This window comes from Cnephaeus nilssonii, assembly GCF_951640355.1.
Source record: "Cnephaeus nilssonii genome assembly, chromosome: 13".
NCBI lineage: Eukaryota > Metazoa > Chordata > Mammalia > Chiroptera > Vespertilionidae > Cnephaeus > Cnephaeus nilssonii.
In genome coordinates, this window is record NC_137084.1 from 45,886,268 (window position 1) to 45,956,930 (window position 70,663).

A 70,663-nucleotide genomic window follows, 5' to 3' on the forward strand; every position below is an offset into this window, starting at 1 on the left:
ATCCTTCAGTGCCCCAGACGGACCCACAGGCAGCACATGGGGACCAGATGGCGACAGATTCCTCAAAAAACTAACCACTTTGGGCAAGGGAGCAGGCCCAGGGGAGGCCACGCCAGCCAAAAAAACAAAGGCCCACAGTCCTGCCAAACCCCACCCAGGAGCCTCTTGGGCTGCGCTGGCCACTGGATCAGGAGGCACAGGGTGGTGGTGGTGCCCAGGGCAGGACACCAGGAGCAGCCAAAGGCAGAGGAGCAGAGCCACCAGAATCAAGCGGTCCTGCTGCCAACTTCACAGGCCACAGACAACATGCCCCTAGGCCCAGCTCCACCTCTTCCTGGCTGTGTGACCTTAGGCAAGTCATTGAACCTCTCAGTGTCTTCACCGGTAAATCAGAAATAATAGTAGTACCTGTCACAAAGGGTTGATGGGAAAATTAATGAGTTAATACATATAATGTACTAGCACAGGGCCTGTACTAGCAAAGGTTCAATCAATGGTAAATAATAAATAACCTACAATAATAAAAGTGTAATATGCTAATTAGACCAGATGACCTTCCAGACAAAGCCAGGGCTGCCAGGGAAGCCCAGGTCCCAGGTGCCAGAGGGAAGCCGGTGCCGGCAGCCAGGGGAAGGAAGGCCTACACTTGCACGAATTTCCTGCATTGGGCCTCTAGTCCTATCTAAGAAAAGAGTAATATGCAAATTGACCATCACTCCAACACACAAGATGGCCACCCCCATGTAGTCAAAGATGGCTGTCCCCATGTGGACACAAGATGGCTGCCACAAGATGGCCGGCAGGGGAGGGCAGTTGGGGGCGACCAGGCCTGCAGGGGAGGGCAGTTGGGGGGACCAGGCTTGTAGGGGAGGGCAGTTGGGGGCGATCAGGCCTGCAAGGGAGGGCAGTTGGGGACAACCAGGCCTGCAGGGGAGGGCAGTTGGGGGGAACCAGGCCAGCAGGGGAGGGCAGTTAGGGGTGACCAGGCCTGCAGGGGAGGGCAGTTAGGGGCAATCAGGCCAGCAGGGGAGGGCAGTTAGGGGCGACCAGGCTGGCAATGGAGTGGTTAGGGGGTGATCAGGCTGGCAGGCAGAAGCTGTTAGGGGCAATCAGGCAGGCAGACAGGTGAGCAGTTGGGAACCAGCAGTCCTGGATTATGAGAGGGATGTCCAACTGCCCGTTTAGGCCTGATTCCACCAGGATCGGGCCTAAACGGGCAGTCGGACATCCCTGAAGGGGTCCCAGATTAGAGAGGGTGCAGACTGGGCTGAGGGACCCCCCCCCCCATGCACGAATTTCATGCACCAGGCCTCTAATATAATATAATAAATAGTAATTATTATTAATCTTTCTAAAGCATAGCTCAACTCAAACCACTTGCTGTTCAGAAACCCACTAGGCCCCCAGTGTCTCCTGTATAAGTCTAAGCCCACTACAAAGATCCATTTTCTTCCCTCATCTTGTTCAGCTGAGCACAGCTGGTCTCACCCTCTTAGATCTAGAGGCATTTTGTTCACTGGCCCCTGTGTCTCTGCCCACCCTGGAGCAGCTAATTTTCCCTCTCCTGCTGAGAACTCCTGACCATTACCATCCACCCCCTCAATGTGGCCTTGCTGCAGGCTCTTTCCATCCAACTCGCTTGGCCATCTCAGGCGGCCATGGCTCTCAGTGTCGCCAGATCCCACGGACGCCCACGCGCAAATCTCCAGGCTGGACCTCTCTCTTGGACTCCTCACCATCCCCAACTAGTTAGTTAACCCCTTGACTTTCACAATTAGCTTGTCTGAACCAACACTCGTGTTCTCTCCAAACTTTATTCTCTTCTGCCTCCCACGGCTCATTGCCCAGACCAGGAACCTTGCGGTCATTCTTTAGCCCTCACTGTTTCTCACACCCCACATGCAAATGTCAGCAAGTCCAATCAGCTCAGCCTTCAGAAACACACTCTGATCTGAGCCACAACCCTGCTCTGGGCCACCACCATCTCTCACCGGGGCTATTTCAACAGCCTCTCGCTGATCCCCACTGAGGCCGCCTCTGCCTCCTCCAGGCTCGTCTCAACTCAGCGGCCTGTATGACCCCTTTCAGAACTGTACTCTACAAAGGGTGTCTTTCACTGGGTGTAAATAAGGTATTAATGCTAAAAGAAATGGTACACAAAAGCAAATGGACCACATCACTCCTCTGCACAAACTTTCCCAATGACTCCCAGCTCACTCTTTACCATGGTCTATAGGGACCATGTCCGTGTTCTGCAAACTGTGGGCCATGACCCTTTCCTAGGTCAGGAAATCAATTTAAGGATCATGACCAGCATTACTTTATTTACATAAAATAGAGTGTATACCCATAGTAACTAGGTATGTTTCATGAAATGATTACTTTGGTGTGTTGTGTTTTTTTTTCTTTTTTCTTTTTTGTATATGTATGGTTGTACTGAATTGCAATATCAAATTTATTTCTTACTGTGGATTATAATCAACAAAATTAAGACACTCCTCAGCCCTGGCACCCTCTTGTTGTACCTCTTTCTTCCCCGCCTCGCTCACGCTGCTGCAGCCTCACTGACATTTTTGGCTGTTCCCGTGTCGCTCCTGGCGCCATCCTGCCCCAGGGCCTTTGCTGCAGCTGTTTTCTCTCTCTGGCCTATTCCTCCTCCAGATATTCCCATGGATCTCTCCCACGTCCTCCTGGTCTTGACTCCAATGTCAACCTCCAGAGACAGGCCTTTCAGACTGGCTTTTTAAAAATAGACTCGATTCCAGTGTCCCCGTCTTTCCCTCGTCTCACTCTTTTCCTTCACAGCACTTACGACTACCTGGAGTATTTTATTGATTTCTCGACTTCTTTCTGCTGGAAGGCCAGTTCCATGGGGGCAGGGACTGTGTCAGTTTTACCCCGGTGCCTAGAACAGTGCTTGGCACACAGAGGGCACTGATTGGCTAAGTTACCACTGAATGAATAATTGCCATCCTTGCCCTGAGGAGTACAGTGTGGTTTAGTCGGCCTCTCCCAGTTCTGTTTAAATGGTAAAGTTCCTGGAAGTCGCCTCCAATCCCTACTGAAAGGAGAGAGGGCGCACCGGAGGATTCACTGGGGTTCAAGGCCGGGGGACACTGCACAGCCTCTGGCCTCCCCGGAGCCTCAGTGAGAAGTGGCACCCTCTCCAAGCTCCAGAGCCCCTCTGCCAGGATTCCCTCCCGTCCTGCCGAGATCCCGGTGGCCTGTGCAGAGCCCTTGGGCCTGGGCCCTGCTGAAGTCAACAACATGGAAATGCTGTGGTTGGGATGTTTCCTTCCAGTTGGCAAGCCTGTGGGCTGAGTGCTCCAGCCGAGACAAAACAGAGAAACCTGAACCAGATGGATGGTGAGAGAGCGGCCTCCTCGCATGGGAGGCTGCCTCGCTGGGTTGGAAGCCAGCCTCACCATAGCGCCTGTCCCCCAGCCAGCAGCCAGAGAACCCCCCTGGGGAGTCCATACCTGCCCCCGGGAGTCCGGCTTTGTGGAGAGGAAGGGGGAAGAGGAGAGGACCAAACCTCCAATAACTGAGGGATAGAGCCAGTTCTCTCTACCAAAATGAGGGCGAATCACAGGCTCAGAATGCCAGGAGGGTGCATAATACACTTCTCCATTTCACAGGCAGGGAAACTGAGGGCGGACAGGGCGAGAATCTGCACCCTGCCACCTTCAGCCTGGAGGTTTTAAACCGAGCAGTTATAGGGTGGGCAGGCTGGCGGCGGGGGGGTCGGGGGTGGTGGTGGTGGGGGAGAATGGGGGGAGAGCACTCCCCTGAGCCCATGGCATCGGAAGGCCTCAGGGCCCACGTGGCATTTGAACTAACTCTCTCTAGATTTACCGGATTTCAGCATATAACGCAGGCATTCCTTGGGAGCGGGGGCCAGAGGGGAGGCCGGGTTAAGCCCAGTTTCAGAGGCTCAGAGGTGGGAAGCTCATCGGGGGCCCATGTGGAATAGTGTGGCTCCTGTCCAGATTGCGTAAGGGTGGGGAGTGGTTGGAGCGGAGGCTCCAGGCCTTGTTTGGCAATCCGTTAGCCTACGTGCGCTGGAAGAATTAGGGGCCAAGGGCTTCAAGCTTGGAAGGGATCAGGGAACACAGGGTGTACTACCTGGGAGTTTTCTGTCCGGGCAACCTTTCCTCTACCCGCCTCCCCGCCACTCCCAGCACTGTCCCTACAGGTGGCTGTCTCTCCCTGCCAAGTGCTGGCGCTATTTTAAGATTCGGAACCTGCCAGCTGAGAGGGGCCTGGGCTTGGGGCCCCACCTCCTGCAGAGAGGCCAAGGGTCTGGGAAGCAGGCGCAGGGCCTGGGAAAACAGGCCATCAAAGCAGCCTGGGCAATTCCCTCCGGCCACGGAGGAGAGAGGGCTGCAGGGTCACAGCGGACGGCTAAATATAGGGACACTGGGAGGTGGAAGTGGTTCCTGCCGGCCGCAGGGGGCCCTGCAGTTCCTTCTCACAGGAGCAGGGATGAGGCTGGCAGGAATGGGGTTTGTGAGAACGAGCTCAGAGTGACAGGCCAGCCTGTGGCAAACTCAGGCGCTTGTAGGACCTCAGTCTGGATTTGGTGTCAAATCTTCGCCCGCGGCTGGAGTAGTGACAAGGGTTACCCGCCTGCAATAATTACCCTTTCATTCCAACCATTATCCATTGGGCCCCTATTCTGGGCTAGGACTTGTGCTTGGAGCTCAGGCTCAGAAACCCTGCTCTTAGGAGCAAATGCTTTTGTGGGCAGACAAACTTGTAAATGGCCAACCGCCTTGTGGGTAAATGAGATAAGGACTGACCTAGAACACCAAACTCTTTCCCACTAGAATGTGAGTGTCCGGAAGGAGGGATTCTTATCTGTTTGGCTCACTGCTGTATTCCCAGCAACCCCTAGGTCAGTGCCCGGCATATAGTCCATGTTCACTAAATAGGTGATGAGTAGCTGAATGAATGACTCTGCCCAGACAATAAGAACAGGAGGGGTGGCCTGGGGGTTGGCTCTTGAAGAAATAATAGGTTTTTAAGCCAGTCCACTAGAGATGGGCATATCAGGCAAAAAGACTTGCATTAGAAAGACACAAAAATGTGTGATGTACTCAGGAACATTGGATCTAGTTTTATGTGGGAGCCAGGCAGTTGGGAGGAACAGAACCTGAGGGGCTGTGAGCATGGCCAACGACCCTGTTTAACAGTCCAGAAGTGTCCAAAATGGGATGCACAAGGGATCCGTTCATGTAGAAAAAACATTCTAGAACTTTTATTTAGATTTATTTTATTTATTTTTTAAATATATTTTATTGATTTTTTACAGAGAGGAAGGGAGAGGGATAGAGAGCTAGAAACATCGATGAGAGAGAAACATAGACTAGCTGCCTCCTGCACACCCCCTACCGGGGATGTGCCCGCAACCACTGTGCATGCCCTTGACCGGAACCGAACCTGGGACCTTTCAGTCCGCAGGCCGACGCTCTATCCACTGAGCAAACCGGTTTCGGCTAGATTTATTTTTTAAAATTTAGATTTATTTTTATCTTTTTTAAGGAAGGAAGAAAAATTTAAGCTCTACTAATCTACACTAATAAAAGAGAAAGATGCAAATTGACCATACCTTTGCAATGCCCACCAGCCAATCAGGAGTGAGTATGCAAATTAACCCAACAAATCTGGCAGGTTAATTTGCATACACAGGTGGGCAGGTCGCCCGCGTTTCACACCACCCCAGCCGCTCTGGGCCTCTGGGAAGTGTGGGAAGGCAGAAAGGAGGCTCTGGGCGGAGCAAAGGCAGAAAGGCTGCTCTGGGTTGGAGCAAAAGTTGTGCTGGCAGCTAGAGGAAGGAAGGCCCATGCTGCATGAATCTTCGTGCATCGGGCGTCTAGTCTATATATATAAAAAAGCCCAGCGACCGAAACAGCGGAATGACCGGAACAACCAGTGGTTATGACGTGCACTGTGGCAGCCAACCAGCCTGATCTGGGCCCTGATTGCCTCCCCCCCCTCCCCCCGCACCCCTAGGCCAACCCAGCCCCTGATCAGCCCCCAACATCCTGATCGGGGGCGGGGCTGGCCAGCCAACCACCCACGGCCCCTCCACCTGGCCGGCCTGGCCAGCCCCTACCTGTGCACAAATTCATGCCCTGTGCCTCTAGTATTTAATAAATAGACTGACGTCAGTGCTTCTTCTAACGCCACTTCTTCAAAATAGACTCGCCCAGGCCGTGATATTTTGTGGAAGAGCCACACTCAAGGGGCCAAAGAGCCGCATGTGGCTCGTGAGCCGCAGTTTGCCGACCATGGGGCTAGGGCAAGGGAATATTGTTTTATAGCAAACTTTTTTTTTATAAGTAGAAAGAGTAGACTCTAAAAGGATAAAAGTATAGTAAATACATAAACATTGTCCACACCATGGTAGGTCCTGTGTCCCACATCCCAGGTCTCCTGAGGAAAGCAGCGTGGGTTCCTCCCTTTGGGCTTGGTTGACAACAGTTCCCCCCGACTGCCACTTGCCTCCCCTCCCGCCGTGAGGCCTTCAGTTAGCCTGCCACAGGGTTCATCCAGGCACTTTCATTCTACAAAAACAAAGTCTTCAAATGGAGCATCTTTACAAAACTTACTATTGATAGAGGTAGGGGCACATAAATCTTTTTTTTTTTTGGTACCATGTAGAAATTTGCTGGTTATAGCTAAATACTTAAAAGAGTTACCATCTTAAACATGAATTTTACCTTTTTCTTTTATGAAAAAACAAATGACCCAAACATGCTGACTCTTTCTGTGACAAGGATAACTCTCTAGCAGATGCTAAAAAAGGTCGTATAGGTAAAGGTGTTGTTTTAAGCTTGAGTAAGAAAGTACTGTTGTGGTTCAGTGGTTGAGCATTGACCAGGAGGTCACAGTTCAATTCCCAGTCAGGGCACATGCCTGGGTTTTGGGCTCAATCCCCAGTGCGGGGGCATGCAGGAGGCAGCCAATTGATGATTCTTCTCATCATTGATGTTTTTATCTCTCCCTCTCCCTTCTTCTTGGAAATCAATTAAAATGTGTATATATATATAAAGTAACCACCTTGGAAAGGAACTCATGTGATAGAGACAGTACTTTGCAGATGGATGTTTTGGAATTATTTTATCACTGAAGTGATTGTTAGGACAACCTGTTACATCTACACATTTAATAAAATTTTATAACCTTTTAAAAATCTATGTACAGACATGCTCTACTTAACGTCAAGGCTAAGTTCTGAAAAATGCGTCATTAGGTGATTTCATCATTGAGTGAACATCATAGAGTGCACAGACACAAACCTAGATGGTATAGACTGCCTCACACCTAAGCCAGATGGTATAGCCCATTGCTCCTAGGCTACAGGTCTGTACAGCATGTTACTATGCCAAACAACATGAGGTTAAATCAAGTACAAGAGAAAATGGTGCAATCAAGAAAAGTGGCAAACACGAGATGTGTGAGACTGCTGCTGGTATAACAGGGCACACTGTTTTTTTCTTTGTTTGTTGTTTTTTTTAATCCTCACCTGAGGATATTTTCCCATTGATTTTTAGAGAGAGTGGAAGAGACAGGGAAAGATAGGGAGAAATATTGATGTGAGAGAAACACATTGATTGGTTGCCTCCTGCACGCGCCCTGACCAGGGCCCGGGCTGGGGAGGAGCCTGCAACCAAAGTACATGCCCTTGACTGGAATTGAACCCAGGACCCTTCAGTCTGCAGGCCAACGCTCTATCCACTGAGCAACACTGGCTAGGGCAGTGGTCGGCAAACTCATTAGTCAACAGAGCCAAATATCAACAGTACAACGATTGAAATTTCTTTTGAGAGCCAAATTTTTTAAACTTAAATTTCTTCTAACGCCACTTCTTCAAAATAGACTCGCCCAGGCCGTGGTATTTTGTGGAAGAGCCACACTCAAGGGGCCAAAGAGCCGCATGTGGCTCCCGAGCCGCAGTTTGTTGACCAAGGGGCTAGGGCAAGGGAATATTGTTTTATAGCAAACTTTTTTTTATATAAGTAGAAAGAGTAGACTCTAAAAGGATAAAGTATAGTAAATACATAAACCAGTGACATAGTTGTTTATCATCATCATCAAGTCTTATATACAGTACAGAATTGCATGTGCTGTACTTTCATACAACTGCAGCTCAGTAAGTTTGTTCACACCAGCTCCCCCCCAAACATGTGAGTAATATGTGCGCTATGACATGATGACTCTGATATCACTGGGCAATAGGGATTTTTCAGCTCCATTATGATGTATGGGACCACCTTCATACAGGTGGTCTGTTGTTAACTGGAAAATCGTTATGAGGCACATGCCTCTAAAGAGTTTAAGTGGGTTTCGAACTCATTTGTCAAAATAACACTTTCTGATTAGCTTCCAATAACAACTGATTGACATCAATTAAACCAAATTTCAACAAAAACCTCTGCACAGGATTGGAAATCACCCGTAAGCACAGCCAGGAACACACTTCTTCCATGTGGTGCTTTGGCTCTTTGTGAAATTTATTGTTCTTTTTAAAAAAAAATCTGATTGATTTGAGGGAGGGAGGAAAGGTGAGAGAAAGAGAGAGAGAGAGAGAGAGAGAGAGAGAGAGAGAGAGAGAGAGAGAGAGAGAGAGAGAGATTTGTTTATTTATGCGTTCATTGGTTGCTTTCTTGTATGTGCCCTGACTGGGGATTGAACCCTCAACCTTGATATATCGGGACGATGCTCTAACCAAATGAGCTACCTGGCCAGGGTTTGTGAGGTATATTTTCCAACTACAACAGACATTAAATCAGGTGAAAAGGTAAATGGAATTTAGTACCAGATTCTCAGATAAGTGTACCGCATCACTAAAACAAAATTTTATTTAAAAATAAAACATATTTAATCACAATTTTTAGTAATAATGTATTTAGTTAGAGAAACAAACTTTTTTTTAGAACATTTAATAAAAAGAAAACAAATCTTTAAATATAATATTATTTACTCTTTCATTCTTTCTTCAGGTTCTATTTTTGGTATATATTTTATAATTTATCCAAAATACTTGATGATGGCATATGTATATAATTTATAAATAAATTCATATATTGGTTGGATTGCATGAACTTTGCTTTTACTGGAGGGAAGGCGAGATTCATTCGTGACTGACGGTGGTGAGGAAGCTAGGGAGGGATTTCCGAGGGAGGGGCTGGATCCAGGTGAGGCCACTTTGGAAACTGGAGATCTGAGGTGTCTAGAGGGGAGCCTGGGCTGTGATCCAGGCTGGGCTCAGGAGGGAGCCCAAGCTGGACCTGGGGCTGAGGACAGGGAGGACTGGGGAGGGGAGAAAGCCAGAGGTTTGGGAGAGGGCAGAGGCTCAGGCTGTGGTGATGGATGGGATGAGGGGGTGAGAAAAGCTTGGGAGGTACCCATGCTGCTACCTGGGACCCTGGTCCATGTGATGAGGTGGCCATGTAGGGTCCCTGCTGGAGAAATCAGGAGACCAGGGCCCAGGGAGAGAGAGCCAAGCCAAGGAATCTACTTCTTCTGCTCTCCCCCGGGCTGAGCAGCTCAAAGGCCCAGACGGCCTCCGCCTGCCTTATTCTCCCTCATAGCCTCCCTGAGCCAGGGAGGGCTGCTCCCTAAGTGTCTGTGCCGCAGCCCGTGGGGAGAGGCCCAAGCACTAGGTCCCAGACCACCAGGTCTGGAGGTTGCCCTGGCAACAAGCTCTGTTGTGATGCTACACAGAGCCAGTGGCCTGTTGGTCAGAGCCATGCAGGAAGGTCCCCTCTAGCCCTGGCAGGTCTGGCAGGTCGAATCTGGACACGCCTAGATGTGGTCCCAGGACTGACCATTGTCTGGTTTGGCCCCGGCTGCCAGGCCAGGGTAAGAGTAGCTGGTCCAGCAGGGATCAGGGCTCCAAAATCAATCTACTGTCCATGAACAAACTGTACTCAGCTAGCAGGCACATCAGGCCCTACCTTGATGGGGGTGGAGGGTCCCTGTATATCATCTGAGATGGGGTATCAGAGGTGCCCCCAGCACAGCTAGGACACTGTCTATCGAAGAGACCTCACTCCTTGAAGCAGCCCCCTTGGGAGGTTACTGCGCTTATGCCAATGGTGTGCCTGGGGTGCCCGCATTGCCGAATTCCCCGTGGGGACCACTTCAGAGCCGCAGGGAAAAGGCAACCCACTTCAGACTGGGGTGCAATATCAATGTTCTAGTATAGTGGTCGGCAAACTCATTAGCCAACAGAGCCAAAGATCAACAGTACAACCATTGAAATTTCTTTTGAGAGCCAAATTTTTTAAACTTAAACTTCTTCTAACGCCACTTCTTCAAAATAGACTCGCCCAGGCCGTGGTATTTTGTGGAAGAGCCACACTCAAGGGGCCAAAGAGCCGCATGTGGCTCGCGAGCTACGGTTTGCCTACCACTGTTCTAGTATAGCCTTCCTCTAGGCCTCAGTCTCCCCACGGTACGTCAGCAGGTTGCCCAGGAGACCGGTCCCCCCTCCCTCCTCAGAGCCCAGCTCCCTCCCCTGGCCCCTGCCAGCCCCCACTTCATCCCCACTGAGCTTTGCCCGTGTCACCCAGGTCTCCCTGCCACATCACTGTGCACCCTGTTCCAGTTTGCCGCTCTGGCTGTGGGGTCTGTGTTGAAGGCACAGAGAGGCCCTGGCCCAGCCACCTCCCACCCTTTCTTCCCTCCCAAGAACTAGGTTCAAGTGCCCAGGCTTTAGGTTAAAGTTGCTTTCCTGCTGTGCTCACGCCCCACCCCTCACAACACACTCACAAATGCCCCCACCTCCACGTCGGAGCAGAGGATCCTAATGACTGGCCTCAGCGGAGCCACTTCCCTCCTGAGTCTCAGTTTCCTCATCGGTGGCAGGAGGGTGGTGAGCGTGACCTCACAGGGAGGCGTGCCTCGGCCGTCAGCGCCCATGCTTCTGATCACATTTAAGGAATTGTTATTTTTATTACTGACGTGGGTGTCTCCTGTTGGCTTTTTTTGGGCCGTCGGATGAATAATTCAGGCGTGGGCCAGACCCACTTCCCTTGACCCTCCTGTGGGTCGCTCGGGACTGCGAGGGTGGTGTGTGGGAGGCCACGTGCTCTGGGAACCTGCCCCTCAACGTGCGGGTCAGGAAGCTGTGTCCGCAACAGAGCAGACCTGAATCACTCGGCCCTCCCCGTCCCTCGGGAGCTCTGAGAATAGACCCAGAGCTCTTCCCAGAAGCAGCTAGGACACCAGAAGGGCTGGCCGGCCCCAGCTGGAATCCTGCCTCTGCAGGTGTCTCCCAGCAGGTCACCTGAGCTCCCTGCCACGCCCTCACCCCCATCCTCACCTCCCTGGTCTTCCCGCCGTGAATCTCCCCCTCCTATGGCAGCTATCTTCGTGGGCCTGATGGTTTCCCACTGCCATATTCTTGCTCAAGATGTTCTCTCTACCTGGACTGTCTTCATTCTTCTGGGCCCAGCCACTGCCTCCAGGAAGTGCTCCCAGGTTCCTCCGCCTGGAAGGGGTCTTTTGTCAGCACCTGGTAGGCATCACCTGAAAGGCCCCAAACAGGAGCTCCACCTCAGCAGCTGGAGCAGTGGCTGGGCCTTCACACCCAGCTGCTCCCCTTCCTCTATGTTTACAGATGAGGGAACTGAGGCTCGGAAAGGTTGAGTGACTTGCCCTGGATAATTTGCATTTAGGATTCAAAGCAAGGTGACAGGGCAGCCCCTGGCCTCCCCTCACCTCCCCACGTCTACTCTCTTGGTCTTTACTAGACAAAGGAAATCTGAATTAACCCAAAGCGACTCTCCGGTTAACCAGTGACTCCCCCCAGTTCTTTTTCCTCCAGTATAGTTCCTAGAACAAAACACTCCCAGCGAACTCAAAGACGGGGTGGGATGTGAAGTCAGTGTCTTAATTCAGCCCAAACGCTGGAGGTCTGGGTCTTTATGAGCCTGAATCTGTCTAATCACGGAGACGCTCAGCAACGCCTGTGGGGCCCAGCTGACAGCTTCCCCAGCACTGAGGACAGTAATACTCACCGCGTTCGCACCAGACTGAGAGGGCCAAGTCTTTGCCTCATTTCACTCGCACAGCAACCCAGCTATGTGGGTGTTACTGTCTTGTGTCACGAGGTGGGGGGACACTGAGACACAGAGAGGTTCATGGTAACTCTGACAGAGTTGTCTGGCCCAGAGTTCATGTTCCTCACCGGCCAACTGGGGACGCCTCTCCCCTCTTTTCCCAGGGTAGCCCTTTCACTGTGGCCAGGGACCTCTGCCTGGGGGACGAATTAGGTCTCTTGCCAGGGGGCCTGCCCTGGAGGGCCTCTCTGGGGCTTTCCCTCCTCCCAAAGGCCACAGAGGTGGGTGACCCCCAGCACCTGCTGCGCAGGGCCTGCCCCATCACAGTGTCTTGGAAGCAGCTATTGAAGAGAGAGTCCCGACTCAAGTCAGGAGCCTGGGGTTTGAACTTTTGCTCTGCCGCTTATTTGCTTGGGCAACTTCGGGGTTCATCTTGTCCCTCCCAGAGGCAGAAGGAAGAAAGAGCTTTCCCCTTTGGAATGTGCCCTCCCCCTCTCCCAGGCCGCAAGACCCAGACCTCCAGCATTTGGGCTGAATTAAGCGCCTCAGACGTCAGCTGCCTCTGAATCACAGGCTCCTCAGAGCCCAGCTGGGGGGGAGCACGTAGGATCCCATCCCAGATGGTGATTTTCACATTGTGTTCAGCAGGCTCTGGAGGACCTTCGGGGCGCGCTCAGGAGAGGGGGGCTCTTGGCCCTGCCCTGGCCTCTCTCACAGCAGCTCCCTTTATCTGCCTTATCTATTGGGTTCCTCTCATTTCAAGTGAAGAGTGAGTTCTGCATCCAAAGAGAGAAAGGAAGTAAAGCACTCACACTAATCTATCCGATGGTCTGGCTTTAGAGTCTGGAAAAGTCCCACAGCCAGACAGTGTGAGGGTGGGACCTGCACCCTATTTGCCAGGCTCACTCATTCATGCACGTGCGCCTTCATCACGAATTATTTCAACAAGCAGGTATCGAATGCCCTCCCTGTGCCAGGCCTGAGGATTCCGTGGAAAACAAAATAGGCAGGCTTCCTGTCTTCATGGAGCTTAAAGTATAAGGAGATGACACTGATTTATAAGATCTCATACATTTATCACCTGCCATGTACTTTACACATTACCAACTCTGGTGACAAGCCTGTGAGGTAAGTAAATCCCCCATGTGTGGATGAGGAAATGGAGGTACAGAGAAGTGAAACAATACACCAGGCAGCTAGGATGGAGATTTGCACCTCAGCTGTCTGGCTTCAGAGTGTGAGCTCATGACTACTATATCATCAGATAAACACAGTTGTTTCACAGATACGGTAAGGAGGGGGTCTGCAAAGACTTCCTCGAGGAAGTGATGTGTGAGCTGAGATGGACGAATGGCATTTACAGGCGATCAGTTTTGACAATGGTGCCACGGACACTCCATGGGAGAGAGGATAGTCTTCTCAACCAATGGTGCTGGGACAAGTGGATATCCACATGCAGAAGAGTGAAGTTGACCGCTTACCTCACACCATAAACAAAAATTAACTCAAAATTGATCAAAGACCTCAATATAAAAAATAAAGCTATAAAACTCTTAGAGGAAAACATAGCTGTATATGTTTTTGACCTTGGATTAAGCAATGATGTCTTGGAAAAGACACCAAAAGCATTAGCAACAAAAAGAAAATTAGAAATACCGGATATCATCAAAATTAAACACTTTTATGCTTCAAATAACACGATGAAGAATGGGAAAAAATTTCAAATCATATATCCAATGAGGGATTTGTATCTAGGATATAAAAATAATTCTTATAAATCAATACTATAAAGATAAATAACCCAATTTTAAAATGGGCATGGCTTCAAAAAAAGGTCTACAAATAGCCCATAAGTCCCCAAAAAGATATTCTGACATTTTAACCATCAGAGAAATGCAACTCAAAGCTACAGTGAGATACCACTCTGTACTCACTACAGTGGCTATTAAGAAAAAAAGTTAGCAAAAAGCATTGATGAGGATGTGGAGAGATTAGAACCCTAAAACACTGCCAGTTGCTATGAAAAAGAGGCAGCCTCTGTGGAAAACAGTCTGGCAGTCCCTGGAAAGGTTAAACATAGAGAAACTATGTCACCCAGCAATTTCACTCCTAGAAATAAATATATTCAAGAGAAATGAAAGCATATGTGCCCACAAAAATTTGTACACGAATGTTCACAGGAGCATTATTCATACTAGCTAAAAAGTGAACACAATCCAAATGTCCATCAACTGATAGATGGATAAATAAAATGTGGTATTGTCCATGCGATGAAATATTGCTCAGCATTGAAAAGGAATGAAGTACATATTACAGGCTACAACACGGATGAACTTTGAAAACAGCATGCTAAGGGAAAGAAGCCAGTCACAGAAGACCACATATTGTATGATTCTATTTACATGAAATGTCCAGAGTAGGCCAATCCATAGAAACAGAAATTAGGTTAGTGATTGCCAAATTGGGGGCGGGCAGTACTCTGATGAGTACAGGTTTTGGGGGCAGGTGATGCAAATGTTCTAAAATGATTGTGTGATAGTTACCCCTGTGGAGAGTGGCTACAGTGTTTGGACAGGTTCAAGCCTCGGACTAATGAGAAGGCACAGTCCTCTCATGGCAAAGCCACGTGCAAGTCCCAGCTTGGAGAGCAAAGCCCTCCAAGAACAATTATTGCCAAAGGCTATGGTTGTAAGCTTGACCTTATGGTCGGAACCTGTGGTCCCAGTGGCTAAGTGATATGGGCTGTGGGAGGTGCAGCAAGTGCTGCCAAAACAAAGCTTGATAGAGTTCAGGTGCATGTAATTGAGTAGATTTGAAACCCACAAGAACATTGTAAACATCTTGACCACGTCCTTACTTTGCCTCGTGGAATCTGGCTATAAAATAAAGATTTGGGTTGAAGGTTGTGGCACTGTCTCGCCATCTGAGAGCTCCAGCTTTATTCTCTTGTCTGTCTTCTTTAATCCTTCACCGCCCCTCCCACCCCCGTCAGGTTCACCCCTGGCCGTGCTGAGCGGGGCACAACCTCAATATGTAGATGCACCGAAACCATTGAATTATATACTTTAAACAAGTGTACTGTATGATATATGAATTGTATCTTAATAAGTCTGTTATATTTAAAAGATGGAAGGATGAAGAGGCATTACCCATGGACGTGGAAGGGGCTGGGGATTGGAGCATGCCTCCTAAGCTAAGGGAACTGCCATGCAAAGGCCCTGTGGCTGGGACTCGGGTATGTTTAAGGAAGTAAAGAAGACCTTGTAGCAGGATCCTATAGAACAAAAAGGGAAGAGGGCAGAGAAGCGGCTGGAGGGCCAGTGAGGCCAGGCCACCCAGGGACTTAAGGGCCATAGCAGGGCCTCCAATCCATGTGGCGGCAGAGCAGGGTGAAGCTCTCACCTGGTGCAGGTGATGGCATGAGGTTCACCAAGCTCACGCTGTCCTGTCCTGCCCCTCTTCTTGGTCTCTCTCATCTGCCTGGGGGAACCCTTGGACAGCATGTGACTTCTGGAGAAACTGGGCGAATCATCAAGAGTCAGAAGTCTCTGTGGAGGACAGGCTCTGTGGAGGACAGGCTCTGTGGCAGAGTCAAGATGAAAGTCCCAGCTTTGTCCCTCGCTGTGTGACTCTGGGCCAGTTATTTCCTCCCTCTCAGAGCCTGGATTTCTGTGTCTGTACAGCAATGGCTCTCCCTGTTCTCCCGTCCTCACAGGGCCATGGTGTGTGTGTGGGGGGGTGGGGGGTGGGGGGGTAGGGGGTGGGGTGGTGGTCCATGTGATGGCATCCAGCGATTTGTAAAGAAAACTAAAAAACCCAGACGAAGGTCATTATCTCTCTGCCACCAGCTGCCTTCTTTCTGAATTCCAGGGTCTGTTGAGAGCCGCCACACCCCCGCTCTGGGGATGAGGAGGTTTTACTGAGGAGCTGACTCTAATCCTGAGATTGGAAGGAAACCCTTGGGCCTGCAGGCGGCTCCTCCCGGCTCCAGGGTACTCAGGGGGTCAGGGAGTGGGAGAGCTGGGGCCACACGGCTGGGTCCTTAGCTTTGGAGCTGACTAATTGAGGGCAGAGGGGCCAGGGAGGCAGGGCTGAGATTAGATTCCTTAGAGAGGAGCAAAGTCTGGGGCCTTGGTAGCTGGATCTGTTTGCTTCTCTTTGGACAAACACTGAGGCCTTCTGTGCAACCTTAGAGATCATTCTGGTCGAATACAGGCTCCGGATCTGTGGGGGTGGCTAAGGCCAAGAGTGGAGGAGGTCTTACATAAGGCCATGTGGGCAATAAGGGGAAGAGGAAAATGAAAAATCCAGGAAAAGTCAGAAAGAGGAGGAAGAGGCTTGGAGGTCTTCTGGTCCAACCCCTGACACTGCATACACGGAACAGAAGCCCATTGAGCTCAAGTTGGTAGGCAGTTAGACGGACATGAGCAGAGTAGGGACAACGGGCCAGGTACAGAAGGTCACCCTCGTGTGCTAGCAAAGGACAATTGTAGGGTGGGACCTCATCCTCAGAGAGGAGCAAAGGATCATCTTGCCTCCCCTAGCATATCACTGGTCTTGCAGTTTGGACCCCCTAACCCAGGCGTCCTCAAACTACGGCCCGTGGGCCACATGCGGGTGTTTTTGCCGTTTTGTTTTTTTACTTCAAAATAAGATTATGTGCAGTGTGCATAGGAATTTGTTCATAGTTTTTTTTCAAACTATAGTCCGGCCCTCCAACGGTCTGAGGGACAGTGAACTGGCCCCCTGTTTAAAAAGTTTGAGGACCCCTGCTAACCTTTCCTCTCTAAAGGCCTCAGCTTCAGGCCCAGAAAAGCAGCAAAACCAGACAAGCAAGGCCACGGCTGACCTCAGGACCAGCTGCACTGGATAATGACCCCCTGCCTTGGTGCTGACCAATTGACCAGTGGAGACCTGACCCTGAAAGGACACACCTGGAAAGCTGCCGAATGTCCTGTTGCAGCGGTCGGCAAACTCATTAGTCAACAGAGCCAAATATCAACAGTACAACGATTGAAATTTCTTCTGAGAGCCAAATTTTTTAAACTTAAACTTCTTCTAACGCCACTTCTTCAAAATAGACTCGCCCAGGCCGTGGTATTTTGTGGAAGAGCCACACTCAAGGGGCCAAAGAGCCGCATATGGCTCGTGAGCCGCAGTTTGCCGACCACGGTTCTATTGAGCTCTTCCCCTGGGACCTCCCCTAAAATCTTAAACCCTTAGGAGGGAGGACCCAGGGCGCTGTCCCTCCCAGGAGCACACCTGTGCCTTCCTCTTCTGCCGCCCCTCCCCCCAGGTGCATTACCATCACCTTCCTCACTGAGGGCCCTTCCTTTATGTCTATCACTTGTTTCTTAAGCCCATTTCTTCTACAAATTACTTCTACCTCTATGATTTCCCAAACAAATGTTCTCTTATAGTTTGGGTCTTGGCTCTGAATTCTTCCCTTCCCAGGACTCAAATATTGAGGTGGCTGAACCCAGATTCAGTCTGGCCCCTCTGGTCTAGCCTCTGGTGCGGTTCCTGCCGCTCTCAACCACATCATCCACAGATGTAGGGACAGGCCAGCCTACAGACAGGGATGGGCGCAGGGACCCATCCTGCTCACGAGGCGTCTGTTGCCCACACCTCTGTGGCCTCTTCTCCTGACACCTTCGAGGAGGACTCCTTGGTATCTTCATGAGGCCTTTCCTACCCTCTCCCCACCCCTGCCTCCCACTTGGATGCCCGGAGGCTGTGTTCCCGTGGTCAGAGCTGAGCCCAGGATGTGGCACCACAGAACCTCGCTTTGTGTCCCAAACAGAACCTGTCATTGGGCCTGAGGACTACTCCTCACCTGTGCCGCGCCGGCACGGCCAAGGGTGACCCTGAGTGGGGGCGGCTAAAAGGCTTAGAAAAGACAGACAAGAGAATGAAAGCTGCGTCTCGGTAGGACGCTGCTTCTCTGAGAGACAGCGATGATGCCCACAAGCCGTGTCTTTATTTTATAGCAGATGCCACGAGGCAAAGTAAGGGCGTGGTCAAGATGTTTACAACATTCTCGTGGGTTTCGATCCTACTCAATTACATGCACCTGAACTCTATCAAGCCCCCATTACTCGGGCACGTGGGGCCACGTGTTCGGACCATAGGTTCAAGCGTACAACTACAGCTGTTGGCTATAATTGTGTTGGGAGGGCCCTGCCCTCCAAGCTGGGACTTGCACGTGGCCATGAGAGGACTGTGCCCTCTCATCAGTCCAAGGCTTGAACCTGTGCAAACACTGTAGCTGCTCCTCACACTCACCTTCTAGTTTCTGTCAGGGATGGACACCCTCATGTACATTGTGCCCAAGAGAGCCAGACCCCTGAGGCCACCTGCCTCCCTCTTTCCCCTGACAATCACTCGTGTCCCAAGGCCATCCCTTCATCTCTGAAATAGACCCTCCCCGCCCACTGCCCTTGACTGGGTTCAGGCCTCCTTTTCTCTTACCTGCATCTCCAGACTTGCAACCCCAGTGGCCTCTCAGCCTCTCACCCATCTCCCCACTGCAGCCCAATCTCCCCACAGCAGCCGGAGACACTTTTGAGCACATAGTTCTGATCACACGCTTCCTGTCCTCAAACCCTTCTAGGCTCCATAGCACCCTCAAGGGAAAGCCCACGCTCCTCAGCCTGCTGCTCAAGACCCTTCTTCATGTTCCTGCTGTGAGCCCCGTGACCCAGCCAACCCCACAGGAGGCAGATTTCTGGGCTCCCGCCTCCGAGCTTCAATCCCCAGCCCCCTCTGCCCAAGGCTCTCTTCTCCTTCTCCCTCTGATCTGCCTGGCAAATACCTACCCATTCGTCAAGGATCACATCCCCTAAAGATTTTCCTACAAGGTTCCCCCTCCTCCACTCTGCTCCTGTACCCGGTCAAACCTTGATCTGAACCCCTGTGACACCGAGCATACAGCCTCCTGCCCAGCTTGGGAGCCCCTTAGCCCAGGGAACAGATCTTGGGCTCAGGGAAAAGGGTGAAAGGAAGTCAGAGATGATGGGGAAAGGAAGGAATTTATTTCAGGTGTCAGTTCAATGCCTCCTTCTCCGGGAAGGCCCACAGATGGCTGCATCTCCCTATCATGGCTACCCATGCCCCTTGCTTGCATCTCTGCTGGTGCAGTCACAGTTACTGGTGTTCACACAGGGTCTGGAATGTCAGCTGAACTCACAGCTGATCACTTAGGACACACCTTGTTTTACACATGGGGAGATGAGGCGCTGCTGAGCATCACTTCACCAGATGGGAGCAGAGCCAGGATTTAAACTCCATCCATCTGACCCCCAAACCCTTGCTCTTTCCTTGCTCCCACTGCCTGATGTTGACACCTCTGGATCCCAGGTGCATGTCATTGTGAAGGGGCCACAGCAAGACTGGGAGCGGGGCAGGCTGGGGGTGAGTAGGGTGGGGGAAGGGTGTGAGGAGGAAGGCAGTAGGGACAGCCTTGGGCTCTGACCCCTTTCTCTCTCCTTTGTCCCGTCCCAGATCACTCTAGCTCAGCCAGGAGAGACTGACTGGTCATGAATGGAGCCCTCATCACAGCTCTCCTCATGACTCCAGGTAATCGGGCCTCTCGGTCTTGAGTCCCAGCTCTGGGACTTGTGCGTCCCCACACTGTGCCTCGGCTTCCTCCTCTGTGAAGGGGAAATACTATCAATGTTACACCATAGGGCTGTGTGGGACTTAAACGAGTTTATATGAGTAAATCACTCAGAACCGTGCCTGGTGTGTAGTAAGCGCTCAAAAACAAACTTGTGATTGTTATTATGATTGTTACCTGTTTGTCCATCTTGCCCACCAGACTGAACTCCAGAGAGCTGTGTTTTCGGGGTCCCTCTGTACCCCAGTGCCCAGCCCTGTGCCTGGCCCAGCAGGGGCTTCAGTGCACACCCCTGTGAGTGAGGAGAGCCGGTTGGTCATGTGGAGGAACTTGCTCAAGGCCACACAGGCACATCAGCCTGCAGGCCCTGCTTCTCCCTGCTGGGCTCACCTGGGGCATGTTGGCCCACATGACCTTAATAGAAAGGGCTCCTTGAGACCCCTCCAAACCCAAGTGTGGCTTGAAGGGGAAAACGCCATCCAGGTGTTAGAGGACCCGTGGCCGGTGGTGTCCTGCCGTGTGAAGCTGGCGTCCCACGTTACCCACTTGCAGTGCTGCAGGGAGAGAATGGGGGGCTGGGGAGAAGGAGCTGACCCCTGCACGTCTGCTTTCTGTCACCCTGTGTCTGGCGCATCAGGCGCGTTTACATTCCCGAGTAGTCCAGACAACGGCAGCTGATAAGGACGTCTCTGGTCTGGGAGCCTCTGCAGTGGCGTTATCTCCCTAGATAGAGCTGGCTGGCCCTGTCTGAACAGGGAGGGCGGCCTGGGTTTCTGAGAATCCATGCTCAGGTGTGGCTGAGCCCACCTGGCTCTGGTGTGGTTCCCTCTCCCCCTCACCCCTAGCTCCTGCCTGCGGTGCTCTCCATCCCTCCCCTGTGCCCCCTCCGCATTCACCTTTCACTGGATCTGCCAGAGCCTGTCCAGTCCCACTCCTCTTATTCCCACGTCTCAGGTCAATCTGAGAGCAATCTGGGGCCCCACCTGGCCTGCACAGAGCTAGGCTTCTCACACTCAGTGTCCACCAGACCCATCACTCCCCAGGCTCCCTGAAACCCAGTCCTCCCCTCTCCCTTGACTAAGTCAGAGGCTGGGCCACATCTTTGACCTCTTTCTTTCCTTCCAGTTTCACCTCCCTGCATCCACCTAGGAAGTACTCACTATGTGCCAGGCACTTTACTTCACGAATCCCCAGACTCCTGAGAGGCACTATCAGAACTCCCATTTGTCACAGAGGAAACTGAGAAGCGACAGAGCTGGGCTTTGAACCAGGGCTGTGCAGCTTGGCCTGGAAGGCTCAGCACTGGACAGAGGGCTGACTCCAGGTTATGCCTGTGGGAGTGGGAGTGGGACACAGGGAGGAGCTTATCCCTACCTGGCTGGGTGACTCAGAGGGCTGTGGGGGAAGGAGGGCTGTTCCTGCTACCTGGAATTATGTACCAAAAACTAAGTGCTTAAAGACATTTGTTTTGTTCTCAAATCTGCATTTGGGCAGGGCTCAGAGGGGATAGTTCATTCTCTTCCACTTGACACTACCTGGGGTGGTTTGCAGTTTGGGAACTAAAATTATTTAAAGAGTTGTTCATGCACATGTCCAGAGGTTGAAGCTGACTATTGGCTGTTGGCCAAAGCACCTACTGTGGTCTCTCCTTATGGCTTGGGCTTCCTCACAATATGGCTGCTGGAATCCAGAGATAGACAGAGACAGAGGGACAGGTAGACAGGCGGAAGCTGTATCACCTTTATAGATTTAGCCTGGAAAGTTGCGTAATGTCACGTCGGCCACATTCTGTTCATTGAAGCAGTCACAAAGTTCTGCACAAGTTCACAGGTAGGAGTGATAGACTCATCTCTTGGTGAAGAATGACAAGGTTTCAGTATGTGGACCTGAAAATACTCCTGAGGCCATTTTTTGAAAATATGCCCTATCACAGGGCCCCCCTCTCCTGACCTCTCATCAGTAGTTCCACTTCCATGACCTGGCAAGACACTTCCAGAGGCTCAACCAACACTGCCCCTCCCACCCCAACTTTGGAAGCATGGTACTAAGTGGTGGGAGGGGGAGAGACAGTGAATGGCTATTTACTGAGTCCCTCTTACATGCCAGGTCCTACCCTGGATGTGGCGAGCTGGCACAGCCATGGCATACTCAGCCTCAGGAAGTGAGGCTTATGTGCCGCGCTAGCTCAGCCAGGTTTGGTGAGCCTGAGAGGGGGCGGTGAAGGATTGAGAAAAGACAAGAGAATAAAAGCTGGGTCTGGGTGGGACGCTGTCCTCTCTAATGGAAAGCTAGTGACAGCACCATGGACTACAAGCCGTGTCTATTTTATAGCCAGATTCCACGAGGCAAAGTAAGGGCATGGTCGAGATGTTTACAACATTCTCATGGGTTTCAAATCTACTCAATTACATGCACCTGAACTCTATCAAGCCCACACCACTCAGGCACGTGGGGCCATGTGTTCGGACCATAGGTTCAAGCTTACAACTATAGCTGTTGGCTATAATTTTTCTGGGAGGGCTTTGCCCTTCAAGCTGGGACTTGCACATGGCAATGAGAAGGCTGTGCCCTCTCATTAGTCCAAGCTTGAACCTGTCCAAACACTGTAGCCACTCTCCACACTTGGACACTTCCATGCCTTGTTTCATTCAGTCCCCACCATGATCCTACATAATGGACAATGAGGCCCCTATGATGTGGGTGAGGAAACTGAGACCGAGAGACATAAAGTCTTACCAAGGCCACAAGGAGTCACCAGAGAGGCTAGGATCTGAAGCCAATGTGGTTCTACAGATCCTGCTCTTACCTCTGCACCAGCTGGCCCCAGGGTCAAAATAAGGAAGGATGAGGTATTAACAACATGGACCTTGGATCAGAATAATTTGGGTTCTGACTGAAGCTCCTTGACCTTAGGCAGGCCACAGGAATCTTGATTTTCATGTCTGTCTAATGGGACATCACAGACTTTAAGAAACAAACCGATGAAATAAGATAATCTCTGTTACAAGGTTGGCACAGCCTCTAGCGTGTCACATTTGGTACCCAGACCACCAGTCTTCCCTGGACAGGATCTGCTCATCTGTGAGGCAGAGCAAGTCCCTGGGCCTTTTGCCACTCACCAAGGGGGAGCCCCGGTCTCCTATTGGCTATATTTAGGCTTGTGTGGGCAACCACAGAACCACATGTGGGGTTACCACGGGATGGCCAAGCCTGGAAGAATAAAAAGAGTGCTTCCAATGACAGGGGGTGGGCATGTGAGGTCAGGATGGGCCCAGTCTTTCCCAGCATCTCCAGATTGACTTCACACAAAGTCAGAAAGCCTCTCCCGGTCTCAATTTCTGCACCTGTATAATGGGGGTAATTGTAAGCACAATAGCCCACATTTGGGGCTGCTTACAGTGAGCCAGCTTCGAATGGAACACCTCCAGGTGTTGATTCATGTGACCTCACATGAAGAGGCCGTGAGAGTAGCTGATGGGGTAGAAGTTGCTCACGTAGAAGAGGAGGCAGGAGTGGAGCCAGGACCAGTCCTTTTCTCTGTTCTGCTTCCAGCTTTTCCAAACAGACTGGAAGAAGTTCATGAGAATTAGCTGAGATTATGGATGTGGGTATGTTTTTCAAACTACAAACTAGAATGTAAACTGAAAAGGCCCAGGAGCAGTGTAGGCTCAGAGCTTAGAACTATATTCCATGGAGACCCCTCCTGTCCCTCCCCAACCCCAGCCTTCAGCAGCAGCATTTCCCACTTATTCATCTGCTTTCCATGGAAGGATACTTAAGATTTTATTTTGGCTCTACTACCAAAAAAAAAAAAAAAAAAGTTGGGAAACCACTGAGGCGTGGACCAAAGACTGGAGGTGGCAGTGACATTCTGCAGGGCACACAGTGAGGTCAGAGGTCCCTGATGTCCCAAGCCCTCCACAGCCTGGTCCACAGCAGTGGACTTGGGGTGTCCACGCAATTCTCAGAGGAGCCCAAGCCTCAGGCCACCCTGCTTCCTCACTCACACGGGGCTTCAGATGTTCTTACTTTTCAGGTCCAGGAAGCCATGTTCCTGGAAGAACCACCAGCCACTGTAGGACTCAGAAGCCCTGTCATTCCCCTAGAGAAAAATAAAGGGCAAGAAGGATGTGCTTCTGTGTGTATATGCCTGCAACCATATGCATCATCCACACCACACATATTTGTATGTGCACATACACGCTTCACACACAGACTGATATGCACACATTTGTAGATCTCCATGCACATGTGTCCACAGGCACCTTACATACATCTCATACCATATTCTTACATTAAGATGCACCTACAGAGCACACACACACCTTACACCAACATGCACACATATTCTATACACTCATGGATTAACATAAATGCACAACATGTATTTATGCAAAAAGCTTAAATAAATGCATATTTACACTTATCCAAATATGTACACTTCCACAGATAAACAGGGACATATACTCAATGTACTTGCATTATGAAAGCTTATATACAAATGGATGTATACACACATGCCTATACAAACATAGGTATGCATATATACTTCATTTACACATTTCCATACATAATAGCAATTAACACGGTCCATAGGTATCTGCATATTCATAACAAAACTGCACATCACAGCTGTCCACACTTGCATGTGGAAACATGTGCACACGCCTGTGCATGCACACAAGCTCAGCAATGCTGCACGTTGCCAGGACACACTGCCTTTTCCGGCTCCATTGTTGCTGAACAATCCTGCAAAGGTGCAGAAGCACAAACACCTCATTCTGCTTCACCTGAAAACCCCCAGCCCCTGGGTGTGTGGGAGGGTGAACCAGACGTCCTCCCTGCAGGGGGGACAGTGGAAAGTATGACCCAAGTTGACTTTTGCAATAAGAGCAAAGGTGAGGGGTTTTTCCACCCTGTTGCCTCCAACCCTTGAGGACATTCAGGTCTAACATCAGTCTACTACACAATTGACTACCAACGCCTGATCCCACTGTGTGCCAGGCGCTGGGCCAAGGTTAGGGGCAAAGAGGGCAGCTGGACCTGGGCCTGCCCACGGGACTCACAGTCAGGAGGGGGGGGGGCGGTGAAGGATGGATCAGTGAGAGGCTCTTGCTCAAGTTTCTAAAAATATATTCACTTGATGACCAATTTGCCAAGTGATTAATCTTCAAACAACTGATATGCCAAACATACCAAATTTATCAATTTACTGTTAATTTTTTCTTCCAGTTCAAAAGTATACCGCAATTTTATTGAATGGATTGGAATTTGTTTTCATTTTGTCTTCGTAACAGCTTTTTAAGGAATTCTAGATTGTCAAAAGCTAAGGGTTGGGGTGGTTTAGTTTAATAAAGGCACTTAATATTTTTAACTGGAGAAAGACTTCCTGAGGACATCCATCAGGAGCAGGGCATTCTGGGAGTCCTGCCGCATGACAGGCTTTCTGGACTGTTGACCCCAGGTGCCATGTGACCTGTACCTGAGGCTGACTTGTGATTTTGGCCTTGTCCCTTCTTCTCTCTGGGCCTCAGATTCCTCACGGACAAAGAGCTCATGTTCAGGGCCTTGCTGACATTTAATGAGCCCCCCTGGAACTTTCCGTGACCTCAGTCTCCAAGTGTGGCCAGGGGCTGGGCCATGGGCATTGGAGAGGGCGCTGACTCTGTTGGGGGCAGCCCTGTTCAGAAATCAAAGTTGTAGCAGCCAACACTCACCCATATTGTGTTGGTGTCTCTCTCTGAACTGTGACATTTCTGGGTCCTGTTCCCAGGCTCAGGCAGAGGGGCCCTGCATGCTCTGAGGGGGGAGCATGGGGCTGCAGAGGGTGGGGCCCAGCTAACTTTCCTTTCCTGGTAACACGCTTGCTAACCTCATTTCCTTTTTCTGAAGGGAAATGCCATTGACATCACACAACTGGATTGTCAGCGAGGCCAGATGAGAACTCATGATCTTGAAGGCAAAAAGGATGCATGCATGGGCTGGGCACAAATCTGTCCGGTGATAGATTTGGGGAACTTCTGATTTGAGGCTCCTACCCCTTGCTTCTGAGGTCGTACCCATCCGTCAGAAAGAGACAAAGACATGCCCTGGGGTCCACAGCCAGACAGCAGAGCAGGGGCAGAACCCAGGCCCCTGCCTCCCAGTCAGGGCTCTCCATGAAGGGGCGTAACTTGATCCTCCAACCCTGTCTGAATAATGGCACCAACATCCACCAAACTGCCCAGAAACTGACCCCATCATGGTTGCCTCTCTCACCAGCACTTCCACACTCAGCTGCCCATCTCCTTCAGTCTCCCGCACGGCATGCTCCAACTCTGGCCTCCTCTTCTCTCTCCAGAACCCCTGCCCAGGTTCTGCTGAGGTCTCCTCACACCCATCCAGATCTCTGCCTCCAACCTGTCCAGCTGCCTGGGTGACATTGCTACAACACAGAGCCTTTAGGGGCTCCTGGCTGGGCAATCGAGGCCCTCAAAGATACTCCTCATCTTATTCTCAGCCACCACCCTGACATGCCCCTTTGTTCACTCAATGCAGAGATTTTGCCCTCCCCAGATGTGAAACTTTCTTGCACTTGCTCTTCCCTCTCCTGAAAACTCCTACCTCTATATGTACATTCCTACCTAAATTCACTCCCAAACAAGGCCTCCTCACTACCTCAGAGGGAACTGGTCTCTTTGGTTGATATGTCTAAGTCCTCCTTCCTACCTCCTTGGGAGCAACAACAACATTCTATTGTGGAAATTTTCAAGCATACAAAAACAGAAAACAAAAAAACCCAGGACAGTACAAAGAACCTTGCATATTCCTCCCCCAGCTTCAACCTTCACAGACGGAAGCCACTCTTGTCTCATTTACATCCCCCAACTTCTCCCTCACTGGGTTATTTGGAGCAACTCCAAAACATTCAAATCATGAATATTGTTGTATGTATTTCTAAAAGATAAAGGCATGACTGGAATACCATTATCATACTTATATTTTAATAACATTTTTTATCATCAAATATCCAGTAATGTTGAAATTGCTCCATAATTATCTCATAGATGGTCTTTTTAAAGTTGGTTTGTTCAAAATGAAGATCCAAATAAGATTCATACATTTCACTTGGTTGTTAGCTCTTTTATATCTCTTTCATTCTATAAGTTTCTCCTTCTCTTTTTATCCCACTTACTCATTGAATAAACCGTGTTATTTGTTCCCTGTACTATTCCACATTCTGGCTTCTCCTACTGTGTCTCCCATGGTGTTGTTTGACATAGTCTTTGGTCCCTTGCCTTTCCTAGAAATTAGTAGTTAGATCTGATTAAATTCAGATTCAAAGTGTTGGCAAGAATACGTTATAAGAGGTGTGTGTACTTTCCTCAAAAGGCCCCCAAGGCTTAGTTGTCTGATTTTTGCACTTTTAGAAGCTTTTGAAAACCATTACCTAGATCCACTATTTTGTCGGAGATTTTCAACATAATAATATTTTAATTTTATCACTCCTTCTTCATTTATAGCTGGAATCAGCTATTTCTCCAAGGAGGTATTTAGATACCACCAAACTGAATGCTAGGTGTGCTCAGTGCTATTTGAAAAGCATTTGGGCTTTTCAATGTACAGATCTGGGAAATACTTTCTTTAAAAAATACATGTACATATGTCAGGAGTTCATAGTGATATTTTAAATAAAAGCTAAGATATAGGGATTTTACTTAAGTTCTTTGATTTTATATTTGTATCTCTTTTCTCTAATACTGAAAATCTTGCTTCCTAACAATGATAACTGATTTGTTTCCTCAGACTTTCTCTAAACCTCAGAATAACAATACCAGTAGTATTTCTAAACATATATGATGACTGAAAACATTTTACTATTTATTTGCAGTTCTTTTTGTCTTTAGAATTTATATCCTACGAGCGATGTGCAGTCCAGTCACCAGGTTTCTAAATCACTCCAAATAACTCCACTCTGCATGGTGAAGCCATGAAGTCAATAAACAGATTGAATTATTTAATTTTGCTTTTGCTTTTTTTGGGATTGCTCCTGACTTTTATTTGGGTTTAACTTTGTTTTATTTTTATGTAAAGCATTTACCTGGTTCTAAAATTAATCTACAAAACAAGGTATATTCAGAGAAGTCTAGCTTCTATCCCTATTCCCCTTACCCTATTTCCTCCCTTCTCCAATAGATAACAATTTTAAAGTTTTATTTTTTATATTTTAACTGACTTCTTAACATTAAAGAAAATATGTATTCCCTTTCTTTAATAAATGATAGTGCACTATATATTTTTTTATTCCACTTTGCTTTTTTATATAACATTGTACCCTGGAAATGATGTCATCACAGCATCTATATATACTTTTCCTTCTCTTTTCTATCTGCAAAGTCATCCCTTGTGTGGGCAACTAATCCCCATTGACGGACATTTGGGTGGTTTCTAGTTTTTTTTTTTACTATTACAGATGGTGCTTCCATGAATAGCTTTATGCATACATCTTGTTTTATTTTTGCAGATCAGATTCAGAGAAGTGGGATAGCTGGATCAAAGGGTAAACACATACGTCATTTTCTAGAATTTACCAAATTTCCCTCCACAATTTTGTATTCCCATCAAACAATGTACAAGAGGGCCTGTTTTCCCACAGTCTTGCCAATAGAGTGCATTGTTAAATTTTGGGGTTTCTGCCAAACTGATAGATGAGATATGGTATTGTAGCTCAGTTTTAATTGGGATTTCTCTGGTTTCAAACAAGGTTAAACATCTTCTTATTTGTTTAGATTCTGATTAACTTTTGGATCCATAGTCCTCAGCTGGCACAGATGAGTCCTTAGGGAAGATTTCTAGAATGAAGGAAGGAACAGATGAACAAGAAAATTGAGTCTTGAAAAGGATGACTGACTTGTTCAAGGCCACATGTCCAGTTGTCAACAGAGTTGGAACTAGAATTGTTCTTTCTCACTGTTGTCTAATTTTTTCCAACTATAAAATAAACAAGTTCATAGTAGACTTTTTCTTTTTTTAATACCTAGTATAGATTTTATGGTTTGGGTTTCTTTTTTAAAAAAAAATCTTTATTGTTGAGAGTATTACAGATGTCCCCTCTCTTCCCCCCCCCCCTCATTATGCCCCTCCACCCAGTTCCCACCCCACCCACAGATCATCACCACCCTATTGTTTGTGTCCATGGGTAATGCATATATGCACATGTTCTTTGGTTAATCTCTTCTCTCCCCCTCCCCTTCCCTCTGAGATTTGTCAATCTGTTACATTTCTATGTTTTCTGCCTCTGGGTCTATTTTATTCATCAGTTTATTTGCTCATTAGATTCCTTGTTCGTTTATTTTGATTTTTAGATTCAATTGTTGATAGCTATGTACTTATTGACATTTTATTGTTCATAATTATTCTTCTTCCCGAAGCCCCAGGCCTGGCCTGGTTCTCAGAGTCTGTTGTCTTTAGTAGAGATACATTCACACCCAAGTCAGATTGGCAGAGGGACTCAGTTGGGTGGGATGGAACCCATGAAGAATCAGATTCTCCTATCATTTGCCCCTGTGGTCTTTGCCTTCACAGGGCTATGGACAGACAACTTGGAACCAACAAGAGGAAACTGCACAGGAGCAAGGTCACATCTGGTGAAGGGTGCTGGCAGGCAGTGATGCTGAGTGGATATTATCCCTGCTTTGGAAGCCCTCTTCATCCAGTGAAGCAGACAGCTGGCATCAGACCCTCCCATCCTAAGAAAGGTTCCATGATAAACTCAGACACAGCGCCATTCACAGAAGGAGGGACCTGGGAAAGCTGACAGATGGGAGGAGGCATCAATTGAGTTAGTAGTAAGGAATATAGGTCTTTTATGACAGCTGATGTTGGGCAGTGGCCAGTCATGAGGGCCCCTTAAGCGAGGTTACGGATCCTGGATCTTGTCCTATAGGTGGTGAAGCAGGTGAGACGGAATCGGCTTGGTATTAAGGACAAGCCTCTGGCTGCTGTGTCGGGAGCAGGATTGCAGATGGGAATTGGACAGACTTTTAGAATGAGGCCAACACCCAGGCAGGAGACCATGAAGCCCGAATCAGAGCAGCAGTCATAGGGATGGAAAAGGAGGATCAAGACAAGAGACACCAAGAATCAGTCCCTAATCAGCGCAGAAAAGGTCATGTCAATTTATGACCTTCTTGTCGTATATGGGAAGAGTCCTGGGCTGGGAGTCAAGGTACCTGGGTTCTAGTCCCAGCTCCATAAGACCCAGGGCAAGCCTTTTGCCTACACTGGGCCTCAGTTTCCATTTTAGTACACCAAGAAGGTTGTACTAGATCATCTTCAAGGGCCCTTATGTTCTAAAACCTGTAATCTTAAGACTGCAAAGTGGCTAAGGCCTATGTGGGGAGGGAAGGGGGAAAAACAGGCTGAGCAAAGAATGCATCTGGGGCTGGGGCCTCAAAAGTCCAGGCTCTCTGTCTCCCTGCCCCATCAATCTTGCAGCATTAATGTCAGTGGGGTTGCCTGGGCCCAGGCCAGAGACCAGTTGTGGAAAGGGAGGAATTGTCTGGTTCAAGAAACACAGGAAAGAATGCAGAGCTTCCAAAAAGCTGTGAACAAGTCATCAGCTCTGGCCTGGTGCCCAGAGGTTTCGCAACTGTCCTCCCAGCTTGAATATCAAGAGTGGGCCAACGTGGGGAGGGCACCCCATCCCCCTCTGTGCATCAGAAACTGAAAGATAGCAAGGGGCACTGAAGACACCGTTGGCTGCAAGTAAGAGAACACCCTGGCTCCAATGTCTAAATACAACAAGGAACCGAATCGTCTCCCACCACTGCCTGTCCAGAGTGAGTGTCTCCAGCACCTCCAGCAGGCCCTGCTGTCGTCGGGAACACAGACTTTTCTATTTCTCTCTTGTCTGCAGCTGGTTCCCTTGTGGCCCCATGATGGCTGTCTCTCTCCTCAGGAATGGAAGTCGGCTGCCAGTCAGTGGCAATGGGAGCTACAGGCTTCCAGGCGAACAACTGGCGGGAGAGTGCCAGAGAGGACTTCTCTCCCAACCCCAGGCTGTAAGCCTTTTTCTTTGGTTCAAATAGGATGACTTGAGTATTTCTAACCAATAACAGCCTCTGAGGGGATGCCACGTGCTGACTCACTAAGACCCCGTGTTAAACCTGGGGATAGGGAGGCTGAGCAGCATTGGGATCCTCTGAGGAAGGAAGAGGTGAACAGATGCTGGATGAGCAACCAGCACATCCACATGACCATGAGCCTCCATCTCCCATCAGCTCATTGGATCCCCACCCAGCCCAGGCTCAGCGGGACAGCTGTCATCTCTAAATGACCACTGAGGTCGCTGAGGCAGAACGTGGAGTGGCCTGCTTGGGTCACACAGTAGGTAAGTGGCAGAGCCTGAATTGAGAAAAATAAAAAACACAGCAGACAGACTGAGCAGGCCTCAAGCTGCCAGCCCTCCAGTCAAGCTCCTCCCTCAGGCAGGGGACCTTCTGTTTCCTCTGGGCTTGCACAGTGCCTGCCTGCTAGCGGCCCTCTGTCTAGAGTCACCTGGCAGTGGTGGATGGCCATCTCCCTCTGCAGCCTGAACATGCACTCATTCACTCATCCAATGAGGCTGTCCAAGAGCTTCAAGATAAAGGCCAGGGGTGTGGGTTCAAATCCTGACTTTGAGCTTCTGTGTCCTCCTCTGTGAGATGGAACCATGAATCCCACCTTTACCTCTGCCCCCCCCACCCCCCCCACCCGTTTTCTCAAACTTTATTAAAGAAAAAGCAATGATGGTAAATCTCTAAAACACAGTCAATTTTCTGGGATTCTTCCCTTGAAAATGTGATGTTTGATTTTGAAACACATACCAGGGTGTGCATGGTTCCCAGCTGTACTAAATAGGCGAGAGGCTGAAATCCTGAAAGGTTCATCTTCCAACGTTCCCCATTCTGTGGCCTGTCTTTGGGTCAGCAATAATTGCCTGAACAGCTACTATGGCTTCATTAATTATTGTCTGTAGCTCTCTGAGCTCTTCTATCTGCAGCAATCACAGAATTTGAGCAGCTTCATTAAGAACTCATCTCCTGTATCTATCTTTTTGTTCAAGTTTATAATGTTCTTTATTATCCATAAATGAGTGAGATCATGTGGTATTTTTCTTTCATTGACTGACTTATTTCACTTAACATAATGTTCTCCAATTCCTCCCAGGTTGCTGCAAATGATGAGAATTCCTTCTTTTTTATGGCAGCATAGTATTCCATTGTGTAGATGTACCACAGTTTTCTGATCCAGTCATCTGCTGACGGGCACCTAGGCTGTTTCCAAATCTTAGCTATGGTGAATTGCGCTGCTATGAACATAGGGGTGCATATATCCTTTCTAATTGGTGTTTCTAGTTTCTTCGGATATATTCCCAGGAGTGGGATTACTGGATCAAATGGGAGTTCCATTTTCAGTTTTTTGAGGAAACTCCATACTGTTCTCCACAGTGGCTGCACCAGTCTGCAATCCCACCAGCAGTGCACGAGGGTTCCTTTTTCTCCGCATCCTCGCCAACACTTGTCGTTTTCAAACAGACTGTCAAATTACAAGGGGAAGGTTAGGGAGAGGTGGGGGAGATAAGAGATCAATCAAAGGACTTGTATGCATGCATATAAGCATAACCAATGGATGCAAAACTCTGGGGGGTGGGGGCATATATGGGAGTGGGGTGTGGGGAGGGCAATGGTAAGATATGTACACATATAATACCTTAATAAAAAAAAAAAAAAAAAGAACTCATCTCCTGTGTCCAAACCAAGAATATGCTTGTCTAAAGTAACAGGCAATCCCTCTTTTGCTTGATTTGCTTTAGCAACTGCATCCTGTGTCAGGCGCTCCTGGACCCTTAATGCAAATTGCCTTAAGCATTACCAGGTAATCATCATGATGCTGAATCTGAAGAAGGTTAACCAAAGCCATTGCACCAGCCTTAAAATCAGGATTATTAACAACCAAATTGACCAATGGCTCTGTATTTTTAGCTGCATTGTCAGCATTTTTTGTATGATCAGATACCGAGTCCTTGTATTTTTCAGCGTTATCTCCATATTCAAGTCCAACGGCTAAACCAAGAAGCCAGTCAATTGCTTCTTGTCGATCTTGAATCTTGAAAGGACAGCTAACATCTGTGACATACTTTTCAAGAACTTGGGCCAGTCACTGCTGTGGATGTTTCTGAAATTACCTCTGTCTTCAACCTTGTAGTGTCTGAGTTTCTGGTCTTCAAGCCAAACAATAAAGTTTCTAAATTCTGTTTCATCTTTGCAGTCGAAGCCGGCTGGATTGTGGTAATCGAGGGCCATTAGCTTGTGTCAGAACATGGTCCTGGCTTCCCGCTCCGTCCCCTGGGCTTCGGCAGGGAGAGGAGAGGCGAGGGGAGGCTGGCTCCCGGTGACGGGCAAGAGGGCCCCACCTTTACCTCTTGATATAACTGTTGGGGTTCAAATGAAATGAGGAGGTGGACCTTTACTGATTGTGAAGTGCTATGGAGCCATCAGCTTTCCCTTCTCCTGGTGGGAAACGGTCATTCCATGAGCCTCATTGGCACCCGATGACATCAGGCCACAGGCAGCCAGAGGGATCAATGAAACAGCCAGATGGGGATCCATTCAGCTGCAAATGCATAGTTCAAATCCATCAGTTGACAGATGAGAAGATACGTCCTGAGAAGGGCAGTGACATGCTCAAGGTCCCACAAGACTAGAACCCAGTCCCCTGGTTCCCAGCCCTGTCCTCACGACACCAGGCCACAGGGGTCAACTGAGGTCCACTGCGGGCCTGAGGGTGGGTGCAGCGGCAACACCACCCGTGCCCGCCTGCACGTCCCCACGTTTCTCGGGGGCCATTCTTCAGGGGTTCACTGAGGCGAGGCCACACTTCCCCTCGAGCGGCTTCCTGTTTTGGCCAAACAATAACTCTCGCCGGGACCCGGTGCCAGCTGGCTGCAGCTGTTGCCAAGGCCTTGACTTCTTACATGCAAAGAGGGAGATCCTGGCCCCGGGGATCTGTTGCTGGCTTCCCTGGGTCATGAAGCCCACACTCAGATATGGCCTCTGGGCCCCACTGAATTCAGTCATCCTTTTGTGGACCGATTACACACATGGGAGCCCCTTCTGTTTGCCAGGCTTGGTCTGAGTACCCAAAACACAGACACACATTCTACGTTTATCCTCTGTCCATGAGGAAGAGGAGACTGTGCTAGGTACCAGTGATGCAGATATGAGTAAGATACACCCTGTGAACTCGCTGCCTGATTCATGGTCTGTCCTCCCAGTGCCTTTGGAGTTGCTTGTACATGCTCCTTAGTGCATCCAGCTCTTTCCTGAAGGAACATCTCAGGGCACATGGGGATAGGTACTAAAGGATGTGGATAAAAATGAAAAAGATGAAAATTTTTTATGGTGACTTTTTAAATAGGTGAGTGAATCAAGATTCAGATAGGTAAAGGGAGGGTATAGAGCTGACCCAGGTCCTCAAACTCCAAGCACTGCAGACCAAGATGCTGCAAAAGGCATCAAGTCCCATGTGAACATTGGGGTGCTGTGGGCGTGCCTATGTGTACATGGGGTGAGGCTGCCTGCTGCTGAATAAAATACATGGGAGTGACAATGGGAGGGAAATACTGAGTAGCTGGCCAGCTAGCCTGTTGTTATGTTCACTCTACAGATGAGGAAAAGGAAGACGTGACAAAACTCCTTGAACATCTGCAAAGCAGTGTAGCTGGCACTTGCACCCAGATACCACAGGGAGCTGCTGTTCTGTCTGCCCCAGGTCTGTCCTCTGTCCCCTCTGTGTCCTGGAAGGCTGACTTCTGTGAACCTTTCTGGTTGGTTCAGCCAACAAGAGGCTGTGGCAGGAGACCAGCAAGAGAGGAGAGGTCAAAGCATTTGGTCCCCCTGCTCCTCTCTGTGGGGCCACAGTGCTGGCAGCTGCTACATTCTGATGCTACGGCTCCAAGGGCCAGCCTGGCTCTGGAACGAGCACACCATTGCTGCCTCGGGAGCCTGCAGGCCTAGGAAGGTAACTGTGTTCTGCTGTTGCCAATGGCGTGCTCCTCCCCTTCTGTTGGTTCCCTGCACCGTGCCCCTCTTTTTATTCAGCCCGTCACCTTGAGTGGTTCTGTTTCCTGCCGGAATCCTAGCCAGGACTGAGCTGGACCCTCTCCCATCTTGCTGCCTTGCTCTCCATATCCACTGGGATGTCTCCCCACCCCATCCACTCCCGCCAGAGGTAGGGCTGTGACTTGGCAAAGTCCGCTTCCCCCTGGGCCTCCTGAATTGTTTGGGAGCTGGTACTGCTGTGAAGACCAATGAGAGGGAGGTTTCCAAAGTCTGGGACCGGGTGCCTCCACATCTCCCACCTCCTGGAACAGGCTGGACCTCCTGGGCCTAGGGCCTAGAGGAAGCACAGTGTCCTGCTTGGAAAGGGGGTGGTAGGCCTGGGGAGAGTAGTGGTCTGGACTCAGCTTGTCTGCTTCCACCTCCAAGCTGGGGGTGAAGAAGGTACTGGAGTCAGGGGAGGAGAAGCAGCCGAGGCTCTTCCTGCTGAGCTGCAGGACCCTGAGGTCACCCCAAGCAACCCTCTTGGTTCAGCAGCAGGAACAGGCCCTGAAATGAGGGACACGACTGAGGTCACTAGGTAGATGCCTCTGCTCCAAGCCCAACCACCCTCCTGATCACCACACACAGATCCCACATGCTCCAGAGACCTTTGTAATCCACGAGAGCTGATGCCCAACATGTCCCCTTCCTCCCTACTCTTCCCCATGTCCCCTCCATCAGGGAAAGACACCAGAAGCCTGGAGTCTGCCCTGACGCTCTCTCTCCCACCTCTCTCGGCCCCCAAACCCTGACTTACCCAGGTTCTCACCAAGTCCTGCAGTTCCACTTTCTGAACTGCCCGGGACTCTGTCATCTTCCCTCCAGGCCATCGCCACTTCCCTAGTCTGGGCCTCCAATCTACACTCAGTTATGACAATGGTCTCCTGGTTGATCGCTCTGACCCTAGTATTGCTCTGGCCAATCCATCCTCCATTCAGCAGCCCACGTGGCCCTTCAGAAATACAAATCCAAGCATGTCTCTGCTATGTTTAAATGGAGCCCAAACTCGCCAACCTCTGAGATATGCCCAGGCCTCCTTCTCCAACTTCACCTCTAAAGCAAGACCCTATTCAATGGTCCATAACCCATTCGGCTTTGCTGGCCTCTTCATGTTTGGCTCTGAGTCCATTCAGAATGGCCTCCTTGGGAAGGGTTCCTCCTCATTCCCACTAGGGCCTGCATTGCTCTCTTAGCATGGGTTCCTCCAAAAGCAGCATGACAAGGCCTTGGTGCAAGTAGTTTACTGAGGAGGTGATCCCAGTAAGGGGACAAGGGAGTGGGTAGGGTGAGTCATGGAAAAAAGAAAAGCCCATGCCAGGGTGTCTCTACAGCAGGTGGGAGACAGGGTCTTACATCCCACCAGGACCCTGCAAGCCTGCACACACCCACTTGCAGGATGGGAGACTAGAAGTCTATCTGCTGACTCCCGCCCATCCGGTGAGGGCCTTTACACCTCTCGGCTGCATTGCCCACCCAACCAAGCTCTTGTGATGCCGAAGAGCCTGCAGCCCATGCAGGAACTCATGGCTCAAGCTTGGGGTAAAACCCTGGTCATGGGAAGTGATCTGTGGTGAAATCAGATGTGAGTCAATGGATGTGACAATGGCTTATGAGGCGGCGGCACGGAAACATTCCTTAATCCACCAGTACATGAGGTGCCCCAAGCTACTGAAGAGGAGCCTGTGGTCAGAGTGCCCCTGAGGGGCTCTGGAAGGAGCTTTGCTGTCAGATTTTCTGAGTTCACATCCCGCTTCGGTTGGTACCTACGGGGGGACCTCGAAGAAGACACGTCACCCTTGGCCCACCGTGTGACACTCGGCAGTAAAAGAGGGACAATAATTTCTACCATACAAGATGTTTCTGAGAATCAAATGTGCCCTCAGAAATGAATACATATGGAAGTCTGATGCCAAATGCAATGTTATGTCTGCTTCATTCTTCCCTCACAAAGCTGCTGCTCGAGTCTCCTTCTCGCTCTGCTCCCTCGGGCAGGATTGCCTCATCTCCTCCATGCTGTGAGGTTTAGCCCATGTGACCCAGGAGCCCTGGCCTCCTGCGGGCAGTGCTGGTTTGACCTTGTCCTGGCTTTGGGCCAGCACACCTGCACTCCCCTCCCCTCCTCCACTGTATAGAGCAGAGGTAGCTTTCGCAGGAACACAGAAGATTGGACAGTGCATACCACACAGAGATAGCTTATCTTTTTAAATCCCGTGAGCCGCTTCTACGTTCTCCCCAGATCCCTCTTCTGACCCAGCTGCCTTCCTCACACGGGTGACTTTAGCTTGAGCCGGCGCCTCCAGTTCTAGCCTTCCATGCTCATCCGTGTCCTTTGGGTTCTGGCCTCTACGCACCCGCTGTCGGTTGAACTTTGTACTTCCCCTGCCCAAACCGAAAAAGAAAATTCATATGTTGAAGTCCAAACCACCAGCACCTCAGAGTATGACCTGATTTGGAAATGGGGTGGTGGCAGATGTTAATTAGTTAAGAGGAGATCAGACTGAAGTAGCGGGGGGACCCCTAATCCAACATGACTGGTGCCCTAATAAAAAGGGGCACTTACACAGAGACATATACACAGGAACAACTCCCTGTGAAGACTGGAATTGTGTTGCACAAGCCAGGGAACCACTGGAGCTAGGAGAGAGGCCAAGAACAGACCCTTCCCTCACACCTTCGGAGGGAGTACAGCCATCCCGACACCTTGACCTTGAACTTCCAGCCTCCAGAATGAAGACAATCTATCTCTGTATTTTTTAAGCTCTCCACCTCTGCCTCAGTTTGTGGTATTTTGTTCTGGCAGCCCTAGCAAACTAATATACCACCTACAGAAGCAACTTTTTAAACTTGTTGCTGCAAATATCATTTTTCTAACCTTCCCTTCTAATGCAACCTTTGTGTCCTTGTTTATGTGTGTGTATTTCTTCACTCTCTGATGGACTGTGAACCCCAAAAGGCCCGTGTCACTCTCATTGCTATCTCTTCAGGGCCTGGCACAGCACCTAGCCCAGTGGTCGGCAAACTGCGGCTCGCGAGCCACATGCGGCTCTTGAGCCGTGGTTTGCCGCTCTGGTGACTAATGAGTTTGCCGACCACTGACCTAGACTCTCGATTCCAATAATTACAGGCTATTGTTGTTCCTTGTGATTAAGCCCCTATCCCAGTGGTCAGCAAACTCACTAGTCAACAGAGCGGCAAACCGAGGCTCGCGAGCCGCATGTGGCTCGAGAGCCAGTTTGCCGGCCACTGACCTAGCCCATAGGAGCCACTCAGCAGAGGTTTGCGGAAGACTTCTTAAAAGAGGTCACGGTGATGCTTGCCTCTGAAGGGTGGTCCAGGTCTGAGCAGGCAGAGCTGGCAGGGGAAGGCCTTCCGGGGCGGAGAGCTGCGTGGACAAAGGCAGCTAGGCCAGAAAGGGCAATGCGGGGGTAAGGGAGCACCCACGGTTGGCTAGGGTGTGGGGTAGGGGTAGGGGCAGAGGCAGGGTGGGACCCGAGGGTGGGGAAGCAGGAATGTTGTCAGTGTTTCAGGGAACCTATTTACCTGGGAGGCAGGGGGGCAGTGTGGAGCCACGAGAAGGAAACAGAACAACAGGTTCTGGGAAGATTCTTCAGCCACAGAACCGCCTGAAGACAGGGAGGCCAAGAAGCCTGTGGCGGAGGCCACAATCCAGGTTCGAGCTGAACCCTCAGGGGCATGAGGATGGAGAGATGAGAGGCATTTAGGAGGAAGGAACGCCAGCCTGGGGACTGAGCTGGAGGTATTTTCCCCTTTGAGGTGCCGGCCTCCAAGCTCCTCCTCCTCCTGAAGATGCCACACTGAGAATTTCCATGATGTCTGCAGTGACATATAAGTCCTCCCGCCCCCAGCCCTCTCTGACAGCTGTCAGTCTCGGTGAAAGAGCAAAAAACAAAACAAAACAAAACAAAAAACAACACAAAACAAAAAAACGAAAAAGAGCCCCAGGTTACGGAGGTTTCTGGTCACAATTCAAAAATGTCAGTTCATGGAAGCAGATGACTTTTCACCTTTTTTAATATCTTTTCTTTTCACTCACAAATCATATAAATTGACCGTATAAAAACTCCAAAAATACAGTGTCATTGGATCTCATGACTAGGAAGTGAAAATTGCATTCAGTAAAAAAATGACCCTAGATAATCCCTTTGGTGGGAGGACCTGAGATATTAGGAATTCAAAAGACAAAGATTCCATTGTGTAATATTCTTAACCTTTTGATGTTGACCTCCTTCTCCCTGGCGCACCGAAGGCCAGGGTCTAGTTTAAGTGGGTAAGAGGGCAGAGTTTGGAGGTGGTGGGTGACTGGATTAAATGCTTGCTGGGTAAAGGCCACTCTATGCATAAGTCAAAGGAGAAAGTAAAATCCCCTGATATCCTCCCAACTCTATTTTTAGGTGAATATCCTCCTTCCAGTGTATCCCCCCACCCCACCACCACCAAATGCATGTTAAAAGCTATTCTCGGTGGAGTATGAAGCACTCCTGATGTGGTGATCTGAGAAAGACCCCACTTCTGTGGTATTTCTGTCAAAAAAGGCAGAACCTGGCAGAGGAAATATCAGACAAACTCAGGTTGAAAACCAGTTTACCAAACCGGCCCAGACTCATCTAAAGTGTCAATGTCATACAAGACAAGGAGAGATTAGGCACCGTCCCCAACAAAAGAAGACTGGAGACATGATCCTGGAGTGGATCCTGGATCAGAGGGAAAATTGCTGTAAAGGACACTCTTGAAGCATTTCAACAATGAAATTTGGATCTGGCCTGAGGACTAGATAATAACAATGTTATTTCCTGAACTGATAACTCTACTATGGTGTGTGAGAGAATGTCTTTTTTCCCCCTTAGGAAATACATGTTGAAATAGTTGGGTAATGATGCAACATATTCTCAAATGGTTTTGGGGAAAAGTATGTGTATCTAGAGACAGAAGGTGACAACACAAAATGTTAACAATTGCTAACAGTTGGTGAGTCTGGGTGAAGGATATATGGGAGTTATTGTACTATTTTAACAATTCTTCTGACAGTTTGAAATTATTTCAAAACTAGAAGTTTAAAAAAAAATCCAGCTGAATTCAAAGAAAACTTCAGTCTCTGGAAAGTATATTTGCAAAAGACATATCTAATAAAGGACTGCTCTCACATTGATGTTTCTCTCTCTCCCCCTCCCTCCCTCCCTATCTTCTTCTTACTCTCTCTAAAAATAATAATAATAAAATAAATAAATGGGAAAAGTATCCTTAGGTGAGGATTAACAACAACAACAAAACCTTTAGTCTCCTACCATACTCCTATGAAATGGATGAAAAACAACAATATCAATACCAAGTGTTGGTGAGGACGAGGAGCAACTAGAACTCTTGTACTTTGCTGATGGGAATTAAAAAATGGAGCAATCGCTTTGGACAACAGTTTGGCAGTGTCTTTGAAAGTTAAACGTGCACCTGCCACAAGACCCAACACTCCCATTCCCAGGTATTGACCCAAGACTTATGTCAACGCCAAAACTTACATGTGGACGTTTTAGCAGTTTTATTTAGAATTCCAGCCAAAAAACAACTCAGATGTTTTTTTCAGTAGGTGAATGTTTAACAAGCTGTGGTACATCCACTCCATGGACTACTACTCAGTAATAGGAAGGAATCAATACTGTCAAGTGCATTACACTAAGGGAAAGAGCCCAGACTGAAAAGTCTACCTGCTGTGGGATTTCAGTCACATGGCATTCTGAGAAAGGAGAGCGTATGGCAGAAAAACAGAGTGCTAAGGACTGGGGACAGACAACGGCGTTGACAATAGAGGTTGCACAAGAGAGCTTTGCAGGTGATGGAAACGTTTTACATCTTGACTGTGGCGGTGGGTACATGGCTGAATGTGTTTATCAAAACACAGAACTGTACCTGAGGGGGGACTTTACCAAGTGGAAATTACATCTCAGTTACACAAACAAACCGAGTTTCTCAGAGCTTCTCTTCCCCTGCGGCTCTCAGCCAGACGCAGTGCGGAAGCCTGTGGCAGGGACAGCAAGGATTGCTTGTCCACGTCTTTGATGGGTCTGCGTCCACGTCTTTGATGGAGGCTCAGGGTTCAGCGGGGCTCGGGGAAGGTAAAGGAAAGTGACAGGTCTGTTTGGAGCGGAATCATCGTACCCTGGCATCAGACACCTCTGGGTGGCAGATGCCCAAACTCCGGCCCTTGCTCTCATGAGGCAGACATTTTTGGGGGTTGTGCAGCCTTCTTTGCGGTCTCATCCTGCTGGTTCCTGGGCTCAGGGGACACACCCCTGGCTCACCACCTGTGCCTGCCCCCTCCCCTCCAACGGAGAAGTGCTTCCGTAGGCAGAAGGCAGGCGTCTTGGACAGGGATCGTTTGGGATGGCTCCTGCCCAGCGACCTGGCACTGTGTCCAACTGGTCCTCCTTTGGAAACATTCTTTCCTTTTGCTGCCAAGCTCGCTCTGGAAGCACAGGACGCTCCCACAGCCACCCCACCCCACCCCACCTCGGCTCTCACCAGGGCAGCTCCCGCCATCCTCGCATTTTCAGGTCTTTCCATGGGAGAGGTGGGCTCAGGCTCTGTGCCCTCTAAGCGCCAGGTCCCTGGGCTTGAGCCGCGTAGGGTGACGCGCAGCGCTTGGTCATCTCTCCCCATGGAAAGCCTCAGCACCCATCGTCCTTGGCCAGGTCAGCGCCTGCTTGAGGCTGGAGGCAGGTGACGGGGTGAGGATGTCACAACCGCTGCGGGGGTCCTGCCGCGTTGCCTCTGGTGCTGCTTTTGAGGCTCTGGGGGAGAGTAGCAATCCCGAGACAGGAAAAGTCCCCTCTAACATCCTATTCCACATAACTAACATAATTGCAGCACAACGGGGATCTTTCACATATTTTATAACCTACCTTTTCACTTCCTATTATGTTTGGGGCATCTTGTCACTAAGTACATCTCTACATTCATGCTATTTTAAACGACTGGTCATATTCCTTTGTGTGGATGTGCTATGATTTACTATCAAACCCTGATACCGTTTTCAGTTGTTTCTAATTTTAGATTATTCATAATACTAGTCGTGCTATAATTGGGCTGAGTCAAGTGAAGCGGGTGACGCTTTGGCTGCAGAGTCCTTCACGTCCTCAGGACCCTTCCAAATGCCCAGGAAGGGTCTAGCAATTTTATATTCACCATCTTGTCTTCTTTTTGTCATTGGGGCCCTCTCAATTGTGTAAGCTTCAGGACCCACAAAAGCTGGCTGTGCCCTTGGCTGTGATAAACAGCCTCACACTCAATTTTCCTATGGCTACATCTTTATTTCCTAGAAACAGAATTGCTGGGTTAAAGCAAATGCACATTTTTAAGATTCTTGGAACACACGGCCCCCAAGAGCCCTCCAGAAACAGTGATCTAATTTGCACATCCATCCTGCCCTAACTGAGAACACCCAAGACTGGGGAGGTTTCTATGGGATTGTGTTTCTCTGTTATTGTGGTTCTGTTGTAGCTGCCATTAGCACCTCCTCCTAATAACAGGGGTCTTGACCTGAAATCCATGGGACCCCTGGGTAGGATTCTTGGCGTCTGTGAACTTGGATGAGAAAAAAATAACATCTTTATCTTCATCATTAGCCTGCAATTAAAATGTAATAGCTCTTCCCATCATGAATGTAGGCCACAAATTCCTGTGGTGTTACCTGTCCCTGTGACTTTAGCAGCCCCATTGCTGACAGGAATCTCAGGTGTTTTTCATGCCTTGTTATAGCTGTTGCAGATCTCTCAGAATATTGTTCGTGATCATCAGTGCTTCAAAATTACAATAATTACTAGACCTGCCCCTAGGTCTCATTATTTAATGTGTCAATAAAAAACATGTATTACCAAGTCACAATTATGTTTTAAAATGTTTTTTATAATTGCTGTCAATATAACTGTCTTCCTTTGTAACCATGTGTACTGTTTGTTTTATAAGTTTGAAAACCTCATTCTGAGAAGGGGCCCCTCGGCTTCTTCGGACTGCCAGCGGGTCCATGGCACAATAAAGGTCAGAACCCTGTATGTATGGGACTCTTCATTCACATGTTTTTGAAACTTGTGCATGATATAGAAGGAAAGGAATTAAACTGTCATGACCCCTGCCTGAGCCAGGCCCGGTGTCAGGTGCTGGGGTACAGGAGACAGAATGCCCCTCTCTCCTTGAGAAGCTCACAGCCTCGGTGGGAGATGCAATTTCATATCTCCTGCCACTCGTTGTCCTGTGGGCTGGGGGCCCAGGTTTTTAGATTTTCCAGAATTTTAAGAAAAAATCAGAAATCCAGATTTTATATGTTCCCAGATAAAACAATTCTACCAATTTTTAAATGTTGGCAACTAATCCAGATTTATATAAACTACTGTGTGGGCCAAACAAAGCATGCCTGAAGGCTAAATCTGGCCCATAGGCCACCAGTTTTCAACCTTTGCTCTAGGAGAACAGAATTCCAGTGAGGGTGGAACAAGTTCACTCTGTGGAACAGAGCAACAGGGGTTCTGAGTTCCCCACCCCCACCTCTGCTTGGTTCCTGAAAACCAAGGAGATGGGATTGGAGCCTTGGTCTTGGGAAGAGAGGACATGGGAGAAGGAGCTTTTTAGGGGGGCAGTGAGGATCCCTGCAACCTAGCTGCAGGCTGGGCAAGGACAGGCCTGAATGGAAGCAGAGGCTACTATAGTGAGGGCATCAAAGGAGCTGAGGCAACAATGAGGCCATTAAAAGATTATATACCTAGAAAACCTCAGAGCCCCTAACAGAGAAACAAAAATAAAAAATAAGTGCAAAAACAAAAAAGAATAAAGAAAACAATTTGAATTAAGAAAAATTGATAAGTTATTTGATACAAGATAAATATACAAAAGCCAATCACTTTTCTCTAGTTTGACAATAAAAATGTAAAAACAAAAAAGACACTCACAAGTTGCTTGTGGAAATGTAAAACATTAGTGTCTTTTGGAAAGGTAATCTTTATTAAAAGTACACATCTATCTATATAAAAGCCTAAGTGACCGTCGCAACCGAAACAACTGAACGCACAACTGAACTGGCTGCGAGGGGCAACCAGGCCGGCAGGGGGGTTAGTGAGGGACGACCAAACGACTGAGCAGCGGGCTGCATGGGGCAACCAGGCCAGCCGGGGGGGGGGGGGGGGGGGGGGGGCGGAGAGGGGGCAGTTGGGGGTCACCAGGCCAGCAGGGGGCGCAGTTAAGGATGCTCAGGCAGGCAGGCAGGTGAGCGGTTAGGAACCAGCAGTTCTGGATTGCAAGAGGGATGTCCGACTGCTGGTTTAGGCCCGATCCCACAAGGACTGGGCCTAAACTGGCAATCGGACATCCCCCGAGGGGTTCTGGATTGGAGAGGGTGCAGGCTAGGCTGAGGGGACCCACCACCCCATGCACGAATTTCGTGCACTGGGCCTCTAGTATTATATATAATATCTATCCATTGACCTAGAATCCCACTTATCAGTGCTCATCTGACAGAAACACAAGTCCCAGAGACTACAGGCATATGAACGAGGGTATTTTTGCAGCATGTTTATAGTTTCAAGAAAATATAACAAACTGAATGTTCACCAATTGATGGATGGCTGAGTAAATTATGGACTATACATACTATGGAATATTATGTACTGTCAAGAATGAATTGGAGCGATGTCAGTTTGGGGGGATTTTTTGAAGTATTGTTGAATCAAAAAAGCAAGAGGCAGGAAAATGTATATAACATAATCCCATTTCTACAAAACACTGAGACATGCATATGTGTATTTGCATATAATTTAAACACCTGCCAATGATTACTTGATTATAGAGCAAACACAGAAGGTTAGATATGAGAATGTTAGCGAGTTACTTAGGGTAAAAGGGGAGGGTTGGTGCAAGCTGACGTGGGTGGTGCAGGACTGGAGGAGGGCGCCAAGCCCATCCCACCCACCTACCCTAAAATTTTCAAAGCAGGGGCCTTTGGAACTGGACCCTTACAACGACTGACTGCCGAGAGCACTTCTTTGGCTGTTCCTCCCACCACCATGTATGTGGCCTTCCATATTTTTCTCCCTGATCCTAGAATGGGTAGGCAAGGCACTGAAGAGGGGGAAGGCCAGGAAGGTCCCAGTGTAGGGGCTGTTTTCAGTGCATGGAGATGAACCTCAGGGTCTAGAGTGTTGCTCTTTCTCTCCCTGGGCATTTTGGCAAATTCATGGGAGCAAGGGGAAGAGGTTAGAAGGAATATTAACTCACGCACTCACTCACCGTAAGCCCTCCAGCAGTCTTAGCTTACAGATCACGTCCTCGGAGAGGACGTCTCTGAGCCCACCCTTCTCAATTATGTCTCCCTGCTATTTCCTCTCATGGTTCTCATCATAATTTGCCATTTTGTCTTTATTTGAGTGTGTGTGTGTGTGTGTGTGTGTGCATGTTTAATGTCTATTTCCCCCATAAGCAGTGAGCCAGGAGCAGAGGGATCTTGTGAGTACAGCATCTAGCATGGTTGGTAGCAGGGGCTTAAGAAATTTCAGTTGAATTCAGTAATTCACGTATTCTCTTTTTCATTGACTCACTGTTTTATTCATTCCTTTATTCATCTATTCCCTTATTCATTCCAGAAACATGTGCAATTGGCTAATGACTTTTCTCCGGATATGAGTCTTCAGTTTCCTAGGGTGGCTTTTTTGGGGGAAGGTGGGAGTAGGGACATGACTGCAGAATTCCAGGAATGCATCCACAATTTGGGAGAGCTGGGCGAGTAGGAAGTTGTCCAGAAAAGAAGGAAAGATCCATGATAGCTGGAAGGTCAAAGCAAAAGGTGCTATAGGATCCAAGTTGAGAGTGATGGGATGAAGGCTGGGCCTATGCAGACTCTTCTCCGCCCCACCCTGGATGGGATCGCCCCACGGTCCAACTTGCTCAATGCGTTTGCTCTGTCCGGAGCCGCCTCTCCCATCTTCCTAAGCTGAAATCCTACCCTTCCAGCTGGGCCAGCCCAGATGTCCTCGACGTCCATCTCACTCCTCCAGCTGGAACGGCCACTCCCTGCTGCAAACAAATCCCCGAACACAAAATCTGGACCTCCCTCACGGGGCTGACCACTTCCGGCCTGTGCTGTGGTGTGGTCCCCCCCAGCCCCCCTCACCCCCAGGCAGAGGCTCTGTCTGACTGTTCCCAGGGATCCCACCAGAACCCAGCACAGTGTGGATGCTCAAGCCATTCTGGCCTGCTGTGCGTGTGAGCGGCAGTGGTTATGATCCCATTTTGTGGATAGGGAACTGGAGGCACGGACAAGTGGCTTGACTTGCCTTTGTCCCCAAAGCAACGCTGTAGCAGGGCCCAGATTCAGGCCCGCGTTTCTGATCCCAGAGGCAGGGCTCTTTCCAGGGCAGCTTGGTGGGAGGTGGGAGGTGGGAGCAGGGAGGGTGGACTGGGAGCTGGGTCCTGAGAACCAGCAGGCCAGAGAGCTTTGGAGTTCAAATGGCCAAGTTCAGGGAAAGCACAGCTGGGGAGGAGCCAAGGTATTTATTATGCTTGGTCTCCAGCTCCAAACAGAGCTGATGGATGGAGCTGCTCCAGTTCCTATAAACAGCTCGGGCCTCCCTCCCCTCCACCAACCCCGTACTCAGCCACCACAGCCCCAACTGCTTCCAGTAAGATGGGGGAGGGGAGAGAGATGACCAAGGGAGGAAGAGAAGAGGCCAGAGCGGGGAGGGGAAGGAGAAGATAAGACAAGGTCCTAGAGGCAAGAAGAAAGTGGAGGGGAGTGGAGGGAGGAGGGAGGAGAGAGGTTTGTTTCTTTGCCACACCACGGGCCACCGCTGCTTCTGGGCAGCCCACACTCTGCACCCCCCTCTGAGGCCCCTGTGTCCCCTGGGTCTGTCTGAGAAGCCTGTCCCCCCATTCTCTGTCTGAGGGCTGATCTTAAGTCTTGGAGAGCAGGGGCCATCCATTCAGGAAACCTTTTCTGAACTCACCTCCAGGGACACGGGAGGGACTCCGGTAGGACCTCCCTCCAGCAGCGCCCGGCCTGGCGGCCTTTCTGGCAGCCGTCCCAGGGCTGTGGCTTTGAGCAGTGGGAGGAGGGCGATCAGGGGAGTCTCTCCAGAGGAGGTGACTCGGGCCGTGTTTGAAAAAGGCGGAGTTCGGCAGGTGGGGTCAGGATGGCTGAGACAATTCGGGTGGAGGAAGTGGGAGAGAGTGTGGTGTTTGGGGAGGACCTGCCTAAGGTGGAGAGTGCTGGCTCTGGAGTGGGGCCACCTGGGTTCACGTTTCAGTGTGGGCACTTCTTAGCTGTGGGAACCTGAGTCTCTGTTTCTCCAAAGTGAGGATAATAAGAATAGCAATCTCTTCGAATATTGTTAGAAAAACATACGACAATGTCCATCAAGTGCTCAGAGCAGCGCTCGCCCGGAAGTGCTCAGTAAGTGTCAGCTCTGAACACAGGCAGGAGGTGGCCGGACAGAGATGGGGCTGGAGGGCCTCAGGGAGCTGGCCCGGGAGCTGCCTAAAGGGCAGGGGCACAGAACTCAGACGGTGGATCCCCGGTCCTGGGGGTGTGCCAGGACAGAGGACTGAGCTGGTAAGACAGCTTTGGGCCATGGGTGCTGCCCACCTCCCCTCCCACCTGGCTTACAGGCCTGGCTCCTGCTGGAATGCCGTAGCAGCTCACTGAGCTAAGTGAGCCTGGTGGCCTGGCTCCACAGCCTGTCTGTGGCTGGGCGGGCGAGGACCTCCCCTCTCCCTGGCCCTTGCCGGATGCTCTGATGACCTAGTTGGCAGCCATGTCCACGTTTGGCTGAAAACAGGAATTTCTGCCTCACTGGGGGGTCTTGACCAGGTGAGCAAACACCCCTGTTTGCCAGGAAAAGGGGGTCAGGGGCCTGATGGGCTCCTGGCTGGATGGGAGGCCCGTAAAGCCTTGGGCTGAGCTCAGCCCCTGCTACTGCCTTCCCTTAGGCCTTCATTGATCACCTACTGTGTGCCAGGGTGTTGATTCACATGCTCTCTCACTGCCCAGCCCCACCCATGAAATAGGCATGTAAACTTTTCCTTTGGAGAGTAGGTACTGGGAGCAGAGTTGGGAGGTAAGAGGTCACAGACCAGAGAAGAAGCTGGGTTGGAGAAATCTCCAGGATGTTTGGGTGTGTGTGTGTGTGTGTGTGTGTGAGGTGGGGGGAGGTTAGAGCATCATTAAGCTGGAACTTGGGGGAGGGAAGGCAGGCATCTGCAAAGAGGCAGCCTCTGGGTGTCAGGGGAAGTAGGGGCCACAGGAGGACAAGCACAGGGGGCTGAAGGGTGTGTGTGGGGGAGCCACTCCATACTTTCTAGACTGCCTCAGAGCCCTTTGCCGGCCCCTGACCATGTAAGGTGCTCTTGCCTCCTCTCCCAGACCTCCCAGCCCCCACCCTGACCCTCCAACTCCCTTCCAGAGCCCAGGAGAGCCCTTCTTTCTTCTTCGGGACCCTCCTGGCTCTTCTTCCAAGGCCAGCCGTGAACTGCAGCCCGGCTGCTCATCTCGTTCTCCAGCCATGGGGCGACCTTCAGTTCTCTAGCTGGGAGGCGTCTGGGTGTCAGGGTATCAGGGCTGCACGCTCAGAAGGGGCTGGGCTGAGACAGAGACGTGGCATGGTCAGAGCTCTGGGATGGTTCTGGCAATGAGGGCGATGACATGCCCGAGGGAAGAAGGCCTGGGACAGGAGTGCTAGTAGTTGTCATTCAGATGGCTCCAGGCAGATGAGCCTGAAAACACGTGGCCTGAGAGGAAGGTGGGAACCTGGTAAGTACCAGTACCCTAGATGCTGGGAGTGTGCCAAGGGCGGGCATGGGTGATGGGAGGATAGGGGTGGGAGCCCCTGCAGTGGAGAGGTCAAGGGGGTACGAACTGAAAAGTGCACTGAGTTTGGCAAACTCTTGGTGACCAGGGCAGTGTGGGGCTCTGAGGAGCTGAAGGCAGCCTGGGTGAGTTGAAAAGGGGTGGGGGGGGGGGAGAGGAGAGAGAAGCTACTTTACCAAGGAGTTTACCCATGAAGTAGGAGAAGAAAGGGGAAAGTGGTTTAAGGATCTTTTCACTATTTTTATTTTTTTAATCCTCACCCAAGGATATTTTCCCCATTGGTTTCTAGAGAGAAGGGAAAGGAGGGAGGAGGTGGGGGGGTGGGTGGATAGAGAGGGAAACATCGACATGAGACAGACACATCGATCGGTTGCCTCCCACATGCGCCCCTACTGGGGCTGGGGAGCTTGACTGTAAATCGAACCTGGTCCACAGCCCGACACTAACCACTGAGCAACTGGCCTGGGCTCTTGTCACTGTTTTTAAAATGAGCACCACTTGAGCTTAGCTGGTCTGAGAGGAAGAAGCAACTAGAGAGGAAGGGCTGAGGAGAGAGGAAAGTGAGGGAGCAAATGAGAGAGGAGGGATGAGGACCCCAAGGTGGGGCAGAGGGGATGAGCTCAGAGAAAGGGCCTGAGAGAGTGCAACTGCTGAAAGCCACCATCTCCTCGGTGGTGGTGGGAGCAGGGTTTGTTGAATGTGAAGGGACATGATGTGGCTGAGGCCCATAGGTCCTGGGGGGTGATGACCAGAGCCTCAGCCTTCCACCTACAGGTCCCAAATCCCAGGGGTTCGCCATGAGGGTTCCAAGACCATCCTGGGAGCAGAGGAGGGCAGGGTTGGAGCGGATACAATGCTGCCGATGACCTGAAGCAAGGAGGAGGCTGGCAGGCCGCACTGTGTCTCCAAAATTATTTTTTAATACATTCACGTGGGTTATACAAAGAGCTAGTCCCAGGGCCTGGGCTGTGGCCTGGCTCCTGGGAGGTGAGAGCAGCATTGTGTAGTGTTTTCAAAGATCAGGCGTGGAGGGGCCCACACCTGCCCCAAGCCTGAGAAAGAGTGTGAGTGCAGTGAGCACCTGTAGTCACAATTCCAACCAGGACTGGGCCCCTGGGCTGCCCCTCAGGCCCCCAGGGCCCCAGATGGGGCCAGGACATCAAGTTCCAGCCCTGGCTTTGCCATTGACTTCCTGAGTCCTTGATCCCTCTCTGGGCCTCAGTTTTTTCATCTGTAAAATGGGGCAGAGAGACTGGAGTTTTCATTGTCTCACACTTTACCCAGCACCATGCTGAGCCAGACCACGGCCAAGCACAGGTGGGAGGTGAAGACAACAGCACAGGGTCCTGGGTATGAGGGACAAGGGGCTAGATCTGGATTTTTTTTAACCCACTTTTCTAAGAGGGGAGGATCCCTGTATGAGGAGGACCCAAAAGAGCGGTTGGAGCATTATCTTGTGATGTGACACCTGAGAGAGAAGAAAACCACTCAAGTCCAACCCCCCCCAACCCACCCCCTGACACCCGTAATGAGGTCTGAATCCACCTTTTTTCCACAGGCTCTGCCACTGACGTGTGCACCTCTGAGCACGTCCTTTTCTCTTCCTAAGCCTCAGTTTCCCTATCTGTGTAAGGGGGAGGTGGGACTCAATGGTCTCACATTCTAGGCTGTGCTCATTGGAAAATGGGAATGCAAGAGCAAAAAAGAGAAAAAGAACTCACACCCGTCTGCCAAGGAGGGAATGAGGGGAAACTGAGGCCGAGGAGGAGAGGGCCCGTGGCCGCCTGTCTTCTCTCTGCCTGCCTGGGAGAGTGGAGGGAGAGGAGCTGGTGGGATGTACAGTGCGGGATGCTCCCAGGCCCTGTGCCAGCAATGGGGGCCACTTCTGTCCCCCTGACAGCCGGCAGCCCCGCAGGGGCAAAGCTCAGTCCCCGGAGTCAGGACGATGGGATTCTGAATCTCAGTGCGGCATTTTGTAGCCGGGGCACCCTGCGGGGAGGCCTGGAGCCTCTTTTATAAACTGGGATTAAACACCAGCCTCAGAAGGTTGTCATCAAGAGGCAGGCGCAGGCTGGGGTTTGTTACAGCTGCCAAGCCTGGGGCAAAACAGAACCGGAGACCTCAGGCCTTCCCTCCTGGGAGGGAGCGGGGAGTGGAGGCCACGGCTGTATTGGGGCCGGTGTGCAACACCAGAGAGCCAGGTGGGCAAAAAGTCCGTCCAGAGCAGGAAATGACGGCCCAGTGCTGGCCGGAGCCCAGGGCAACAGCCTGGGAACCGGACCTGCTGCAGCCGCCCCAGCCTGCCTAGAGCGCTGGACCCAAGGCACACGCATGTGGCTCCAGTTCTCTTCCAGTTACACGTTCGTCATGTTCCGGAGAAGCTGAAAGTCATTATCAGAAGATGTGACAGTCTGCTTGGAAAGGTCTCAGACAAATCCTCCTGGTCTTTCCCTTCCCTGGCCCTGGCCTGGCGGGGCAGGGCTCCCCCCCTCCCCCGGCCAAACCCCCTCCCCCTCCAGCACTCAGCCCTGGGCTCCACACTGTGGTCGCTCCACAGCGCTGTGATGCCATCCCCACCCCGACTGGGAGATGCTTGCTGTGTCTCCTTCACCAGTGTCCTCAGTGCCCAGCGCAGGGTGTGGCACAAACCAGATGTGGGGGGAAGATTTGTGGATCTGATGGGTCATCCTCATTCTTTGTCACTCCCAATACAGCTCAGCGTCCAGCTTCCGCAGCTGGACCACATGTGAGGCCTGGGAAGTGCGTCACCTACCGATGCAGCAGGATGCAGGGAGAGGAAGCCCGGGCTGGGGTTTAGAGACCAGGGCTCTGGGACCCTGGCTCACTGTGTGGCCCTTGGGTTAGACCTCACCCTCCTCTGTGCCTCGGGCTCCCCCGCTGTCCTGGAAGGGGCTCCCGGCTGAGCTCTCCTGCAGCCTGGCTGCTCTAGGCTTTGTACTGTTGGTTGAACTTCTGCTGGCGGACACAGCAACAGGTGGCCAGCATGGTGAGGACAATGGCAGAGACAAGTGTGAAGGTGAGGATGATGATGAGGTTGACATTCTTGAGCCCCCCCTTCTCACAGTCCTCAGGACGCACGTGGCTAAGGAACACCTCCTCCTGGGAGTCGAAGCGGCAGATCAGGTCCTGGGTGGCATCCACGTCCACGCGGCCCTGGTGCAGCTGGGCCGCCAGCCAGCCGTTGCCGCAGCAGCTGAGCGGATTCCCCTGCAGGTAGAGGCGCCGCAGGCTGGTCTCCAGGCCGCCCATGGCGCTGCTGGGCAGCAGGCTGAAGCTGTTGTTCCTCAGGTCCAGCACCTCCAGAGACACGGCCTGCGTCCAGGCCGGCAGGCGGCTCAGGCGGTTCTCGGCGAGATTGAGCTGCTTGAGGCAGCTGAAGCAGGGCAAGTCTACCTGCAGGACCTCCAGCCCATTGCCCTGCAGGGCCAGGACCTCCAAGGAGGCCTCCAGGCCCGCCAAGGCCCCCGTGGCCACATCCAGGCCCGGGTTGGAAGAGAGGTCCAGCTCGGTTAGTGGTGTGTGGAGGAAGGCACCTGCCCAGAGCGTCTCCAACTCGTTGTCCACCAAGTTTAGGCTGCGGAGGGAGGAGATGCCAGAGAAGTCCACGCAGCCGGAGGGTCCAGGCCCACCTGGCCCCCCACATGGAATGACGCGGTTCCCCTGCAGGTTGAGCCTCTGCAAGCTAGCCAGGCCAGCGAAGGTGTATGGGGGCAGGTCCCGCAGGGCATTGTGCTGCAGGAGCAGCGTCCGCAGAGATCCCAGGGTTCTGGTGCCCAGCTCCAGAGTCTCCAGCGCATTGTGGCTGACGTCCAGGAGCACCAGGCAGGGCAGGGAGCCCGCACTCTGAGCCTCGAAGGCCTGCAAGCAGTTTCGGCTGAGGTTCAGGAAACGCAGGGAGGTCAGGTGCTCAAGAAAGCCCTCGGGGACAAGCTCAATCTCATTGTAGCTCAAATCCAGATTCAAGAGCTGGGAGAGGGGGTGGGTGCTGGCATTCCGGCTGGGGTTCGAGAGGGGCGAGGCTGACCAGCCCTCAGAAGGTGCATGGATGGCCTTGCCCCCCTGGGGTGGCCCCGCAGGGAGACTGATGAGGTTGTTGGACACGTTCAGGTAGATGAGTCTCGGGAGCGCGGCCAGGTCCGGGAAGTGGAGCAGTTTGTTTTCCCGCAGGTCGAGCCAGGTGAGCTGGTACCCGGCCTGGGGCTCAGGAGCCATCTGAAAGGCCTCGATGCTGTTGCAGCTCAGGTCCAGCACCCGCAGCTGCTGGAGGCTGAAGTCGGAGATGCAGGTGAGGGAGTTCCTGGAGAGGTTCAGGTGGGTCAGGTGGGGCAGGGCCTCGAAGGCGCCGTCCTCAATGTCCATCAGCACGTTGCTGTGTAGGTCCAGCCGCTCAAGTGCAGGTGTGCCCCAGAAGGTCTGGCGGGCAAGGCGGGTCAGGCTGTTCTCCGCCAGTGCGAGGGTGCGCAGGGCTGGCGCCTCGCCCAGCAGCTGCTCCACAAGGCCGCTGTACAGGCTGTTCCCAGACAGGTCCAGAGACTTCACGTGCAGCAGGGGGCCCAGGCCCCCCGTGCTCAGCGCCAGGCGGTTGTGGGCCAGGTTGAGGTGCTCCAGATGGGACAGGGCCTGGAAGACACCTGGCTGGAGGAAGCTGATCTCGTTGGAGCTCAGGTCCAGGTGACGAAGTGCTGTGTAGAGGCCGAGGGGCGAGGCCAGGACGCTCTGAAGCCGGTTTCCAGACAGGTCAAGGGCCTCCACGTCCCGCGGGAGCACCGAGGGGACCTGCACCAGGCCAAGGTACTGGCAGAAGACCTCCTTGTTCACCTGGGGAGGGGGAGGCAGAGAGAGGAGCAGGCATTAATGGGTGCAGTAAGAGCTGGAATCAGACACGTGCCTCTAGGAAGGATGACTTGAGCTCCCACCAGGCTTGGCTGGGCTTCTCCCTTGGCCTCCCAGGATGCTCGACGTTCCTCCATCCCAGCCTAATCACCCCATGTCTGGATGACCCCCATCCTCCTCCTTGCCCCTGTCTCTGGCACCCAGGACAGCACTGGCATCAGGGAGGGACTCAAGGAAGCTTTGATGGGTGGACAGAGAGGTGATAGAAAGTTAGAAGGACTTGATCGATGCTTCTCTCTCATCAATGTTTCTAGCTTTCTATCCCTCTCCCTTCCTCTCTGTAAAAAAATCAATAAAATATATTTAAAAAAAATCAATAAACAGCCAAAACCAGTTTGGCTCAGTGGATAGAGCGTCAGCCTGTGGACTGAAAGGTCCCAGGTTCGATTCTGGTCAAGGGCATGTACCTTGGTTGCGGGCACATCCCCAGTAGGGAGTATGCAGGAGGCAGCTGATCGATGCTTCTCTCTCATCGATGTTTCTAGCTTTCTATCCCTCTCCCTTCCTCTCTGTAAAAAATCAATAAAATATATTTAAAAAAATCAATAAACAGAAAGTTAGAAGGACAAATGACCAGACAAAAAACCCTGTACTAATCATTAACCCATTTTACAGGAAAACTGAGCCACAGATCAGAGCAAGCATGTTAAATAAACGAGGCATGCGGCCCGGCAGCCGAGAGTTTGACATGCTTGATCTAGAGTGACCCAGGGCCACGAGGAACAGAGCCAAGCTGGGACCCAGGCCTCCAGGTTCCACACCCTGGCTTCTTCTATGGGCCCGGTCGTTAGGTTGACCCAGTTGGTGTTAGACTAGATTAACCCACTTTGGGGGAGTTGTTTCCAAAAGGAAAAAATGCAGTTTGTCCTCTTGTCATCCGTTTTTAGCTTCCTGCCCTCAGATCTCATTCAAGCCCTCATCCTGACAGGTCCATTCAAGCCCAGAGCTGTGGTTCCCGGAGCCTGCTTCCTCGGGGACACTTCCCAGGAGTGCCCTTTCTGCTGCTGCTACCCACCCCCACCCCTGTCAGTGGCTTTGCTTCCCATGGCCCGGTCCTGCTGGTCCTGGAGATGGGGTGAGGGTAAGCGGCACGGGGAAAGATGCCCAGGGTCCCAACCCATGTCCTTTGATGACAACACTATGATTTTGTGGTGCGTGCCCCATCAAGTCACATGACCACTCTGGTTTCTTAACCAGAAAGTAACTCATCCTTCCCTAGCACCCACTCAGCATCTTAGATTTTTTGCCATTTTCAGACCCATGGTCTCACTGGGTCTTCACAATAGCCTGCCCCGTCAATAGGATTGCCCCTATTTAAGAAAACCAAGCCCAGAGCGGGTAAGGAAGGTTTGAGGATCACCCAGCTGCTGAGGAACAGAGCTGGGTTTAAACCCAGATATTTTAACAACTAAAGGCCCCACTTTTGTCCTTCTATCTCATGTGCTTTCTGAGGCCAGAATTCTTTCCATGTAAATGCTGTCTTCCTCTCGTCTTTTCTAGCATACCAGGAACCCCAGCCTTTCTCAGCTGGTCTGACTTCTACCACCTCCCAGCTCAGGCCCACTCCTGCCCCAGCTTCTGCCTCCACGGACCCTTCTGATCCACCCACCAACCAGATGCCTGGCAATTGCTCTCAATTCCACTCAGACAGTGTTGCCTTCTGTTTACAGTAAACCCCTCCAGGGCAAACTCCAGGACTCTCAGCAGGTTCAAAGCTGTTTGTGGCCCCTGAGGAACTGTCCCCTCTCCTCCCAACCCACTCCAGCCCAGTCCACAGTGACATATCTGACCACTGACCATTGTGCCCTCCAAGCCCCAGCTCTGGGCCTCCTCCTTCCTGTTCCCTGTGCTGGTTATGTCCTTCCCAACAAAATCTGCACGGGGAACTCTGAGTCCAGGATCTCCTCTGCCAGGAAGCCTTCCCTGATTCCTGGCCAGGTTGGGGCCTCCTCTGGGTTTCTTACAGCCTCTGTGCTTCCTGTCATAGCTTTGGTCCCTGAACTGTGGCTATCGGTGTGGGGACCTGCTAGACAGTGAGCTCAGAGCAAACAGGGCCCGTTCTGATTGATGTGGATGCCTTGGACCTGGCCCACAGAAGGTGCTCACTAAATTTTTTTAATGAATGAAAGAGTCATAGACATCATAGGTTTAGTAAAGGTCTGAGGGATTGAGCCAATCGCCTTTCTAAAAAGAAAGTAAAGGGATGAGCCATATATTCAGACTAAAGTCAAAGACTGTGAGAGCATCAAGGGTCCAGCCCACCAATTCCAAGGTGGGGAGACTGAGCTTGAAGAAGGCAGTGACCTGCACGAGGTCACGGTGAGTCAGTAGCTAAGCCAGCAGGGCAGGAACACCAGCCCCGGGGGCTCCCTGCCTGGCCCAGCTGTCAGCTTCCTCTCAAGATCCCCAAGGTGAGGAGGGGGAGGAATGGACTGCCCTCCAACAGGCACCTGTGTGCCTCTTCCTACTCCATGCAGCACCGTCACCAGCCTGCACAGCGGCCCAGAGATGAACCAGAAACCATCCTGGCCACCTGGCCAGTCTTGCCTGGCTCCTTGCCCCTTCCTCCCTTCCAACCTCTCGGCCAGCTGGGGCCACCAGGCATGGCCCCTCATCCTGTCCTCAGCTCCCGGACCACCCTTATTAAAGAAGTCACAGCAAAAGGAACATTAACACAATGACTGCCACTAACCATGGAGCGCCAGCTGTGTGCCAGGCTTGTACTGGATGCATAGATACCTTGCCTCATTCCATCTTCTAAGGCAGTGGTTCTCAACCTTCCTAATGCTGCGACCCTTTAATACAGTTCATGTTGTGGTGACCCCCAACCATAAAATTATTTTCATTGCTACTTCATAACTGTAATTTTGCTACTGTTATGAATTGTAATGTAAATATGTGATATGCAGGATGTCTTAGGCGACCCCTGTGAAAGGGTCGTTCGACCCCCAAAGGGGTCGCGACCCACAGGTTGAGAACCGCTGTTAAGGCATATTTACCTCATTGTACCCTCTAAGGAAACTGAGGCTCGGAGGAGGGAGGTGGCTTCCCCAAATCATATAGTCAGAGGCTCAAAACTACCATTGGGAGTTCCTTTTCCTACAGCCAGCCAAGTTTGGCCACTGCGCCCTCAGAGCTGAGTGAGTACCCAGGTTGAGTCCTTCAGCAGAGTAAACACTAGGAACACCAGTTACCACTTCCTGAGCATGTACCACGTGGGGGCACTGTCCTAGGCATCACATGTTATCCTACGGGCAAGCCCACACCCCATTCCACCCCTGAATTCTCAAAGGCTCCCTGGGCCACCAGCCCCTGGAGTTGAGTCAGGACACAGGCTGGCCAAGCCCAGAGCCTAAGGCTTGCTTTCTGCCCGGGTGCCCGGGACCCCTGCCGGAGGCCCAGAGGCGGCGGCCGCGGGCAGTGCTGCACCACCGCCCGGCTCTGCAGTTCAGTCGGAAGGAGCTGGAAGGCCAGTGCCGCTCTCAGCACTCCACTTCGCGGCGCCCCCACTGCCTGAGCTCTGAGCCCCCCGCACCACCGACGTACTTGGGAAAGGGTCTTGGAGGAGTCAGCCCTTAGCCACATTCGGAGCTGCCCTTGACAACACTCTACCCACTCTCTCTGAGATGCCAGGATGCCACTGCCCAAGTTTTTGTTTTGTTTTGTTTTGTTTTGTTTTGTTTTGTTTTGTTTTGTTTTGTTTTAGGAGGGAAGAAGACTTGCCACCCAACTCCATGTTACCACCTGCACAGAGCAGGGAAGCAGGGCAGCAAGAGTCACTCGCAGTGGGCAGCATAAGCCCCGGGAGCTGGGTTCGAATACTGCTCTACTACTTCCTATCTGCATAATCCTGGTAGTCACAGCTCTTCTCTCGGCCTCGGTTTTCTCTGCTGAAAGAGGAATCTGGGCCGGAGAAAGGGAGAGAGGGTCCTCAGCATGCAGCAGGCACCTTGCGAGCCCTCGGCATGTGAAAATTAAAAAAAAATTTTTTTTATTATCTTAAAAATCATCATGATTCTTCCTATGGTAGTCCAGAAAGCACCTTTCTGCCTATTATGTCATCTCTTCCCAACCCAAAGCTCACCCAGGTCCGCTCCCTGCTGGGTGGCCAGGGCCTTCCCTTCTCTGAGCCTGTCTCCCCAGCAGAATGTGGGGCTGCGTTTGGTGACATCTGAGGCCTTCTCTGCCTATGACTCTGGGTTCTGGGAACCTCAGAAGGGCTCTAAAGAGCAAGAAGTAAGGCGACCGCAGCAGGACGCTGCAACCCCAGGGAGGGCTGCCGGGCCTGGCTGCCAGCACCTGCGGCCTCCAGGAGCAGGTGGCCATTCTGTGTCATAAGCTTCCGGTCCCAGGTCCCAGTGGGGCTGCCACAGGGCCTCTCCCTTCCCCAGGGCAAGCTCCTGCCTTGAGCTCAGCGACTGCCCAGCTTCACAAGCGGACCTGGGTGGTCTATTTTCCCTGCACCCCACAGGGTGACAATAACTTCAGGGCTAGTCTCCCGGCAAGGGGCAGGAAAACGGAACAAAGTGAATTCCTGCCCTCGGGAAGTTCTGGGTCTGGCGGTGAGACAGGCCTGGGCCCACTTGCGAACTATACCATGTGAGATGGAGGGAAGCTTGGGCCTGGGGAAGACCAGCGAAGGGAGCACACAGAACCAGGTCAGCCCGGGAGGGATCGGAAGAGGCTTCCTGAAGGGGGCAGCATTTGACCTGGGCAGTGATGAGTGAGGCTTCCCAGCAGGGATGTGGCCCATGGGCCCAAGTCAAGGAGCCCAGGGACCCAAAACAGAAGAGCCCTTCCCAGCTGACTGACCTCAAATTCTGTGTCACCCTGTGGGGGCAGAGGGAATAGAGTCCAATATTGGCCCCAGTGGTCCCAGCTGAATGACCTTGGACAAGTCACTTCACCTCTCCAAGCCTTAGCTTCCAATTCTGTAAAATGGGAATAATGGTACTTACCTGGCAGGATTAATAGTAAAGAAGGTATTTAAACATTCTAGCAGATGCTAATCAAATGCAAGGTTTAAATGCATTCCTTTTATGACTCCTCTAATTTTGGCTTCTGGGCCTGGGACGATAGAGCACCCTAGGGCTGGGTGGGGGTGGAGGTGGGGGTGGGGGTGGGGGTGGGGGTGGGAGCTTTCCCTGCCTGGGAGGGCTTCTTACCTTCTTACAGGGCACCTTGTCTCCCTGTTGGGAGGTAGCCAGGCCCAGGGTCAGCACGGCCAGGAGCAGCAGGATCTGGTGGCTCATGGCTCTGCGTAGGGCAGGGAGGAAAGGGGACATTGTAAAACCCAGGCTCCTTCCCACGGCCGGCCCACACCCTCCCACCCTGCCCTCAGGGAACCCCAGGCCACAGCTGTATCTGACATGAAGGTGTAGCCCATCACAGAGGGCCTCCAATGCTACGCCAAGGAGCTAGGCCATGCCCCCAGAAAAAGTTTTTAAACAGTGGGCGACATGGTCGGATTTGGGTTTCAAAAGACTCCACCTGGTGGAAGACAATCTGGAGGAGGTGAGCAGGAGGCGCAGGGACCCTAAGGGCTACCCTGGGCCAACCTCAGGGCTGGGGTGAGGTGAGGTGGGGAGCTGGGCCTCTGACTCCCTTTCTACCCAAGCCACAAGCAGGTCACCCCTTCGTAGCTCCTCAGACCCCAAATGGAATCACTCACACACACACACACACACACACACACACACACACACACACACACACACGGACCTTCATTTTGCTCTTTTTCTTTTGATTTTCTGATTCTTGAGCCCCTGCCATTGTTTGATGGCTGGGCCTGGAGCCTTGACAGGAAGCCCCACTGGAGGCTTGCCCTGGCCCCGGCATTGTGGCTGTGAACTTCCCCAGGAGCAGCCTGCCAGGCCCTTTACTTTCACTGAAGCCACCACCCGTGCCAGGGCAGGGGGACACGCAGGCCTGTTGGACCTGCCCGTCCCTTTATGAGCAGCCAGGGTGCCCTCAGCAGGGTGGAATCTCAGTGCTTCTAGGAGCTCACTCACTGAAGACCTGGGTCAGGGGCTAGAAATACACAGCTCAATCTATCAATTTCATTCATTCATTCATTCATTCATTCACACTTTTATTGAATGCCACCTCACATCTAGCTCTGTGCTGGGAACTGGGAACACAAATAAATGCACAGAAGTGGCCATAATACATACAGAGCATTAAGAAGGAGGGATACATAAAGTCCTCCAAGAGCACTGGACTCAGAGTCACCCATATCCAACTGTTCCCTCTGATTCCTCCACTAACCTGCTGTGTGACCTGGTGCAAATCATTTCACCTCTCTGAGTCTCAGTTTCCTTTTCTGGGGTTAATGCTGACTTCACCAAGTTTTCTTAAAGATCGAATGATATATATTCTACTTAGGGAGCCCTTATTATGTACCAGGCACGCTTCTCCGCACTTCACATGTATTAACTCATTTAATCCTCACCATAACTAAATGACTTGGCTCCATGATTAGCAGTCCCATTTTACAGACAGGAAAACTGAGGCCCAGAGAGATTAAGTAACATATTCAAGGTCTCACAGATAACAAGTCTGGCTCCTAGGTCTGTGCTCTTAACCTCTACACTATATGGTCTCCAAAAAGGCCTCAATAAATGGGTGCTGAGTTGTAGACTCTGAGGGTGCTTTAGGAGAAGATGCATTTATAGGACCTTTGAGGGCTGGGTCTTTACTATTAGACCCAATTAGCGTTCTTACAATGAATTTTAAATGAAGGTGGCTGCCCTGAGTTCCTTTATTGTTCAAATGTGGTCTTTTAAAACCTGTTCCCTGGGTTCCCCTAGGCCATGGGCCTCTGCCCCCACAAATGCTCGCTCTTCTCACCTGCATTATGGGTCAGGCTTTTACAGGAAATTTTGTTCTGCTGTTTAAAAAGCAGAACATCACCACCCATCCGAAAGCTGGTATGCGCAGAACTGAGTGGAACCCCCTCAGGGGGCCTTTGAGGCCCTTGGGGAGTATGCCTTGTGGCCAGCTCTTCCCTCCAACCTCATTTCTCACCGTCCCCTCTCCCACTCTGGGTTCTGGAAGCCTCCTATTTCCTCAGAGCCCCTTTCACTGCTCCAAACCTTCATTCCCTCCCCTCTCTTGTGCTGAATACCTCCTCGTCCTTTGGTTCTCAGCTTAGATGTCACCTCCTCCAAGGAGCCTTCTCTGGCTTCCCAAGTCTGGGCTATGTGTTCGGCTCTTCCTCCGGGTTCCCACAGCCCCTGAGCTTCCAGTGAGCACAGCACCGGGCACTCTAGGATTACCCTTTCCCACACATTCCTAAGGGAAGTGCCCCAGGGCAGAGGGGGCTCACAGGCCAGGCCAGGGAAGGCACTGAGAACTGACAGGAGGAGTCTCAGGGACATGGCGACACTGGCGAGAGCAGTTGCTCTCCTTGACTCTCCCTTCGCCTCCCTGCCACACTCCTTCTCCCTGTCAGTGGGTTCTGTCTGTTCTCTGAGGAAACCCCCAGACCTGCTCACCTCCCTCCTCCATCATTGCCACAAACAGAGTCACCACCATGACCCTGGGCCTCCACCACAGCAACACCCTGACCCCTTTCAGTCTGTCCTACACATAGCGGCCAGAGAGGTGTCGTTAAGTCATAGATCAGATCATGAATCTCGCTGCCTAAAAACCTGCAGTATCATCCAGGCTTTATACCTCTCCTCTCTGACTCCATCTACCATCTGCCCTTCCCTCACCAAATCCTAGTGTTTGCCATTCTTCTCACCATTCCTCAAACACCGCAAGTGCATTCCTACCCCAGGGCCTTTGCCCTGCTGCTCCCTCCACCAGGAAGGCTCTTCCCCAGACCCTCCCATGGCTTATTGCTCTCATCACATTGATCATTTCCTGATCATTAATGTTTTATTCTATGAGGACAGGAGTCTGTCAAGAGGTGCTCACCAACGATCTATTGAACAAATGGCAGAGGGAGGGGTGGAAGCTCTACGGGAATGGGCTGAGGGGTAAGTGTGAGGTGAGGACCAGGAAGGGCCTGGCTCAGTACAGAACTGGAAGGCACTGCTGCCCAGAGGGGCCCTCATTTTCCCCTCCTCTGCCTGCCAAATCTCACCCTGCCCCCAAGGTGGGCATCAGAGCATCCAGCAGGGACAGTCCTGTACCAACGGAACTCGGGCCTGGCACCTGACAGAAGAGGGCCCCTCAGCAGTGGGCGTCCCTCAGCAGTGCCCAGATTACAGTGATGGGCAACCTTTTGAGCTTGGTGTGTCAAACTTCGCCAAAAAACTGAGCATAACTTGGGTAGTGTGTCACTTTGAGGAAAAAACATTATTTCGCAAATGTTTCATCCTCAGAAGCAGCAAATGTTTCATCCTCGGCATGCGGCCGCCTCAGAATTGAACCTGGGACCTTTCAGTGCTGACACGCGTGTCATAGGTTCGCCATCACTGGCCCAGAACAAAGTGTGTAGAATTTGAGGGCAATTCACTCTCAAGAAGGAAGGCTGGGGTCACTTAGACCCAGGCTGACATCTAGACGACTGCTCCCCAGCCTGTTCTGGGGCAAGTCCCTTAACCCTTCAGTGCCTCCGTGTCCCATCAGTAGGGCAAGTAGCCTGGTTCCTATTCTACCGCTGGCCGCTCCAACTAATGTGATGAGCAAGCTGATAATGCCTGTGATAACGTCCTGGACAGCTTGTCTTTTCAGCTGGGACAATGACCGGCAGAGCTAAACAGCCTAGGCGAGGTATGCTGAGAATGGAGACCTCAAGCTTGCAGATTTAGAGGCCTAGGCAAGAGGAGGCAAGAGATATCTTAGGATTCTGACCAGGAGGGGAAATGTTAAAGAGTGTGCGTGTGTGTGTGTGTGTGTGTGTGTGTGTGTGTGTGTGTGTGGAGAAAGAGAGAGGGTGGGGGGAATAAGGTGGGACAATGCCTATTATCATAAATAAGCCTATCCATACCATTTAAGGATGTTAGACATTCTTCTAAGTACCTGACCTATATTATCTCACTTAATTCTCACAACAAACCAGTAGTTACTATAATTTCCATTTTATAGATGAGAAAACTGAGGCTCAGAAAGATGAAATGATTTACCCAATAGTTACCCAGCTCATCAGTATTTTGGGATTTATCCCAGGTCTACATGACCCGAATGCTGTGTGTTTGTTTGTTTTTTCCAGCAGGTGCTGAACGGCCTGGCCCCTTTATAACTGTCCTCAATCTGCCTATGAGGAAAACGCGGCTCAGAGAGGTGACTTACCCAAAGTCACACAGTCAGTTAATAGAGTCAGGATGAGAATCCAGTCTGTCTGTTTCCAAAGCTAATGCTCCACTGCACCAGGCCAAGATCTCCCTCTCTGTCCCCCTCTAATGACAGCTTCCCCCCAACATCCACAAGGTGACAGGCTCACAGCGCTGGTCCCGGCAACTCCCCCTTCTCTGCTCATCAGGGATCACAGGCAGAGTGGGGTCCTGAGGGAGCTGCGGTGGGAGCCCCTGCCCAGCCGTGAATCATTAAGGGCAGACATGTGCATCCCACGGAGGAATTAGACCTTAACCCAAAGGAATGTGGCTGTGATGACGGAATTTCAGGCAGCTCAGGGTGGGGGTAGGGGTCCCTCACATCTTACCACCCATGAAGAAGGCTGCGACAGAGACCCTTGAAGAGAGGGGAGTGTCCCCCTTCTCCCCTCACCTCAGGTAGGCAGGCTATCTGGTGGGGTGGGGTGGGGTGGGAAGCCCCACGCCCAGCCGCCCAGCCCAGAGCAGAGGGTGGCAGGAGATCTGGATTCAAATCCTAGTCTGCCCTTAACTAACTGTACGTTCCCGCCACGTGCTGGCCTTTCTGCCCTTGTCTTCCCATCTGTCAAATGGGAACAGGTCTCACTCTTTTGCGGGAAAGATCTGTCGAGTTAGCAGCCTGGGAGACCTCCGGGAGGGTCAATCCTGGCTCCACGTGTGAGGTGGAGGACGGCGGTCGGGGAGGAGGACCCAGCCCAGCTCCAGGTCCTCGGCTCTCGAGGGGCGCGGGACAGGCGGCTCCCCAGAGGGCGGGCCGGCCCCGCTCGCCCGCCCGGAGGCTCCTACCTGGCTCAGCGCGGCCGCCGCTCCTCTCCCGCGCAGCCCCGGCACATTTTGCGCAAACCAGCTCCCCGGTCCCACCCCGCGCCAGACCCCGGGGTCACGGCCCGAGGAGGCGCCCGGCAGATCCACTGCCCCACGGGAGCCGAACCCGCGAGGGGGCGGCTCGGGCTCCAATTTAAATACCCCTCCCGCCCCACCACGCCTCCTTTCGGGCCAGCCGCGGGGTCCTAGCGCCGGCCGGTGTTCCCAAGAGGGAGTGAAGCATCTTCTGGATGCTGACACCCCGGCGGGGAAGCGGCGGGCTGGAGGGGCGGGATGAAAGGGGCCGGAGGGAGAGGGGTCGCCGCCAGCGAGGCCAGCCCTGGGCCGCCGCACGTGCAGTTCGTGGCCCCGTGGGGTGTGGAGGGGCGGGCGGCTCTGGGAGCCGCAGGTCCGCAGAGGAAATCCTGCCTGGTCCCGAGTTCCCCGCTGCCGGCGCCGCGGCCCTTAGGATGGGGCGGAATGGGGGGCGGGGGGGGGGGCGAACAGGAGAAGTGACCGCGGGTTTGAACGCGGAAGGAAATGACCCTTCGCTGGCCCTGGGGCGGCCACCGAGGGGATTCCCCCACCGCGGCTATCTCCTCTGGACAGTCCAGGCAAGTCACTTCCCCCTCTGGATGTGGTCTGGTATCCAGAGCTGTCACCGACCCTTCAGCAGCCCTGGGAACCGGTCCCATCCAAGTGTCCAGCTTTCAGATTGTGAGACTGAGGTTAGGGATGGGGACAGCGAATATAAATAAAAACCAGTGGTCTGCGATTGCTAAAAGCCCATTTACATTTGGGAAACCGAGTCTCAGAAAGGTTAAATGGCACATCCAAAGTCACGCAGCCTACAAGAGACAGGGGTGTGAGCCCACTGTGTCCACAAAGGTAAATCCCGGCCGAGCTGAGTGCCCCTCCGCAGGCACCGTTTTGCTCAGGTTAAAATGCTGTGCAAAGTAGCATGGTGGTATCACGGACCTTTACATCAGAGACTGAGGCAAACCTTCCCCCAGCCACTCCTCTTCCAGATGCCTTGACCCTACCAAGTCAGAGGGATGGTGGTGCCCTGCTAGGGGTGGACTCCGGGATGAGGGTGTTGAGGGAGGAGGGTCAGGGCTTTCCTTAGAGTCTGGTTTCCCACGGTAGAAGGGAATTCCTCTTCCGCTGTTTCCAGGGGTCCTCAAACTACGGCCTGCGGGCCACATGCGGCCCGCTGAGGACATTTATCCGGCCCGCGGGGTGTTTTTGCTGCCGCTGCCAGTCCTGCTTAGCAGGTGACTCATCCCAGCCCGCAGTACGCATGTGTGGAATGTGCGCCGTACTCTCCGACTCCCCTCCTTCTCTCTGAGGGACAGCGAACTGGCCCCCTGTTTAAAAAGTTTGAGGACCCCTGGCTGTTTCTCTTTCCTGATAGAGTGGCACAGGGTGCCCATTTTACAGATGGGAAAAGCGGCCACCCAACGTTTGTGGGAAATCAGGGTAACGCTGGGCTTAGAGCTGGGTTCCCTGCATGCTTGATGGCTGCTGCCTTCCCGGTCTCCCATCTGGCTCACTGAGGGGATGGGCCTGGGCAGAAGGGGGACAGCCCAGAGGAGACGAGCTATGACAGCTGGTGGCCCAGGGCCTTCCCTAGCCTCCGAGGAGGAGATGGGGAACGTTTCCGAAGGCGGGAACTGAGCTGCAATGAAGACATGGGTAGGGAAGGTTGCAGGCTGTGGGCAGGGTGTCCAGACCTCCACCTTCCCTCCCAGCCACCTGAGGCCTCAGATTTTTGCTCACGGAGGTCCCAGCCGGTGATCCCAACTCTTTCTCTGGGCTCTAGTGCTCACCTGGTCAAATGGAAGCTCCGTTTCCCTGTCTGTAAAGTGGGGAAGACAGTAGCTACCCCTCTGGGTTGGTGCCAGCACTAAGTGTAGTGGACCCAGCCTGGGGCCTGCACCCGGTGGGCGTTGGGTAACTTCTCACTGTCTTGGTGGTGATTGGTGATATCTCTGCTACACCCTGCAGGCTTCCTTTTCCAGGTCCTTATCCGAGAGGCCAGCCAATGCCCAGGAAGTGATTGCTAGCAGTTCTCCAATATGGGCAGAACCTGGCTGAGTTGGATTCAGGCAGTTCCTGGCTCTTCCACCTGACCTGAACCCCACCCCCCACCCCGACCCCAGGCCAGCTGAGCACTGCCGCACCCTTTCCTGAGCTGCTGCCAAGCAGCAGATGCTGGGCTGGCACAAACTCTGATGGGGCCGGCGTAGGGCAGGGCTGGAGCCATGGCCGGCCGGGGAGAGCAGCCTGCCTCCCCACACAACCCCAAAGGCTGCGGTTGTGGTTAGTTCACCGGTTTCTACCTCACTCAGTGTCCAGATGGGGCTCCCCAAGAGTTAGACACAGATGGGCAACCAAGTGTGCCCACCTGCTGCAGATGCCCCTTGGGACCAGGGGGAGCTAAAGGCTGGGAACCCCACGTGCTCAGCACCCCTTCCTTCGCCTCTTCACTTTCAGCAGTCATGTTGCTGTGTGATTTTTGGCAGGTTGCCTGATCTTTCTGACCTCCGTTCGCTGCTCTGCAAAGTGACACTAATATTAGCACCCAGCGTCCTGGCTTGCTGTGAAGATCAAATGCAACAACGTGTGTAAAGTGGTTCACTGAGGGCCTGGCCCATGGTCCTTCCTCGGGCTTGTCCCAGGGAACTGGTGGACTTACCCTGTGGAGCGCCCCGTCCAGATGGGAGGCAGAGGAGGACATAGGATGATGGAGGCCTCGAAGGCCAAGGTTGGGAGTCGGAGCTTGATCTGAAGGAAAAGAAGTTGGAACTGAGCAGACGGGATTTGCCTGGCAGCCATGAGAAAGGTAGCTTTCTTTAAACGCCACCAAGGCCAGCCTTCCGTCCAATGTTGCCTACTTAGCTCCTACTCACACGCCTCCAGAACAGGGAGTTCTGCTGGACTGCCCACCAGTGGGCAGCTCAGCCTTCACCGTGTTGGTATTTTTGTAGATATGCTCCCAGTCCCATATGCATCTATCGGTGCAAATAGGAGACACATCTTTTCCTGTGTCCTTAGGAGTACCATCCTGAGGTGAGAAAACCCTTTCAGGCACCAAGTCAGGCGCAAAGCCTCCTGGGAGGGTTTCACCTCAGGTCAGAATGAAACAGAAGGATCCCAGGTGGGATCGGGTGGCCCGGGCAGGCAATGACGTGCATATCCTGTGTGGCCTTGGACAAGGTGCTAACTGTAGAACTGGAGTGAGAAGGATGGTGGCACCCCAGGCCCCAATTTAGTTTCCAGTACTCGCTGCTGAATACCCATCGTGGGCCAGTCCTTCATCTCCTGCGGGAAAGCAGGGTAAAGACAGCCACAGACAGCATTCCAGTTAGGTGCCTTTATTCTCAATTATTAAGAAACGGAGGCTCAGAGAAGCTAGGTAACTGGTCCAAGCCACCCAGCTTTGGAACCAGGAATTGAACCCAAGTCTCCAGACTCCCAGTCCAGATCTCAGTGCAAGGATGTGGCTGTCCTCACGCCTTGCCCCTGCCAGCACCTCTGTGGGCCCCCAGGAGTCAGGAAGTTCCCTCATCAGCCCCTATTGCGGCCCTGCCTTTTGGGGCAAAAACCCTGGGTTCCCCAGTTCTTCTGCCCACCCGCCCTTGCTCCCTAGGGAAACTGGGCTCAGACCATACCAGCGATGGGCCACCTCCTGGAGGGACCATAGGAAAGGAGAGAAAAAGATGCTGGGCATCAGCTGTGGGGAGTTTGTGGGCCAAAAGCCAACATTGGGCACTTGGGAAACAAACATAAGGGGGCAGGTGGTGCGTCCCTTGCTCTGAAGAATAGCTGAAGTGTTAAATGGGATTAATGAGGGCTTTCCAAGACCGGGCCTGGTGCCAGGTACTTTACTTGAATTATCTCCTTCTTGCGGCCATCCAAAAAGAGGGGACTCTCAGGGCCTGTCTTTTATAGAAGAGGGGCTGAGGCTCGGAGGGATGGTGACTTGTGCACAGTCACTCAGCTACCAGATGGGGAAGGACAGGGCACAGCAGCCATGCCCATCCAAGTCCTCAGGCTCCAAGGCCCTCAGGCATGGCCAGCAACTGGCTTGGCTGGTGCTCTGTTCTCACTGGGGGTACAGGTCACCCCCTCCCTGTGGCACTCGGGGCGACCAGGGCAGGGGAAGCAGGTGCTGGTGAGGCCCCATGTGCCCCAGCTGCCACATCCGAGGCTTTCGGCTCTGAGTCTGGTCAGTGAGAACGGAGGCTGAGGGCCTGGAGGCTCCCAGAGGCCCCAGGGGAGAGAGGGGATGTTAGGTGAGAAAACCCGAGACTGGGGGAAGCAGGCAGGCAGGATCAGAAGCGTCTCCACACTTTAAGTATGCCGTGTCATGCACCGTGAAACCACAGCTCTCTGCAGCGCCCAGCTGCTGGGAACCTGAGGGTTTGTCCCTGTGAGTCCTCCCTTTTAACCATTTGAAGGTTAAACCCGACGTACCCTTTTCTTGATGATTCAGAGTTGTTGGGATGGGCTTTGGTTAGGCCCATGATGTCATCAAGTGTCATCTTCATGTTCACAACAGCTACAGAGACAAGCCCAGGGCGCGGTAGCAGCAGACGTGTGAGTGCCCCTGGTTGAAGGCAGCACCATTAGAGGAAGGCCTGCCACAGGGAGCTGGTGGCCTTGCACCAGTCATTTCCCTCAGGCTGGCAGGCTCGGTTTCTCATCTGTAAAACTGGGCAGTCATTTTGCCACTTCAAGGGGGTTTTGAGATGATGACACTGGAGACCTGAATGGATAGGGGTTGGGTCAGTATGAGTATTGATAGCGTCGTCCTCACGTGGAAGGTGGTTTGACTGCAGGGACAGAAGGAGCGCTCAGGGATGGGAGACAATGACTGAGAGGGGGCTGAGTTGGAGGGACTCTGTCACTGCAGGCTCAGTGGTCCCAGAGCAGAGGTGGGTCCCGGGCTCCTTGCGGGGAACGGTTGTGGTCCCGATAGGCCATCCCATGGTGGGGTTACCTTGCCTCCGGAGGTTCCCTGGAGGTCCATTCCCAACTTCCTAACCTTTCCAAACTTCGGGTTCTTTGCTATGCGGCGCTCCTAGCCAGCCATGGGCTCCTGCCTTCATCTGGGTGGTCAAAGCCCCGAGGGCTGGCAGAACTTCCAGGAACAGACCCATGTGTACCCAGGTGATCCCCACAGACAATGGTCACCCCTTAAAGTGTCAGAGGATCCCCTCCCCCTACTTTCTCTCACTTGCCTCACACAGCAAGCTCCTTCGGGTTCTAGCTCAGGTCCTCTCCAGCTTTGGAGAGTATCAGAACCCCAAGGGCGTTGAAACAGACTGCCTGCTGGGAGTTGTATTTTCGTCCTTGTTGAGTGGGCTGAGGAGGGGCCTGAGGAGGGCAGAGTCAATGGAGACAAGCAGCCCAGGTTTCAGGGAGGGACCTACCCGGGTTCCCACCCTCTCTGTACTGCCCACTGCTGTGTGGCTTTGAGTTGGTGGCCTGGCCTCTCCGAACCCATTCTGTCTCTGTCAAGTGGCGCAATGATGGACGATTAGGGCTGCTTGAAGAGTGAGCTTCTGTGTCAAGTGCCCGCCCGCCTGCCCGCCCATGGCACTCACCCAGTCGGGTGGCAGGGTTTGTGATTCCTGGCGGGGTTATTGTTTGCATTTTTGGCAGCAGCTTTATCTTCTTCGTGCTGATTTAGTTCAGGGAGCGGGGGGAAGGTGATTTGTGAAGCTCCCCCTGGCTATGCTCAGGGGATGTGGGGAGGGGACCTGCTGTGACTGCCTTTCAAGGGCAGTGAGAGTGGGCAGCATTCCCATCCTGCAGGGACAGGTGGGGCCCCCAGAGGATAGATGAGGGGGCGGAGGCCCAGGCACACCCAGCTTAACTGGGACCATCCTCTTTAGCACTGGCCACTGTGACCCAATGTCCCACTCATAGTGCCTTCCTCCTCCTGGCCTGGGGCCTTCCTAGAAAATGTCAGATACTGGCCTTTGGGGGAATTAAGTGGGGCAGGAGCTAGCTCAGGTCACACAGCCAGATGTCCAAGTGGGAGCTGCAACTCTGCCCCTCTGCTGTGTTAGGCTGTCATGCCTCCCCCGTGATGTCCCTACACACAGGCGCTTCCCCCATGGACACAATACACCTGCAACAGTGTGCTCCCCCGGAGACACACACACATGCACACACCCTTCATATATATCCTCAGACAGCACAGGCCACACAGGGGCACAGTTCATGAAAACAAGCATGCATCAACCTCACACAAAAATTTCACACAGGCACACATGCTATCCACAAGCATTTCAAACATCTCAGAGACACCCTCAAAGTGGCCACACACAGATGCACATGCCCTCACAAATTCAGCTCTCATATATGCAGCACAGAACACAGCATGCACATTGAACATACACGTGCACAAGGAATATATATATGTGGTGTCCCAAAAAATGTATACACACTTTAACAGCTGATAGCTCAATTGGAATTGGAATTAATAATTATTCAAAGTGTGTATACATTGAATAATTGTTCAGTTCCTGGTTCCATATATATATGTGGTGTCCCAAAAAATGTATACACACTTTGAATATACACACACACACACACTAGAGGCCCGGTGCATGAAATTCATGCACTTGCGGGAGGGGGGGAGTCCCTCAGCCCAGCCTGCCTCTTGCAGTCTGGGAGCCCTTGGGGGATGTCTGACTGCTGGCTTAGGCCTGCTCCCTGCAGTTGGACATCCTTAGCGCTGCTGTGGAGGCAAGAGAGGCTCCTGCCACCGCTGCTGTGCTCGCCAGCCATGAGTCTGGCTTTGGCTTCTGGCTGAGAAGTGCTCCCCCTGTGGGAGTGCGCTGATCACCAGGGGGCAGCTCCTGTGTTGAGTGTATGCCCCCTGGTAGTCAGTGCGCGTCATAGCGACCGGTTGTTCTGTCATTTGGTTAATTTGCATATTAGCCTTTTTATTATATAGGATATATATCCCACCAAAT

At 51.7% G+C, this 70,663-nt stretch overlaps 1 protein-coding gene, 1 long non-coding RNA gene and 1 pseudogene across 3 annotated transcripts; all 3 read right to left on the reverse strand.

Moving 5' to 3' along the window:
• Nucleotides 1–23,136: 23,136 nt before the first annotated feature.
• Nucleotides 23,137–25,469, reverse strand: LOC307108806. The gene is made up of 3 exons (XR_013814346.1): nt 25,410–25,469; nt 23,722–23,794; nt 23,137–23,258 (listed from the first exon to the last, which is right to left on the reverse strand). It is a non-coding gene; the product is annotated as an uncharacterized lncRNA (long non-coding RNA).
• Nucleotides 25,470–31,052: 5,583 nt separating this feature from the next.
• LOC307110143 (RNA transcription, translation and transport factor protein-like) lies at nt 31,053–35,628 on the reverse strand (annotated as a pseudogene). Its single transcript has 3 exons — nt 35,572–35,628; nt 32,452–33,020; nt 31,053–31,077 (listed from the first exon to the last, which is right to left on the reverse strand). The product of its transcript is annotated as an RNA transcription, translation and transport factor protein-like (transcript).
• Nucleotides 35,629–51,191: 15,563 nt separating this feature from the next.
• On the reverse strand, nt 51,192–63,837 carry LRRC32 (leucine rich repeat containing 32). Its single transcript, XM_079788722.1, has 3 exons — nt 63,654–63,837; nt 58,749–58,839; nt 51,192–53,508 (listed from the first exon to the last, which is right to left on the reverse strand). The coding sequence occupies exons 2-3, from the start codon at nt 58,833–58,835 to the stop codon at nt 51,616–51,618; spliced, it is 1,980 nt and encodes a 659-aa protein (XP_079644848.1). The 5' UTR covers nt 58,836–58,839; nt 63,654–63,837; the 3' UTR covers nt 51,192–51,615.
• Nucleotides 63,838–70,663: the final 6,826 nt, after the last annotated feature.

Bases quoted from the DNA above. Each gene is read 5' to 3' on its own strand.
- LRRC32 (XM_079788722.1), bottom strand. From the start codon at position 58,835: ATGAGCCACCAGATCCTGCTGCTCCTGGCCGTGCTGACCCTGGGCCTG. The intron at 53,509-58,748 runs GTAAGAAGCCCT...CCCCCTCCCCAG, and splicing joins ACAAGGTGCCCTGTAAGAAG to GTGAACAAGGAGGTCTTCTG.